Source organism: Pseudopodoces humilis, chromosome 32 (assembly GCF_049639895.1).
Source record: "Pseudopodoces humilis isolate 2021_Gansu_Grassland_sample_001 chromosome 32, ASM4963989v1, whole genome shotgun sequence".
Classification (NCBI taxonomy): Eukaryota; Metazoa; Chordata; class Aves; order Passeriformes; family Paridae; genus Pseudopodoces; species Pseudopodoces humilis.
This window is the reverse complement of record NC_142231.1, coordinates 2,311,366-2,379,800: the sequence shown is the minus strand read 5'-3', so window position 1 is coordinate 2,379,800 and position 68,435 is coordinate 2,311,366. Positions and strand designations below refer to the sequence as shown.

Below are 68,435 nucleotides of genomic sequence, written 5' to 3'. Positions count from 1 at the left end.
GGAGAGGGGCGGGGGGAAGCCCGAGATACCTGTATCGGGGTGGGACAGCAGGGGAGAACACCAATGGGGCACAACAGTTTAACATATCTAACTCAAAGACCCCTGTGAGTGACACATTGTGTCTCTCACAGAGAAGTACCTCTTCTCCAGGGGAGAGCCAGGATCCCAGGCCCAGTGGGCTCCTCCATACCCACAACTCCCCCTTCTTATTAAAAAGGCATCCCCTAGAGAGTTAGCTGATAGCTTCTTAAAACATGAAAACATACTTAGGAAGATAATAACAATCAAGAAAACCCAACAAATGTTCTTGAGGATGGAGGCAACCCATCTCTCGAGTCCCCAGCTCACAGAAAGGTCTTCAAGCCACTGGGGCTCCTTTTCAGCCTGAGTTTTTGGACTGCATGTTGGAGTCTCTGGATGCGGGCATGGATGCCTTCACTGGGGCTGGAGAGGTTAAAGCAGCCCAAACCATCTGATTTCTCGCAGCCATGTCCATGGGCCAGGAGTAGAAAGTCTATGGCAGCTCGGTTTTGTAGCGTAGCATGCCTAACAGTCTCTTCATCTGTCAGGAGGTCACTCAGGACAGAGGAGGTCCGGTTGGCCTGCTTACCAAGCCAACACTCCAGGTGAGAAGGCTCACCAAGGGTTTTAGCAGCAGCCGCCCACGGCAAAAATGCTGACATCACCACCCTCTTTGTGTAGGACCGATCTTTAATTTGGCTATTGCAATTTTCATCTAATTGGGCAAGATCTTTCTTTTGGCGGGTCAATTCATTCTTTTTCAGCCAATCATGTATTAGAGTTGAATTTGGAGTGAGGATGGTAAGCTGTCCAAGCGTGCAAGGACCTCCCCAGAGTCGGGAAGGGATTCCTGCCCACACTCTATCCCCACAGATCAAGAACACTCCCCGGGGCAACACTCTGGGATAGTGAGAGGAGGTAGATCGTGTGCTGCTGGTGTAATTGCACCATTTGGATTGACTGTAAATTTCACTGTTGGGAGTCACATTTTTCCTTGATTTAATTGCCTTTTGGTATTTCGAGGCAGGCCATACATTGGCTACTGGGTGATAATTAAAATTTATGCAATAGGTAGCTTTGGAGGATCCCAAAAGCTCTAATTCCTGGGGTTCCTCTGGTGCATGGGGCAAGATCTTTGTCCACTCATCCCAAGTGTGTACTGGGTTGGGTTCTTTCCCTGTGAAAGGATATTCATGGGGCTTTAAAGGAATCCCTATCAGGCAGGATGACAGAGGGTTGGTGGCGCTGCCCATGGACAAGCACATGTGGTCTTGTTGGAGCGTCTTTGCGAGGGTGATCCACACGTTCTCCTGGGGCTGTGCTACTAGCCAGGCATCCATAGCTGATGTTTTCAGGAGCATCCAGATAATCAGGAACATCAGGAACTCAAGAATGGTTTTGCTCTCCATTTTCTACAATAGGACATAAAAGATTAGTTCTGATTTTTGGAGGGGGGGGAGCTATTATCTTTCTCCCTTTCCTCTCCTGTATCCCCCCTCTTCAAAAAAAAACCAAGAAAACAAAAAAAACGAAACAATTATAAGCGAGATTATTCTGTGTATTGGGGACACATGACCCGACACCAGCAGCAGCACAGAGGTGCACTTTGGTGAAAACTAACAATTTGGGCTAGGCAATGAGGGCAAGAAGGGGAAGGGGGAGGGAGTTAAGAAGACTTGTGTACTGTCACGGTGTCAGGCGTGACGTTGGCAGTCGTCTCGTTGCGGCCCTGGTAGCAGGACAGTTTGGCCTCTGTCTGGTTGTTGGTCTGGCAGCAGGTCGGTTCGGTGGACTCTGATGACGTCTCCGTTTCCAGGCTGCAGTGGGCTGCTGTTTTTCTGGAGCTGTGTGGGTCTCAGGAGACTTTGAAAGTTCTGAATCTGGTGCAGGGTTTGTAGGGCCTAAATAAGGTTTCACATTTTTCCCTGGGAGACACTTAGGTCCTGATGGTGTGGACACACACGCATACCCTCTTCCCCAGGTAATCAATGGGAAAGGTCCCGATGTCAGTTGTGATGCAGGATCCTTGATCAGCACTGGCGGCTTCTCTGTGAGTTTGGCATGAGTTGAATTAGAGAAGTGCCGTATTACAGGGGGGTCAGGCTCTGGAGGCGAGCAATTGGGAAAGTTCATGACATATAGAGCCTTACAGAGCCTCTCAATGGGGGGAATGATTTCTGTTCCTCCCCGCTGGTGATCAAGGACTCTTTATAGGTTTTGGTGGGTTCTCTCTACTATTGATTGCCCTGTGGGGGAATGAGGAATGCCCGTGGTGTGTTTCACCCCCCACTCATTGAAAAAGTCTCTTAATTTGTGAGAGGTGCAAGCAGGTCCATTGTCTGTTTTCATTTGTTCTGGGACTCCCAGGGTTGCAAAAGCAAGGAGAAAATGTCGGATGGTGTGCTTGGCATTTTCTCCTGCATGGGCTGAGGCAAACACTGCACCAGAGAAGGTGCCTACGGAGACATGTACATATTTGACTCTCCCGAAGGACGGGACGTGAGTGACATCAGTTTGCCATATCTGGCAGCAGTTCAGTCCTCGGGGGTTAACCCCGGAGTTAACGACTGGTATTTGGAACGATTGGCAATTAGGACAGGTGGCAACTATTGCTCTAGCTTGGTCTCTGGGTAGTCTGAACATTCTCATCAGTGCAGGCACGTTCTGGTGGAAGAACTGGTGGGACAATTTCGCTTGTGCGAAAATGTCAGGGACATTGGCTGCCTTAGCAGGCATGGCTAAGGCGTCTGCTCTCCTGTTTCCTTCGGCAATGGCACCTGGGAGGTCTGTGTGCACCCTCACATGCATGACATAGTAAGGTTGCTTTCTGTGAGATATAAGATATACTAATTCAGAAAGCAATTTGTATAAATTTGGGTTAGAGACCTCTTTTAGAAATGCATGTTCTGCTCTCATAGCTATTCCAGCCACATAACCCGAATCAGTCACCAGATTGAAAGGTTCTTAGAATTTCTCAAAAGCTCTGACAACGGCTGCTAACTCAGCAATCTGTGGTGATCCCTCGACCACTTGGACATCAGACTCCCATTTCTGTGTCTTGGGGTCCTTCCAAGTCATGACTGACTTGTGGGATTTCCCTGAGCCATCTGTGAAAACCGTCAGGGTCTGGAGCGGTGTTTTGCTCTGTAATGATTTGGGGACCAAATTAAATGTGGTTTTGAAAAGTCTGTGGCCAGGTGGGTGTATAGAAATTTGGCCTGAATAGCTATCGAGAGAAAACTGAAGGCTCTCATTGGTTTGGAGCAAAGGCTCCAAACTTCCAGTTGCCAATGGGAGGAAGATGCAGGTGAACTCACAGGCTGCAAGAGTACAGAGACGGACTCTAGCTCTTTTAATGAGTTCAGCCATGATTTCCTGCGGGGTGGTAATAGTTCTAGTGGGCTGGTTATGTGTAAAAATCCACTCGATGATAAGGAGAGGATCCTTCAATGCCGTGTCCCATTGAAAAATGAGCGCGTGTAAGCGCGGGGCCTTACCCAGGATAACCAGCTGGAAGGGCAGGCTGGGCTCATACCGGTGGGCTTGTCGTGAAGACAGGGCTTCCTGGACCTTGGTGATGGATTCCCAGGCCTCTGGCGTGAGGGAGCGTGGTGAGTCGAGGACCTCACTGCCACGGAGCAGGTTGAAGAGGGGTGCAAGGACTTCTGTTGTTACCCCAAGCAGAGGGCGTATCCAGTTGATGGACCCGCAGAGCTGATGTAGGTCCCGCAGGGTCTTGGGGTCGTCTTTGATGGTCAGCTGCTGGGGCACGATGGTCCGCTCGCGGATCTGGAGTCCCAGGTAGGTCCAAGGGCAGGTGTGCTGGATCTTGTCCTCTCGGATCTCAAATCCAGCGTCCTCAATTGTCTGGATAGTTTTTTGTAAAGTCCGGTGCAGATAGTCATCGTCAGCAGCACAAACCAGGATGTCATCCATGTAGTGGAGGATGACGGCATCTGGGAACAGGGTCCTCACAGGTGACAGAATGTGGGCCACGTACCATTGGCAGATGGTAGGAGAATTTTTCATCCCCTGAGGAAGGACCCGCCAATGGTATCTTTTTAAAGGTGCTTGTCTGTTTGGAGAGGGAACTGAGAATGCAAATCTGGGAGCGTCCCGAGGATGGAGTGGTATGTTGAAAAAACAGTCTTTGATGTCAATGACAGCCAGCTTCCAATTCCGGGGGAGCATTGAAGGGGAGGGCATGCCAGGCTGGAGGGGTCCCATGTCCTCAATGACATCGTTGATCTTCCGGAGGTCGTGAAGGAGTCTCCACCTGTCCTTGCCTGGTTTGCGTAGGACAAAGACAGGGGAGTTCCAAGGGCTGTTGGACTCAGTGATGTGGCCCTTGGCAAGCTGCTCTTCCACAAGGGCTTCCAGTGCGCGCAGTTTGGTCTCAGACAGGGGCCACTGATCAACCCACACTGGATGGTGCTGTTTCCAGGTGAGTTGGGGGATGGTAGGCGTGGCGCGCTTCTCAGTGACCCCAACTAAAAATCCCTGCTGGGAATCCACAGAGAAGCCCCCCATTGGGACAGGAGATCCTGTCCCCAGAGGTGATTGGTGCTCTCACCACAAATGGCCTGATGGTTGCCATTTGTCCCTCAGGTCCTTCGATAACAATATTCTGTTTGCTCCTCATGGAAGCTGTCATTCCTCCAATTCCTGAAATCATGCCTGCTACAGGTTGTAATTCCCAATTGTCTGGCCACTCAGAGAGGGCGATGATGGTAACATCTGCTCCAGTGTCTATCATTCCTGGGCGCTGAATCCTTTTCCCATAACAAAACAGGCTACAGTCCACGATAGGTTTGCAGGACCCCACAACCTGTGTCCACATAGCACTGGGGCTGAGGGGAACATGATCTGGGCAGTCACTAGGAAGTAAAAAGGCCTGTGCCACAGGAGTCTGTTCCTTTAAATAATAAGGAGGGTCTATGCAGGTCAGAGAGATGGAAATTTCATCTCCAGGGTATATAGTCTGGACCTCAGGAACAGTATGAATTTGTCCTGGACAGTTGGTAGGATCCCCAAGTATTAAGATGTTAGAGGGACCGCCTGGTGGTCCACGTTTCCCTGTGGGGACTTTGTAAACACAGTCACCCTTCATATGTAAAGAGAGTCTAGTTACCAGTTGATGCTGGGTTCCCATCTGAAGCGCTCCACCTGCTGGGCTTAATATCGGTGTCCCCGTGGAGGCAGGATGATGGGTTTGGCAGGAGGGGTGGAGCAGTGTGGCATTTGATTTGATGTCGAAACGCGGGGCCGTTCCACGCTCTGCTTGAAGTTTCCTGAATGCCAGTTCTGTCTGGGGAACCGTTGGTGGGCTGGCGGTTGTATAAAATGTCTTTCTGGACAGTCTTTGAAAAAAATGTCCAGGCTCACCACAATTAAAACAACAATTTCTATTGGGGTCTGCAGCATAAGCTCCAGATATCGCCTCTGCCACTCCTTTATTCTCACTGTATTCTCACTTGAGGCAGAGGAGTGTTTGTTTATACTCCTGTATTCTCACTTGAGGCAGAGGAGTGTTTGGTGCAAGCTTCAACCATTTGATTTATGGTTGGTTCGGGGTCCAGTGGGAGGGCTCGCAAAACTGCTTTGCACTCCTGATTAGCATTGGCCATTGCTATTTTTACTAATAATTCCTTTTGCGCCTGTGGGCTCTCTATGTGCTTTTCAATGGCCATTTTTAACTTATCAATATATTTAATAAAAGACTCAGTTGCCCCTTGCTTAATATTGGTGAAGCACTGCGTTGGCACTTTATCATCAGGGGTGGTAAAAAGAGATATCTTAGCAGCATATCTTGTAAAGCTGCTTCAGGCAGGTCCCGGGCCTGATCTCGGGGCTTTTGGAAATCTCCTTCTCCTGCTAATTGCTCTAAAGTAAAATTAGGTCTGTTAGCATCTCTTGCATAAACATTTGATAACTGCTTTAAATGTTTCTTCCACTGCCTCTCCCACAACATGTATTCTGCTGGAGAGAGAAGGCAGTTCATAATATTCTTGATGTCATGGGGGACCATGACGTGGGCAGAGAAGGAGGCTTCCAGCAAATGTTTAAAAAAATGTGAACGCCTGCCATGTTCTTCAGCAGCTTTGCAAAGTTCCTGCAGTTCCCTATAATGAAGGGATTCCCATGCAGCAACCTGTGCCCCTGTCCTGTCTCTCCTCATTATTACAGGAAAGGCAAGTATTTTCTGGGACAGAGCTGAGTTCCCCGCCCGTGTGGCTTCCCTCTGCACCTCAGCCCAGCGGTCTTCATACTCAGAGTCTGAATGAGAAGATTTACTGCTCTCATCTCCTAGTGGAGATGGGGCGCGCTTGCTGGCAGCGAGGGGCCGGCTCGGGTGTCTAGAGCTGGCCCTTTTGTGGCTGCTTGGGGAAGCCGGGGTGGCCCCACTCCAGCCGGAGCCGTCCCGACCTCCGGGGCACTGGGTCCTTGGAGCGGGAGCGCCGCCAGGGACGGAGCCCTTGCACAAAGGGACAGGAGCGGGGTCTGCAACGGGGAGGGGTTTCCTGATGGATGGGGCAGGGCCCGACGCGGTTACACCCAACGACGCAGTGGGGGGGGAGGGGGAGCAGGATGTGGCAGGAAGAGAAGGGGTGAAGGCGGGAAAACCGGGGTGGGAGTGGGACAAAATGGCGGGGCTGGCCACGCTGCCAGCGCCAGCTGTGCTAGCGCTAGGAATTGGGGGGGACACAACCGGGTGTGAGGGCATAGGGGAGAGGGTAGAGGAAAGGCTCAGAGCAGCATGGCCACTGCTGCCCTGGTACGGGTAGAGAGACAGTAGGGAGGCGTCAGAGAGACGGCAGCAGCTCTGTGCCTGGGGGCAACGTCCACCCCCCGACTGACTCTCAGATAGGGAAAGGGGTTCGGGGACACCTGGAGGGGCTGACGGGGTTGGGGGGTTTAACTGGGGACCCAAAACTCCCTCTTCTTTTTTTCTCTCTTTTTCCAATGAGAAAATAATATTTTGAAACACAGGAAAAGACTTTGCAAGAGAAAAATCCCCTTTAGCTTGAACTGTCTATAACTTTCTTCCCACATTATCCCAAAAAATTCCTGATTTAGCAGAGTCTGAATTAATTCTAAAATGTTTAAAAACCCAATGAATAAATCTTTTTAAATCCCCTTTAGAAAACTTAAAATTTCCTGCTTTTAGGGTATTTACAACTTGGATATAAAAGTCCCTCTCAGGTGGGGTCGGTCTCCGTACAGAGGTCTGATTACCCATCCTTTTTCACTCCCCACCCAGCAGTAAAACAGCAAAGAAAAGAAAAAAAAAAAAAAGCCTGAAAGAAAAAAAAACCTTTCACGGGATACACTTACAATATTTCTTCGGCAGATGCCGGCGGGCGAAAAAAAAGCTGCTGGGTAAGTGGTCACCTGGCGGCCGGTCCTCAGGGGTTTTTCCTTGCCCCTGTTATAAATTTGTATTGTGATAGTGGCTTTTGCAGATGAATATTATATGTTAAATACTTTTTAGCTATGTATGTACTTTTTTTCTTGCTAACAAGTCTTAAGCTTAAAAGAATTTCCTAGGTACAAGGCAAGGAAACCCCAGAGGGCAAGGACAGTGAGGCCCAAGCTCTTATCAAGAGAACAATAGAGGCCAAACTGTTATCAGCGAAAGATACGAGACCCAGCTGTCCTCAGGGTAAGGATGACGGCCCCGGACTGTTATCTGCCCTGACCATTTGCAAAAAGAAAGGAAACCAAACTCCAGAAAAATGCTGACCAGCAAGAATAATGATGACCAGCAAAAAATATATGCTGACCAGCAGAAAATAAAACTGTGAAGAGCATGATCCAAGAAGGCGGAACCAGGGAGGGGACATGCTTGAATATGCATTAACCCCTCACAGCAAGGAGGGGATAAAAAGGGGATCCCTGGGATACCAGGTGTGCTCTTGGCAGCGCGCCAAGGCACCCGGCCGTTTTAACCCTTTGCTTTATTTCTTATGTCTCCTAATTGTCTTTTATTTATATTAAATTCTTTTTATAATTTATTAAGTGAATCTCGTTTTTAAGACCCCAGATGGTCAGATGAGGGTCCCGGTCGCAGCCTCCTGGATTGCTTCTTGCTAGAACGCAAGCAAGCTTCCTCAAGGTGGGGCGGCTCAAACGGCGGCTCGCCTCGCAGCTAAAACTGCGAGTGGACGCTTTTTCAGGGCTTCTTCAAAGCCCCCACGTTCGGGTCGCCAGTTGCCACGGCGACAGAAAGCCCGGAGCACCGCGACTTCTCTAGACACAGCCTTGAGAAAGGCTGGCCCGAAGCACGTGTGAGCAGCTTCGAGCAGTCGAGTGATTCCAGCTCAGCTCAGTAATAGTATAGTGATTTCAGCTCAGCTCAGCTTGGCTCAGCGGCAGCGGCGGGCAGGCAACACAAGAAGCAGGGACGAGATAGCTGGTCCAGCGTTCCACCGAGGCACAAGCCTTTATTCAGGCAGAGCTTCAGCGAAGGGTGCAGGTAACAGCAAATCTGCCAAACAGGGGAAAACCCGGGATATTTATGGGGAAGGAGAGGGGCGGGGGGAAGCCTGAGATACCTGTATCGGGGTGGGACAGCAGGGGAGAACACCAATGAAACACATCAGTTTAACATATCTAACTCAAAGACCCCTGTGAGCGACACATTGTGTCTCTCTCACAGAGAAGTACCTCCTCTCCAGGGGAGAGCCAGGATCTCAGGCCCAGTGGGCCCCTCCGTACCCACACTTGAGTCCGAACTGAAGTGTATGAGGTGAGTAGCACCTGAAAGGGACCTTCAAATTTAGGGGTTAGCGGAATGTTGTTCCATGATTTTATTAAAACCCAGTCCCCAGGTTTAATCTGGTATGTATTGGAGTCTAAGGGTGAAGTCTGAGGCAGGTACCCTCTCTTTCTTAATTCTTCCAGTGTTTTCCCAATAGTTTTTAGGTAGTTCTGGGTTACATTTTCCCCTTCCAAATAATTCCCCGTGCTGTAGGGGGTTATTAGAAATGGTAACTCAAACATAATTTCATAAGGGGAGGCTCCTATATCTGACCTGGGTCAGGTTCGGATTCACAGGAGGGCAAGGGGCAAACATTTAAGCCAGTTCATTTGAGTTTCAGTAAAAACCTTGGTAAGCACATTTTTAAGAGTTTTGTTCATTCTTTCTACTTTTCTCAAACTTTGTGGGTGCCATGGGGTATGTAATCTCCACTTTATTCCTAAAGCTTCGATTACTTTGTGTAGAATTTGGGCAACAAAGTGGGAGCCTCTATCAGAATCAATGTTGTTAACCAACCCATATTGAGGAATGATTTGTTCTAACAAAATCTTTACAATGACCTCTGTGGTTTCTTTTCTAGTGGGAAAGGCCTCCACCCAACAGGTAAGATGGTCTATTTTTACTAGTATTTTCCTGTAGTTTTGGATGGGTGTCATTTCAGTGAAGTCAACTTGAATATTTTGAAACAGCCTTAATGCCAATTCCCTTCCGCCGGGTGTGGTTTTTCTCATTACTTTTTGGTTCACTTTTTTGGCAGATTGAGCACCCCCGGGTTATTGATTTTGCTAACTCATATACCCCAATGCACAGATATTCTCTTAGAAAGTGATCACAAAGTCCCTGGACTCCCCAGTGAGTTAACTCATGTATTTCTGCTAATACTCTCCCGGCTAATGATTTGTTTAAAAAACTATGTCCATCAGGCGTTAACCACTCCCCTTGTTGCCCCTGATGCATATGTAGCTCCTTTATCAGCTTTAGTTCTTTTTCATTGAATACTGCCTTTTCTTCTTCTTCATCTTTATCTGATGCTTTGTTTAATTTAAAAATTTTCACTGGTTCCTCTGGACTTAATGCTGCTTTTTTTGCTGTTTCATCTGCTAGTTGATTCCCCTTTGCTTCAAGTGTATTCCCTCTCTGATGTCCCTTAACATGCACTACTACAATCTCCATTGGTTTAGATAATGACTCCAACACTAGCTTTATTAACTCCTTATGTACTAGATCTTTTCCTTTTGAGTTTAAATAACCACGCACTTCCCAGATTTTTCCGAATGTACGCACTATTCCAAAAGCATATTGTGAATCGATGTATATTGTACCCCAACCTCCTTCTAACAGATCTAACCCCCTCTTCAAAGCATACACCTCACAACACTGTGCTGACCAACTAGAGGGCAACTTTCCCTTTTCTGCAATCTGTAGACTCCCTCTTTCTATGGCTTTTGTTACAGCTTACCCTGATACTCTTTTTCCCCCTATCACCCTAGAGGATCCATCTGTAAATAATCTTTCCACATAAGGTAAGGGGATGTCATCCAGATCTTCTCTAATTTTAGTCTGCAGGTTCACAAGCTCTATGCAGTCATGTTCTAGTTCTGGTAGAGGTTCTCCAGAGAGGAATTAGGCTGGATTTAGACTTTTCGAGATGGTTAACTCTAAGTTGTCACTGTCCATTAGGACAATTTCATATTTTAAAATTCTTGAATCAGTTAACCACTGTTGGGCCCTTTGACTTAGTAATGTCTTCAGGTCATGTGGTGTATGGATGTCACTCTATTGGGAACGGCGGGAAGAACAACACAGACTCTCTTTCCAGTTCTTTTTAGGTCATGGTGACCACTTCTAAGCAGGCTCAGGTGATGCAAGAAGATGGTCTCCCTTCTTAGCTCACCAGGATATGTTCTTTTGGTCCTTTATTCTCTTGTTGGCTCATTGTTGTTAGGGGTTTTTGTCTCCTGGCAGCACTCAGTCCAACCTTGTTTGCGTGCAGCCTCAGGCGCCATTTTGGGGAGCAGTGGAGGCACTACCCAAGGGGAAGGGGATACAATGTAAGGGAAAAGTAATCGGGGGTAAAGCAGGGAGAAAGCAACCGGGGGTAAAGGCACTAAAAATTCCAACAATCAATCAAAAGTGATTAACTCTGTGATAGATTGGCATTTAAGAAAACAAAGAGAAACACCTAAGGAAGTTAAAACTGCTGATGGCTGATGGGAGTTTTTCTCCTAGCCAACAGCTGACCATTTCTAAGAATTGACAGCAGTTTTAACCATTGAAAAGTGAGATCAACCTGTGAACACCACCTTAAAAACTAAGCCTGAGAATTTCTTTGTCTCTTTATTTCCTGGCTGTGAAAGGTAACCAAGCTTTAGCTGGGTTCCTGTCCCCTGCCCAGCCCATGCGGCCCGGGCAGGGGCTGGGCTGAGCCTGCCACAGCTCCTGGCCGGGAGATGGGGCCTGTGGGGCTTGCCCTGGCTCTGGCCGGGCCAGGCTGGTCCCTGGCTTGGCTGCAGGTTTTTTTGCTGTGACTGAGTTCACCAGAGACTGCCAAGTAAAGAAAGAAAAAAGCTCTTGACCTGCAGCGTTCTGAGACAGCGACCACATTCTCCAGAGCAGCCATGAAGAATCTTCCATTGCAGACAGCTCCAGCTGCTGCTCCAGCAGAGATCACAGAACCATCTACAAAGCCTGGGCAAGGTTTTAACTCTTTCATTACCCAGATGAGACTTGCAGATTAATCCTTTTTTCCAGAGAAAGAAAAAGAGAGTAATCAACATGTAAAGAGACTTTATAAACTATCAGAGACAATAAAGAAAAGAATTAAGCTTCAGAAGAGGTAGAGAATAAGGAGATGCTTTATAAGCTGAAATATTTTTCTGTTAAAGCTATGGAGATGGACAATAGTGTCCTTAAAAAAACTCCTTTAATTCATGAGAGAGTATATTGGGAGGAATAGAGTGTTCAAAGTTTGGATTTTGAGCAAAAGGTGGAGTAATTATGATACAGTGAGGTGCTGGAACAGAAGGAGAGAAGTAATAGTTGAAGATTTGAGGCCACTTGAGGCAATGAGAAAACTTCTGTTTTCCAGGGAAGCTCACAGAAACAGATGAAGAGAACTTTTGCCTTTGAATAACTCATCCTTAAAAATGACATCCCTAGACTCATGGCCCATACACACCTCAGAGTGATGTGAAATGGGAGGAGAAAATCTGATGACAGATTTCCGGGCAGCTGGCATCAGAAAAAATAGAAAGCTATAACAGAAATAGCTTTCTTGTGAGAAACTCCATAGCTTAGCAGTGGAAGACTTCCGTTTCTCTAAAAAAACTGATGAAAAGACTCCAGCAGGAATTGGGACTGTTTTAAACACCAAAGTTCCAAAGTTTTTTGTCTCTATGTTGTCATGTGAACGAGGGAATGGTTAAGTAGTGGGGGATAAAGGGGTTTTCTGGAGGTTTATTCTGGTGGTTTTTTGTTGTAGTTTTGTTAATAAACTCTCTTTATTCCTTTTAGGTTTTAAGCCTGTTTTGCTCTTGTTCTAATCCATATCTCACAGCAAGAAATAAGTAAGTTTTCTAGTAATTCTTTAGTTACTACTTTAAAACCACAACAAACTCTTAATTCAACAACTGCTTTGGTGTCTCAGTGAGGGGAACATTTGGGCTGTGACTGCTGTGATGTCACAGAGAGGGGAACACTAGGGCTGTCACTGCTGTTGTGTCACAGAGAGGAGAACAGTGGGGCTGCCACTTCTGTGGTGCCACAGAGAGGGGAACACTGGGGCTGTTGCTGCAGTGGTGTCGCAGAGAAGAGTAAATTTGGCCTGTCACTGCTGTGGTGTCACAGAGAGGGGAACACTGGACATCTCACTGCAGTGGTGTCACAGAGAGGTGGAAATCAGGGCTGTCTCTGCGGTGGTGTCACAGAGAGGGTATCAGTGGAGCTGTCACTGTTTTGGTATCACAGAGAGGAGGAAATTTGTGCTGTGACTGCTGTGCTGTCACAGAGAGGAGAGCACTGGTGATGTCAATGCTATATTGTCACAGAGAAGGGAACACTGGAGCTGTCACTGCTGTGGTGTCACAGGAAGGGGAACACTGTGGCTATGTCTGCTGTGGTGTCACAGAGAGGGCAACACTGGTATTGTCACTGCTGCGGTGTCACAGAGAGGGGAACACTGGTATTGTCACTGCTGTGGTGTCACAGAGACGAAGAAATTGGGCTTTGACTGTGACCTGGTTTAGGCCAAATTTGGGAGAAAACCTCCAATTCCCCCTCCCCAGGAAGCAAACCCACGTGGCCCCTTTCTCCCACCTCTCAACCAGTTTGGGAAGAGATTTCTCTGAGAGAAGTGGAAAAAACCTGTTTATTTAGCAGGCACAGCACTACCCAGCACAAGAATGAACAATATCAAATTACAAAACCTCTCGCCACTCTGAAGAGATGACAGATTCAGAGGGTCTCTTTCCTGTGGGTGTTCGCTCTGTTATCAGTCCCTCTGGCGCTGGAAAATGCTGCTGCCCAGGCTGGGCTCCTGGTAGTCCACGGGTGCAAGCTCCCGGTGCTCCCCCGAGTCCCCAGTCCACAGCAGGTTCAATCTGTTCCAAGGAAAAGGGAAAGAAAACTGTCCAGGAAGATCTCTCTGCTTCAGGTAACTGGAAAGCCAAGGCAATCTGTCCCTTGTCTGTACTATAGTCAAAACCCCATCCCGGGATGCGGGGAGAGCAAGTACAGTCTCTGATAACAGACTCGGTGCTTCTTCTCCACTTACTTTTACGCTTAGATGAAGTTTTAAGGATACAAAATCTATTCCTGGGCTAGGTGGACGAATGGGGATACAATTTAACATCACAATCACCCCAGAACAGACTGCTATGGTGTCACAGACAGGGGAACACTGGAGCTGTCACTGCTGTGGTGTCATAGGGAGGGGAATTCTGGGGCTGTCACTACTGTGGTATCACAGAGAAGGGAATACTGGTGCTTTCACTGCTGTGGTGTCGCACAGGGGAGAATCCACTGATCACAGCTGTCACAGCCACAGTGTTCCCGTCTCTGTGACACCGCAGCAGTGACAGCTGCAGTGTTCCTCTCTCTGTGACATCACAGCCGTCAAAACCCCAATTTCCTCCTGGCTGTGAGACCACAGCATTGACAGCCCCAATTTCTGACCCTCTGTGATGTATCTTTTCTCTAACAAATCCTTTTTCTCTGATTCTGCTTCATTTCTTCTGTTTTTTTCTTTCTCTTCCTGGCTTTCTCAGTTTCCTCTGGACTGAATTCTTTTGGGATCCTATCTTGTGAGGAGCCCTGCTTATATCAGTTCTTTAGATTTGAAGAAAAATCCCGAGCTCATTAGAATCTTGTTTCTCATGTTTATTAGAAGGTCATCACAAAACTTGGCAGGTCTTTCCAGACTAACTGCACAAGGTTAATTATTTGCAATCTGGTACATTTCTTTCTTCTGATGGTACAACAAGGCCTTGTGGCTCACTTTGTGTCTGATGAACAAAATGGCCCCGAATTATGCAGTACTTTTATCTTCGTACCTATTTTTACCCAATTAACAATAGACACATATATTATTTTTCTTAACAACCCAATGACCTGTCATCTGTATGCTGCACTGCGGCATTTTCTAACCAATCACTTATTATTACCCAAAAACCTCTAGAAGAAGAACATGAAGGAGAAAGAAGAACGACAAGAGACAACACCCTAAATCTGCCATCTTGTCTCCTGTTCGCTAAACTAACTTTTTCACCTAGTGACTTAAGAAAACGTCCTAATCTACACACTTACACTTTGAGTGTTTTCTATCTAATTCTAACAGTTGTTTTCATGTATCACCGTGAAAACATGCTCATGAATTTCATGTTATATGAAATTCAGTGTTTTTCTGGATCTTAGACCTAAGTATCAGAAACAAGGGCACACAAACTATATCCCAGACTCCAACCTGTGACACCACAGCAGTGACAGCTCCACTGTTCCCCTCTCTGTAACACCACAGCAGTGATAGACCCAATGTTCCCCTCTCTCTGACACCATAGCAGTGACCGAACCAATTTCCTCCTCTCTGTCACACCACAGCAGTGACAGCAAAAATGTTCCCCTCTCTGTGACTCCAAAGCACTGACAGCCTCAATTTCCTCCTTTCTGTGACACCAAAGCAGCGACAGCCCTAGTGTTCCCCTCTCTGTGACACCACAGCTGTGACACGTCCAGTGTTCCCTTCGGTGTGACACCACAGCAGTCAGAGCCCCAACATTCCCCTCTCAGTGACACAACAGCGGTGACAACCCCAGTTCTCCCCTCTCTCTAACACCATAGCAGTGACCACCCCAATTTCTTCCTCTCTGTCACATCACAGCCATGACAAGGTGCAAGAAGTGAAAGGCCCTATGTTCCCCTGTCTGTGACACCACACCAGTGAAAGCCCAAATTTCCTCCTTTCTGTGACGCCACAGTAGTCAAAGCCCCAGTGTTCCCCTCTCTGTGACACCACAGCAGTGACAGTCCCCGTGTTCCCATCTCTCTGACACCACAGCAGTTACAGACACAATTTCCTTTTGTGTGTGACACCTCAGCAGCCACAGCCCCAGTGATACCCGCACTATGACATCACAGCAGTGACAGCCCAAATTTCCTTCTTGCTGTGACACCACAGCAGCGATTACCCCCGTGTTCCCCTCTCTGTGACACGAAACAGTTACATCCCAATTTCCTCCTCTCTGTGATCCCTAACTGAATTTGCAGGTCTCATCCTAACAAATTTCCATCTAGTCGAGGTAGATAAACAAAATCTGCATAACACTGTCTAGAATTTCCTTTTATCACAATATTTTCTATGACCAAGGCTGTAAATGGGTGTCCCTGGGCTCCTGATACTTCATAAGTTCTCTCTTCTATCTGTGTTCCTATTGGTATTTTTCTCAGTGTAGATCTTTCTGCTCCTGTGTCTACAAGAAACTCAAACTCTTCATTTTGGGGACCCACTTCCAATTTTATCAAGGGCTCATCTTGGTGTTTCATAGGATCCCCTAACTTATACAGCCCCTGACACCCCTAAGCGCCACTTCCTTTCTCTGGGTCTTCACCTCTCAGTATTTTCTCTAATAAATTCTGTTCTCAGGATACTGCCTCGTCCATTGAAAGTTTTCTACAGTTCCTTTTGATGTGCCCTGTTTCTCCACAATAATAACACTCCCTGTTGTCACTGGGAGCTCCGGATTTATTCCCCCAAGGTAACAAGAGTTCTCTTCTTGGTTTCCTAGGTGGGATCCCTGGCTTCTCTCTACTGGGTTTAGGCAGGGGTACTGACCTTTCCTTATCCTCTCTAGTACTTTCTTTTGCTATGGCTACCATTATTCTAGCCTTAGTCTTTGCTTTTTCTTCTTCTCTTTGTAAGTATACTCTTAATGCTTCTTTCAGTAATTGATTTATATTTTTCTCCTGACAATCTTCTAACTTTTCTAGTTTCCTCCTTATGTCTGGCCAAGCCTTTGGTACAAACTGAACTTTTATCAAAACCTGGCCTTCTTGACTATCTGGATCTATGTTCGAGTATAGTTGGAAATTACATCTTAGTCTATCCAGCCAGGTGGCAGGTGATTCGTCTTTCTCCTGAGTGCTGTCAAAAGCTAATTTAGAGTTGCTTCCCCGAGGTACTGCTTCTCTAATACCCTTCACTATTAGGGATCTATAATCTTGCATTTCTCGCCTCCTCTCTTCTCGATTCGGATTCCACCCTGGATCTGTGAGAGGTATTTTATAATCTTCAGGGGGACCTAACCTGTTTTCCCTTTCCCAAATACAGATCCCAGCTCCCCTAATCATCTTTACTTCTTCTAGAGAAAACAAAATGTTTAATATAGAATTTAGCTCCCCCCTAGTAAAAAGTTAGTTCCTAAGAATTGGTCTACTTGTTCTGAAATGCCTATTGGATCTTCCACTGACTCGATCTTCTCGAGTGTGGCCCGGCTAGCTCAGTGATGAGGTTTCTCTTCACTCGAGTTTCGAGCCAGCATATGTTTGTGGGGTTCACTGATTTTCTTCGAGAATCCAAGTCTATAGAGCGAGTAAAGAAATCAGGGGGGGACTCTCTCTCTGGTTTGCATTCCACAGTTTATTTCTGTGAAGGGGAATCCAAAGGACTAGAGAGTAAGGATTTGGGGTCTGGGGAGGTCTCTTTTAACAGGGTTTCTCGGAGGGAGGGAACATCAGAGAGAGAACCAATTATTTTTCTCAATTAGTACATCTTACAAACTTTCTACAAATCAAGGTTACACACGCCAAGATAAAAAATAACAGACACCAACTTCTTCAAATGCCCACAAAGGTGTGGGAGTATTCTGTACAGAGGGGCAGAGGGGGAGAGAGGGGGGGCCTGGTTTCCTGGCAACACAGGGGGGAAAGAAAGGGAAGGCAAGGTAAGCATGCCCTCTCAGCTTCCATAGTTTAGAGGCATTCTGGGACAGGAAAAAGTTACAAACTTCCGTGTTGGAAAGAAGAGTTCTCTTCTCCCAACCCCGTGCTTTCCTGGGCTAAAGAAACTTCAAGCAGCTGGAAATGCCAGCGGGGTCCTCTCTTTACTCTATCCGGCCTCTCGCCGTGGGGCTGAGGAGAGAAACTTCAGTAACCATGGTAACTTGACGCCAGGTAAACAGGAGAAAGAGAAGCTGGGGGTGGGGGGAGAATCACAACTAAAAGATGGGAAAAGATACATTTCAGGCTATCAACTACAGCATTCCACTAAACTTTTTAATTCTTTCTTAAAGTTCCTCACTTCTGACACAGTCAATGGGGCATTCACAAAACCCACCCCTCCTGCAGCCCCTCCCATAGGGACTTCCCGTAATGGGAATAACTTTCCAACTTGGGTTACTCTGGACCTTGTGTTATACCACAGTCCTCCTGTGGAATTATCACTGGACTGGGGGGCCGAAGAGGACAGGTTCGATGGTCACTAAGGGTCTGATTAACAGTGCAATCGGGGGTGAGGGGTGCTAACCTCGGATCCCAATTAGGGGGCAGTAAGAGGATCACTGTGGGTGCAGGGGAAGAGGGCATGTTAAGGAGTAGGGATACTGAAGGTGTGGGAGTAGTGGTGGCTGGGATCAGTGGGATGGAGTTCGAAGGAGTAGGGAGACTACTCGATGGGAGAGGTGAAGGGACTGAGTTTGGGGTCTGAGTGGGGGTAATAGGAGGGGGTAGACGAACAGAGTTTGGGGTTTGAATGGCGGTAACGGGTACTCGGTGGAGGGGGTGAAGGAGTAGAATCTGGAGTTTGGGCGAAGGTAATAGATGGAGGGGGCAGAGGAGTAGAATTTGGGGTTTGAATGGGGTAACTTGGGGTACTCGGTTGTTGCAGTGTGTTTATTTAATTTTGTCAGAGTTGATAGGTTGGAATTGTTTGTCAATATGTTCCTTTTTCCCCCTGGGTTGAATGCATTGGTTTCTACCTATTGTTATCCCTCCCACATCCTATCCATCAAAGCAAACCCCTCCCTTCCTCCTTGAAAGTTCCTTGTCTGTCACCCCAGCCCTGCCCCTACTCCCTTGTCCATCATTGTAAACCTCACCCTGTTTTCCAGATCCTTCTCTGTCAATTATTTGTTCCTCGAGGCCCCACTGGTTAGTGTATCTTGCTCCCTCCCTCTCTGTATCCCTATTGGCCCTGAATTTGTGATCCCCTCCCCTTACTCCTCCCCTTGGGATTCCCTATTAGTCCACTGTTTGTATCCTCCCCTGGACATCGGGCTGTATTTAACCCCCTGCACAGCAAAGTGCAGGGCTCACTCGCACCTGACCCCTTCCAGTGTGGATCCCTCATTTCCCTGTCTTAATAAACCGTTGCTGGGAACTCTACTCCGGAGAGACTCCTCTGCTTTATTACCTCTGTCCCTGACACTGTGCACTGCAGAGCTTGGGGTGGCCCAAGTCTCCAAAGGTTTAGCTGTGGGAAAAGCAAATTCCCCAGTGATTCCCCACTCCTGGCGCTCGCCTGCGCTGGAGTGCAAAAAAACACCATAGAGCTAGCTGGAGTTCCGGTGCAGGGCAGTGTCACTCAGGGGAGGGGGTGAAGGAGCAGAATCTGGAGTTTGGGTGGAGGTAATAGATGGAGGAGGTAGAGGAATATAGTTTGGGGTTTGAATGGGGGTAATAAATGGGTAGGCTGGTGGGGGAATAGGGTTAAGAGGGGGTAAATAATCAAGAGGGTCCCATTTCTTCTGAACTTCTACTTTCCTATCCTCTTTCCTCATTTCATCTTCATCTTTCAACTTGCATACTTTTACAATCTCTTTGCTAGTAGCATAGTTCAACCAATATTCAGCATAACTTAGTTGTTCTATCTCTAGGTCTCTTTTAGCTCTTAAACACTGATCTAATTGGGTGCACATCCAGTAATCCCTGGTGCCCCACTGTGGCCACTTTTCTGGTAACGGCAGCCTTTGCCATACTTCTACACAATAGTGAATCATGGTGATCTTATCTAAACTTTGCATTTCATCTTGTTTGTCCCATTGATCCAAAAGTTGTCCTAAGGGACTACCTGGGGGAATATTCTCAACTTTCGAGCCCTTCAGGTTACTCTTCTTACTCACACACTGTCCCATCTTCACACTACTTCTTACACTCTGCTTCTTCCACACTTTTATTATAGTCCACACACCCTTTTTAGTTACTCTCTTACTATTTCTCTTCTACTCTTTCTTTACACTAACTTAATCTAAATTTAATCTCTGTGCCTTACCCTTCCCTGGACTCTACAACACTATCGAGGCCCTCAATCTCTCCGGACAGACACTCACACCTACTAGACAGAGAGATACTAACACAGACAGACACCTACTAGACAAACAAATGCTTTTGACCTCCGCACCTTGTCCTTCCTTGGACTTTGCGACTCTGCTGAGGCCCTCAATACTGGACAAATACTTAACTTGACAAACACTACTGGACAGACACCCACTAGACAGATGGATAAACACTCACTTGACTTGACAAACACTTACTGGACAGACACCAACTAGACAGACAAATAGACAAACAAATGTTTTTGACCTCCATGCCTTGCCCTTGTTTGGACTCTGCAATGCTGCCAAGGCCCTCAATACTTGACAAACACTTACTGGACAGACACTCACTGGACAGACAGATTGACAGACATTTAGTGGACAGACACTCACTGAACAAGCTAGCTTCTAGGGGGCTTAGTCTATGTGAGCCACTCACTCCATCAGATATGCCTCCGCTTGCTTGGAGGTGGGATTATCCCCATTCCCAGGAGTGCTTCAGTCACTCATCCTATCTTTCGCTTCCCCCCGTTCCCAGCCGGCCCCCTCGCGGGGGTCTGGAACCACGGTACTAGGGGTCCCTTTCACGCTGGGGGACTGGGCTACCAGCCCCTGTCTCATTCACTCACACATTCACCTGCTCCTGATTCCCACCACCAGAAGCTTACCTTTCTGGTGCTTCTTGGCGACCGTCCCAGGTTGGTATCCTGAGGTCCAAGATGAGCCAGCAATCCTTTGAGTCCTTTGAACAGGTGGCCATCCTGTCCAAAAGTCCTCTTCAGGCGTGGCAGGTCCCGGCCAATGCACCAGCTGAAATGAATGGGCAGGACACCTGAGTCCTTTTTGTGCCTTTATGAAGGTATCAGCTCTGGGGTGGGGGCTCGGGAGGCTGCACATGCCACCGCCGCTCCCACAGGGTGACCAGGAAGGAGGTGTTTCAGTCCTGTCAGTCATCTCCTCGGCAGGCCTGGGCTTCTGTCCCCACGGGAATACCATGGAAGACCTCTCATGGCTCATTTCTGTAGGGGTGTCATCCTGGTCAAGCACTTTCTGGTGATGGCGAGGATTCTGAGTTAAGGCTAGGAACATCCTGGTCTCTCTGTCGGTTAGGTTATGAGGCTCTTTTGTCTCTGCTCCATCTGGTTCGCTTGATTTAGGGGCTCTCTCAGCCCTCATTACTCTTTTCACCTCATTTGCATACCGAGGTTGGTGGTACACCATGCTGGGTAGCAGCAGCAGTGACCCAACCAGAAGGGGATTACAACACTTGGGTAAGAGATGAACTCAATACAGTTAACATGGGGGTAGAAACAACAACATTATTAACTCTGTGGTAGACATTATAACCAGCATCACGCTGCAATACCAATATTACACAACTTGCTTGAAAATGTGTTTTCTTCATAACAGTAACCCTAACTAACCCTTGCCTTAACTGTAACCCTAAAAATGGCAGCACCCCCATGGTTAGGACAAAATGGTGGCACCGAGAAGTCACATGATTGGGGAAAAACATGGCAGTGTTTATCAATGTCTGTCAATGATGTGTGGGGTGGAGCAGCATGATGCAGCACAGGGGGCAGAGCAGCATGACGTGGCACAGCATGTGGGGCAGGGCGGTGCGATGTGGTGGGAAGGGTGGAGCTGGGCATAATTAGGTAACTATGTGATTAAATTATTATTGTATAATGCTGATGAGTAATGGCTGCCCCATGCAGTCATGTGATACTGGAAAAACTAGCAGCGTTGTTTACATCATCAATTATGTGAGGGGTGGAGGGGGGGCAGTGCATGGGGCAGAGCCAGGGGGCAGCATGGTGTGATGATGGACAGTGAGTGGTTCCAGGGCTTGGATTTGGGGTGAGTGATAGGTGTGGTGAGAGACTGGGTAATTATGTGAGTATGCTATTAAATGTTTCTCTGGTTATAGTAATGGGTTGTGTGAGAAATGAACTTGTAAAAATTCGTAGAAATCTAAATAAATGTATGTAGCAATAATAATATAAAATATAAAGTACAGTGTGGCCCACAAGCCCTTCCCAGATCTAGTCGCAAATTCCCACTCAAAGGATAACGATCCTAGCCGGCGCCCATCAACGGAAAAGAATAGACAGGACATGGATCATCAGGCTGACAGGGACAGGCTCGGCGCCCATCAACGGAAAAGAATGGACAGGACATGAATCATCAGGCTAACAGGGAAAGGCTCCGACGAGATACTCATCACCGGACCTGAACACCCCGCCTTGCAGGCCACCGTTGGGGGAAGCCATCAGGTAGACAAAGGGAAAAAGTCCAGCCGAGATATCCATCAGCTCCAACCCGGATCCAACCATCCCATCCAGATGGCCTGAACCACAATGAAATCAAGAAACACCCAGAACTTCTTTACATATGAGGAGACTCTGTCCGGACGTCTATTTGACTCTATTCTCCAACGCCAGGAAATCAATTCATACAACAATCAAGGACCCTTGGTGAATGGTGCCTGCCTGGAATTTGGCCTCAAGGCACAAAATCCCTATAAAAACCCCGGACAGTCTACCCTCCTTCGTGGATTTGGGAACACCTATACCTTTGGGTATAGACCCCTGTCCACCCAGCGCTGCGCTGTTTGTTTTATTGTGGTTTTTCCTCATTGTTTATTTTTTTATAGAAATTGTTTTATAATAAATTGTTTTTTATTTAACCCAAATCTGCCTTTGCATTTATAACAGATTGGTGCTGTGACTCGGATCGGAGAAACTGCGGGGAATCTCGCTGCCCAGGATGGGTACCTCCCCTGATTTTGGCGGCCTGGTGAGTTGAGAACCCCCGTAGTTCATTCCGATATCCGAACCAAATTTAGGCGGAGGTAAAAACCACAATAAAAAGGAAAAGGATCCGGATCGGAGAGCTCGGGAAGGCACAGAGCCTTCGGGAAGCCGCGGCTTGCTTTGCTCGTAAAACGTCTAGTGTGCACAAAGACACCCACGCAGGAAAATAGCTGTAAGTACTGCTGGTTGAGTGGGTGATCGGGCGAGTGTGTGAGACGTGATCTGATCACGAAGCGAGTGCGGACTTCAAGGCCGCGTTTCCATCCTCCCGCGAGGGAATTGGCCGGCCGCGAAGGAAGCAATACAGAGTGAAAGTTTTTTTTTCTCTCGACACACACTCGTAAAACCTGAGGCCAAAGGGTGTCTCGGGAACTGATCGCAAGGTACTAAAAGGGGAAGGATACGTCTTGTCGAGCTCGAGAATTGGTAAACCCTTTTAGTAAACGGACCCAGGTAGAGGTCCAGGAAAGAATCAAAAAGTACCGATTACAAGAGACCTCAGCTCAGCTCGCTGAAAGGTGAATATCGGCAAATTTTGATTCCTAAGTACACAACGCAGAAACAGATATCGACTCCCGGAGAAGTCGAAGAAAGGTAAGAATATATATTTGCGAAGTATGGGGCAGAAAAAGAGTAAGCTTCAAGGAAGAAGCACAGGGAAAGATTCCTCCGATCAGGGGGAGGAATCACCAGACATCCCACTGGAAAGTCCCTTGGGGTGGATGCTAAAACACTGGGAAGATTGTCCCCAGAGGAAGGGGAAATCAAAGGAGAAATTAATACATTATTGTATGGAGGTTTGGGGAGGACAGGGGTTGAGAAGTCACCTCACTTGGCCAGTGTTAGGCACATTTGAAAAATGGACGTGTAACAAGTTGTTCTCCTATGTGGAGAACAAGGTCCCCTCAGATCCTGAGGAGAGGGAATATGCTAAGCTCTGGGTAAATGTCAGAGTAGGGCTATTCCAATAAAACAAAAAGAAAAACGTGAGTCGAGAGCTGAGTCCTGGGAACCCCTCGATCACTTACCACCCCCGTATCGAGGACCGGCGGGACCTTCCTCTGCAGATCAAGTGGTGCCTTCAGCACCCTTGGGCCCCCGAGACCAACCCACTGAGATACGTGTGTCTCAAGCGGGAGACTCGGGGCCAGCAGCGATGCCGGCAGCCCTTCCCCTTTCCCCGCCTGTAAACACCGTAACCACAGCAACCTCCTCGGAGGTTTTTCCTGCACAAGGCTGGGGATCACCCTATCCGTCCCTGCCGGTCCAGCCGCCACAACCGGGACCCTCCCATACAACGGAGGGGATTCCTCCCTTCAGCCGGGTGGCGGCAGAATTCCCACAATTGATAACAGGGAGGCAACCCACAATCACCAATTCCCCTCCCGCAAGTAGAACCCGTTTGAGAGCGAGAATGATAGATAATGAATGGGGAGAGAGTGAAGAGGGGCACCGGTTGTTCCCTCTTAGGGAAGTACCGACGGCCCCGGGAGTGATCGGTTTTGTGAATGTACCCCTTAACTCTGGAGATGTAAGGGCATTTAAAAAGAAATGGGGCGGTTGTTGGATGACCCTCTTGGGGTGGCTGAGAGGTTAGATGAATTTTTAGGGAGCAGTATTTATACCTTTGACGATCTTATGGCAATCCTGAGATCATTGTTTAATCAGGAGGAAAGGGAGATGATTAAACAAGCCGGGATCAGAGACTGGGACAGACGCAATCCACAGGGGACGCCAGGTAACCAGAAATGGCCTAGCGTAAGCCCGAGCTGGAATGCACAGACAGAGGAAGGCAGACGGAACATGATGGATTTAAGGAGCATGATTATACAAGGTATAAGAGAAGCGGTCCCTAGGGGCCAGAATATTAGCAAAGTTTTTAGGGAATGTCAAGGAAAAGAGGAACCACCCACTGAATGGATCGAGAGATTACGGCGAAGTTTACAGATTTACTCTGGGACTGACCCGAACTCTCCTGTGGGGGAGGTTCTGTTAAAAACACAATTCGTTGCTAAATCTTGGGAAGATATTAGGAGAAAATTAGAAAAGATCGAGGGGTGGCAAGATAAAAGTCTTCAGGAGCTCCTAAGGGAAGCTCAAAAAGTATACATGAGGAGAGAGGATGAGAAGCAGAAATTGCAAGCTAGAATTTTAGTAACTGCGGTAAAAGAGGTCCAGAAACAAGAACAGATGCAGGGTAAGTTTAAAACACTACCCGGGAAAGGTCGAGGTTCTCATTGGGCAGCCCCGGCCCCACGGAGAGAGCCCCCTGAGTGCTACTACTGTAAACAGGTAGGACACGTTCAGCGGAATTGTAAACAAAAAATAAAAGATGAGAAAATTTTTCAGGAAGACTAGGGGTGTCAGGGGCTCTTTAATTTGGGGACCAGAACATCCAAGGAGCCCTTGATAAAGTTAAAAGTGGGACCCCAACGACAGGAGGTAAGTTTTCTTGTGGATACTGGGGCAGAGAGAAGTACCCTGCAGAAATTGCCATACGGATGTGTGGCTAGCAGAGAAAAAGTTTTTGTAATCGGTGCAAAGGGAGACCCCTTTGAAGTACCTATAATAAAAGATGTGGAAATAGAATCTGAAAATAAAATTTGCTTAGGGAATTTGCTATTAGTAGAAGAAGCAGATTACAATTTGCTGGGAAGGGACATGATTGTCGCTTTAAGAATTAATATCATGATTAAAAACTCTGAATTGGTGGTAAAAATATTTAAGTTGACTCCTAAGGATGAGGAGAAAATAAACCCTAAAGTATGGCATTCAAAAGGAGAGGTAGGAAAGCTAGATATCAAACCTATCGAAATAAAAATCGAGAACTCTGAGGACCCTATAAGAGTCAAACAATATCCCATCCCGATGGAAGGGAGAAGGGGGTTGAAACAAATAATTGATGACCTCCTAAAAGGGGGAACTTTAGAACTTTGCATGTCCCAACACAACACCCCCATCCTGGCTGTAAGGAAGACGGATGGTAGCTTCCGATTGGTCCAGGACCTACGAGCGGTAAACGCTAGGACCCGGACTAGATTCCCGGTGGTGGCCAACCCCTATACTTTACTAAATAGGCTCACACCAGAAGATGTGTGGTATAGTGTGATTGATTTGAAAGATGCTTTTTGGACTTGCCCTCTGGATGAAAGGAGTAGAGATTATTTTGCATTTCAGTGGGAGGACCCAGATACAAACCGTAAGCAACAGCTAAGGTGGACGGTCCTCCCCCAGGGGTTTGTGGAGTCTCCGAACCTTTTCGGACAGGCTTTAGAACAAATATTAACCCAATTTGCTCTTGAGGACGAGACAAAGCTTTTGCAATATGTAGATGATTTGCTAATAGCTGGACCGACTGAAGAGAGCGTGAGGAAAAGCACGATTGCCTTGTTAAACTTCCTAGGAAGGAAAGGTTTGAAAGTATCAAAATCCAAGCTGCAATTCACAGAGCCTGAAATAAAATATCTTGGACATTGGATATCTCAAGGGAAGAAAAAATTAGACCCGGAGAGGGTAGCAGGCATCCTTGCATTGCCTGCACCAAAAACAAAAAGGCAAATTAGACAAATTCTAGGGCTCTTGGGATACTGCAGGCAGTGGATTGAGGGTTTCAGTGAAAAGGTGAAGTTTTTATATGAAAGATTAAACACTGACAGGCTGAAGTGGACTGAACAGGATGAGTCCAATTTTCAGAAATTAAAAACTGTTCTTATGACTGCCCCGGTACTAACTCTACCAGATACGAATAAAGAATTCCAGTTGTTTGTGGATGTGAGTGGACAAACAGCACAGGGAGTCCTGACTCAGGAATGGGCAGACAAAAAGAAGCCTATAGGGTTTCTTTCAAAGATCTTAGATCCAGTCAGTCGGGGTTGGCCTACGTGTTTACAAGCAATTGTAGCAGTGGCTCTGTTAGTAGGAGAAGCGAAGAAAATAACTTTTGGAGCTCCTCTGGTAGTTTACACTCCCCACGATGTGAGAAACATATTGCAACAAAAAGCAGAGAAGTGGCTGACTGATTCCAGGCTCCTGAAATATGAAGCCATCTTAATCAGCTCACCCGGTTTAGAACTGAAAACTACTTCTGCACAAAATCCTGCTCAGTTTTTATTCGGTGAACCTCTAGAGAAGTTAGTGCATAACTGTTCTGAGATCGTGGAGCTGCAGACCAGAATAAGACCGGACTTAGAGGATCAGGAGCTAGAAGGGGGAGAGAAGTGGTTTGTAGATGGATCCTCGAGAATTATTGAGGGAAAAAGAAAATCAGGATATGCGATAATAAATGGTGCATCTGGGGAAGTTGTAGAATCTGGTCCTTTGAAAGCAAGTTGGTCTGCACAAGCTTGCGAGCTCTATGCTCTCCTAAGAGCCCTCCGGAGGTTGAAAGGAAGGAGAGGGACCATATACACAGACTCACGGTATGCTTTCGGTGTGGTACACACTTTTGGAAAAATTTGGGAAGAGAGGGGTCTAATAAATACCAAAGGAAAAGACCTAATTCATGGGGAAATAATCCGACAGATTCTAGAGGCAGTCCGGGGGCCGAGAGAAATATCAGTTGTCCATGTAAAAGGACACCAGACAGGGTTGCAGTTTCAAACCCGAGGTAACAACCTAGCCGATAAAGAGGCAAAACGAGCAGCTCTGCTTACCGTAAGTATTCCCGAGGTGACTCCGGAGGAATCACCTGAAATCCCCATGCTCCCTTCAGAGAGAGAGATTGAAGAATTCAAGAAAATAGGGGGAGTCATGAAACAAGGAAAATGGTGGTTACCTGATGGGAGGGAACTGATCCCGAGGGGAGTGGCAAGGAGAGTGTTACAAAGACTACACAAACAGACCCATTGGGGAACTCGGGCGCTGGCTGATCAGTTCCTGAAATTTTTCGGATGCAAGGGGATTTTTGAAATTGCCAAACAAGAGGTACAGGGGTGTGTGGTTTGCCAAAAAGTAAATAAATCCAACTCCAAACAAACTGTTTGGGGAGGGCGGCCTCTCTCATACAGACCATTTGAGAGGATCCAGGTGGACTTCACCGAATTACCAAAAATCGGTAGATATAAATTCTTATTAGTAATAGTTGACAAACTAACACATTGGGTAGAAGCCTTTCCCAGGGCAAGGGCTACGGCCCAAACAGTATCAAAAATTTTATTGGAAGAAATCATCCCTAGGTATGGGATAGTGGACTGTATTGATTCGGATCAAGGAACTCATTTCACTTCAAAAATTATAAAACAAATTTCAGAAGCTCTGGGTATTAGGTGGCAATACCACACTCCCTGGCATCCTCAGAGTTCCGGGCAGGTGGAAAGAATGAATCAGACACTTAAATCCCAATTGTCTAAACTCATGATAGAGACGAAAATGTCATGGATTAAGTGTCTCCCCCTTGCTTTACTAAATATTAGAATAATGCCCCATTCTGAAACGGGTCTGTCCCCTTTTGAAATGTTGTACGGAATGCCATACAAACATGGAATGCCAGTAGGACACCCTCAAGTGGAGGATGTGCAAATACAACCATATCTCATTGCTATCAACAAAAATTTACAGGAACTGCGAAAACGAGGACTGATCCCCCAAAGCGCCACTCTGGGATTCGCAATACACCAGATACAGCCTGGGGATAAAGTCCTCGTCAAAGCGTGGAAGGAGCTTCCCCTCACCCCCCATTGGGAAGGACCTTTCCTGGTTCTCCTGACCACAGACACAGCTGTCCGGACCGCAGAAAAAGGTTGGACGCACTCATCTCGAGTAAAAAAAGTAAAGGAATACGACACCTCCAAGTGGAAAGTCACCACCCCTCCGGGAGAACTAAAAATCAGACTTCAGCGTCACCACAAATGAACAGTGACGACCAGATAAGTTGTATCCACCCTGAGTGTGATTGTTTTCCATTTATACATTTTAAGTGCGCCTATTGTAACCAGATTTGGGTAACCCACTGTTGGGGAGGGTACAAACCTAAGGGATTGTGTACAAAGTGTCTAGAAAAGGAACAGGATCTGACTAGCCGTCTCTTAATACTTGCCACCAGGGCGGGGTTGTTGGAACTCGACTCTCCTGAGTGGTTCCTACTCTTTCAAAAAGGGATAAGAGGGAAGTTAGACTCCAAGGCAGAGGCTTTGGAAATCGAGTGCCGAAAGACAGTAAAAGTACCGTGCAGGACAGACACGATTAAGTCATCTCGGTGGGCTGCCTTCAAAAGAAGGTACGCCATAAGGACTACAAGGGCCCCTGAAGAATATCCTTGCTGCCGGGAAGATGGTAATCCCCGCCGTATATTTTTATACGGGCAAAGGGCAAGGCAGAGGGATACACCGGTGGGGAATCCTGATAGTCCTGAATCTAGCCATGTGCTTGACCAAGGGAATGAGCCCCGAGGTGCCTCTGGGGGATCATCCCCTAGGGAAGTGTGAGCGGTGCCAGACCGCCACAGATGCCGGACGAATAATCGACTGTCCTCCAGAACAACAAAGGGGGTTTTGTATATCCAACGGCACTCAGTATAATCTCTGTGAACTACAGGGGGAGGTCTGGTGTTATCACCCAACGGCAAGTCTTAAGGACGGGCAGTCTAAAACTCCTATGAAAAGAAAAACTGAAACTTCCCATTTCAGGTATAGGAGAGAAGTGGGAATGATCCCTCCAATTCCAATCTGCAGTCAATGTAACAAAACTGTCTGGATAGGGGGAAAAAGACAATCCACCTTTTTGGCATATTATACGGTTAACCCTTTATGTTACAATAAAGCAAATTTAAAAATGTGTACCATGGGAGGGAAAGTATATTGGGAAGGTAGAAATTTAAAACATGAAGAGAAAGCTTTTTTTAATAATGAACCGATAATTCTTGATTTGTTAAAAAGTGGTGATGACCGGGTATGTTTGCAATTCGACCAAGTGTTCTGCTTCTCCAGGGATGAGGAAGGGGTGGACCCTGAAAACAAAATAAAACAACTAACCCTAGAATTAAAGAGGCGAGAAGTGGAAGCTCGGAAAAAGAGGCTAGAACAAGAGAGGCTTAACTCTCTTAGTGAGCACTATGAGCAATTAGAGAAACAATACAGCAATTGGGGATTGCCAACCCCCAACCAGAACCTTTTCATAGATCTAATGCAAGAAATAGCCACAGAATTAGGTCTAACTGTTGGATCTGTGGCGGTTTAAAATCAGCTGAAAGGTGGCCTTGGAAGGGAGAGGAACTAACCCCAGAGCAACTTCTAAAATGGGAAGGCTCTAAAATATCAAAAACAAAACAAAGACCAGAGGGATGGGTTATAGACCAAAGAATAATCGGTACTGTCTGCATTAGCAGAGAAGGAAAAGAATTCACTGATTTAGTAGGCTATACCCCGTGTGTAAGCACACTCACGGTGAATTCGGACAGCAAAACAAAAACCTGGCAACCTGAACCACCCGCGGGCTATTGGAGTCGCTCCCGGGGGAATAACTGTGAATGGATGGAAATAATTGGACTTTGCTGGTACAAAAACTCTGGGGCCAATCCCTTCCATGAGCTAATAGGACTGAAGGAATATTGGGATGATCCGGCAAAGTTGAACAAGGGTTGGGAAGCTCCTGATGGTATATATTGGATATGTGGAAAAAAGGCATACAGCGAGCTACCTAGAAAATGGAAAGGATCCTGCACACTTGGAATAATTCGGCCCTTTTTCTTTACTCTACCAAAAACAGAGAGTAAATCATTGGGAGCCCCTCTCTTTGAGACATTAAACAGACAAAGGAGGGAATTAAAACGGGAACTACCAATAGCGGGAGGCAACCAGAAGTGGAACGAGGAAGAATGGCCTGCCGAAAGAATCATTCAATATTACGGGCCCGCTACTTGGGCAAATGATGGCAGCTGGGGTTACAGAACCCCCATTTATCTCCTCAACAGACTTATCAGGTTGCAAGCGGTGGTAGAGATAGTTTCCAACCACACTTCAGAAGCCCTAGAACTCCTAGCCAAACAACATTCACAAATGAGAGCTTTTGTGTATCAAAACAGACTAGCTCTCGATTCTCTGCTAGCCGAGGAGGGAGGAGTGTGTGGCAGATACAACGAATCCGAGTGTTATATGGAAATAGACGATTACAGAGAAACAATAAAAGGATTGGCTGCTGAAATAAAAAAAGTAGCGCATGTGCCAGTCCAAAAATGGAATTCAATCCTACAAGCCTCCTGGTGGGACCAGATATTCGGGCAAGGGGCTTGGTGGAAGAAGCTAGTATTTTTCATCACTTGTTCAGTTGCCAGAATCATTTTCCTTCCCTGCTTAATTCCTTGCTTCATCAGACTAATTCACTCTGTTGTGCAAGGAATGCAGATTGCCACACTTCCAATCGATCCTGAGAAAGCACAAGGGAGACCTACTTCCCTCTCTAAACTAATGAAATTAGAGGAGGAAAAGGAAAACAAAAACGCGATGAAGGCCTTAAAGAATTTTGAAAATAGACATAACCTGGCACAAACATATAGTGAGAATTTGTTAACGGACTGGGAAGAAAATGAATGTGAGTGAAAATTATAGTCCTTCCCCTGCAGAATTGGATGAAATAACACGAATTTTTAATGTAATGGATTATTAGGCGGGGGACTGTGAGAAATGAACTTGTAAAAATTCATAGAAATCTAAATAAATGTATGTAGCAATAATAATATAAAATATAAAGTACAGTGTGGCCCACAAGCCCTTCCCAGATCTAGTCGCAAATTCCCACTCAAAGGATAACGATCCTAGCCGGCGCCCATCAACGGAAAAGAATAGACAGGACATGGATCATCAGGCTGACAGGGACAGGCTCGGCGCCCATCAACGGAAAAGAATGGACAGGACATGAATCATCAGGCTAACAGGGAAAGGCTCCGACGAGATACTCATCACCGGACCTGAACACCCCGCCTTGCAGGCCACCGTTGGGGGAAGCCATCAGGTAGACAAAGGGAAAAAGTCCAGCCGAGATATCCATCAGCTCCAACCCGGATCCAACCATCCCATCCAGATGGCCTGAACCACAATGAAATCAAGAAACACCCAGAACTTCTTTACATATGAGGAGACTCTGTCCGGACGTCTATTTGACTCTATTCTCCAACGCCAGGAAATCAATTCATACAACAATCAAGGACCCTTGGTGAATGGTGCCTGCCTGGAATTTGGCCTCAAGGCACAAAATCCCTATAAAAACCCCGGACAGTCTACCCTCCTTCGTGGATTTGGGAACACCTATACCTTTGGGTATAGACCCCTGTCCACCCAGCGCTGCGCTGTTTGTTTTATTGTGGTTTTTCCTCATTGTTTATTTTTTTATAGAAATTGTTTTATAATAAATTGTTTTTTATTTAACCCAAATCTGCCTTTGCATTTATAACAGTTGTGTTATTGTCTATGTAATTGAATTAGTGCTCCAGATGGGAGTAGTGGTTAATCAATTAGGTTTAATTATTAGTTATTCCCATGTGGAACACTAAGCAGGGGCTTATAGCATATATATATAAAAAGAATAAAGAAAAATATATGTCTGGTGCAGCAGTAGAAACTTTCAGAGTCCAGGGGAGTAAATATTTTTTTTTTTACTCTGAGGGAGCCTGAAAATTTCTACAGCTGATTTTTTACTTTAAAGCTAGAAAGGAAAAGAAAGTTAGAGAGGAGAGGAAGTGTTAGACAGAAATAGAGAGCAACAGAGTTAGAGAGAAACAATGAGAAATAGAGAAATAGAAATAGAGTTTGAAATAGGAATAGAGAGAAAAAGAGCTAGAGAGAAACAGAAACAGGCTTAAAGAGGAAAGGAAATAAAGTAAGAGAAAAATAAATACAAATAGAAATAGAAATAGGGTTAGGGGTAAAGTTAGAGAGGAAAAGAAATAGACGTGAAGTATAGAGAAAAAAAAGAAAGAGTTAAAGACAGAAATAAAGTTAGAGAGAAATAGGGAAATAGAGTTAAAGAAACAGAAAAGGAAATAGAGGGAAATAGTCAGAGATAGAGAAGCAGAGAAACACAGTGTTAGAAACAGTGAGAAACAGAAATGTGGAGACAGAGTTAGAGAAACACAGACAGAAATAAAATTAGAAATAGACTGAAAAGTAAAGTGAGAAGTAAAGAAATACAGTGAAAAAAATGACAGTATCTGTAGTAGGGTGCATTCAACTTTATTAAATGAGTTTTTTTTATTTGAACTTCAGCAAAACACATGGAAACTATATCCAAATTCAGATACAAATGCAAGTACAAATACAATCCATATGAACACTGATAAACATCCAATTTACATACAGAGCAATACATAGAAATGCAGCAGCAAACACAAATACAGAACAATGCAAGCCAAATACATATTAACACAATATAGCCATTTTTCTATTGCTGAATATTTCTGGAAGTTCATTACATTTTGTTTTATTGTTACTGGAAACCCAAAACAGAAGGAGCACGCAGAAAACACAATACTCATTGACCACAGAGGCCAGCTTCAGCTGTCACACAAACTCACTGTTGCTCTTACCTCAACTACTCCGTTAAAGACCCAGCCATCGGCACTCCTCAGGAACATGGTTCCTGGGAGCCCCAAAAAAAATTGTCCTGCCTGACGAAAACCCGGGTCCTGGGACAGTGGTCCACACCCAAACTTTGGCAGTGAACATCACCCCACACACCGACCAGGACCAAGGAAAAAAAATCCCAACTGGGGGAAAAAAAATCACCCTGGAAGGATTTATTCTAAATTTAAAAATGAGTTTTTAAACTTGAAAGGCAAAAATCATAACACAAGATTAGAACCTGTCAGCACACGTGCACACTCGCACACAAGCAGAAACAGACAGAAACACATGCTCACATGCAGTCACACATCTTCTAGCTTACACAATGACTGCAACCCTTACTTGAAACACTACACTAAACAAGATGCTTCAACACATCTTCTGGCTGCTGCTCCTCAACATCAAATGGTAGATTCCCAGAAAATTGGTAGCGTCGGCAATTGCAGAGGTACAAATCTGTGGACTCTGTGTCTAACTCTGAAACAGAGAGCCTGTAGAAATTACAGGCTGCATAGCTCTCTCAGTCCTGCCTGAGAAGCTAGCCTGAGAAATTCATGGGAGGATTCCAAACAATCCTCAAAGACAGGGAACAGCCTTGCAGGTGTTGTTGTCTGTCTCTTGTTTTCTTTGCAGGAGAAAGTCAGGGGGTAGTGTGCACCACTGACCAATGATGGTAATGTAGTAGTTTACTAACCAATAAGAGTTTCCTTTCTGTACTTTCCACGTATCAGTCTATAAAACAGAGCTGAAGTAATAAACTACAAGACATTCTCCTGATCGACTCCCTAGAGAGTCTGTGTCGTTCATTCCCTGCCATTCCTAATAGAGCGACACAAATCCACCTTGGAGACCTGTGGGATGATAGAAGATGGTCAGCAAGTGATTGTTTGACAGCTAGGACTTAGCTCCGCCCTGGGCTCATAAATTTTCTACCAGGAACCCCATAGAAAAAGAGATGAACTTCAAAGTTTTAGAACTGTTCTACCTAACAGTGACTATGTGCCAGGGCAGGGCAGCTCCAAGCACAATTGTCACAAGATAAGCACATACAATGTAAGCATATACAACACAAGCCAGCATAGGTACAATAGAAGTGAGGGCTTGAGATAACTCTCTAAAAGATTACCTCTCCAGCCCCATATGCTTTGAGATGATGGAACCTGTGGAACTACTGTGGTCACCCTCACTGGAATGGGCCTAATACTTTCCCTACAGAAGTCCAAGAGAATGGCACATGAAGAGAAGGCAGTACCAAAGCTGAGAAGGAAGATGGATGAGAACATCTCGTGTACTTCCTCCAGTCTCAAAAAGTAAAAAGGTAAAAAATTCCAGAATAAGTGTGATCTGGGAAAATATGCTAGAAGAGTACAGGTGATACAGCCCGGAATGACGCCCTTAAGGCATTGAGAGGTAACGAAGCCCTATGACACAGAAGACAATGGACACAAACAACATAACAGACACAGACTACATAAGAGATGCAAGTTGAAACTGCCTGGCAGTTTCACCTTATGGACCCAAGATTCCTAGCACAAGATGAGCCAGAGGCTGATGATGCCAAAGGAATTAAGTCCCTATGGTAATGGCACATGATAATGAAACAACTCCCTAGAAAAAGTTAGTGCCAAAGCTGTTAAGGGGATGCTCAAGAAGCTCAGTAGGCCTAGAGAAGGAAGCGATGACTGCTGGGTGACCGTGGCGATAGCTCCGGGCTGGAAGGCCGGCTCCTCGGGCAAAAAACATTTGGAGGTTCTCTCCTAAATTTGCTCTAAACCAGGACACCACGCCTATACCTTAAGCTCGCACCCACCTGGACTCTGGCATCCTGGGCCAGGATATTTGGCAAGTGGACCATCTAAAAAAAAAAAAAAACAACAGGGGATGATTACTATTGCACCAAAAATTGAGACCCAAGCAATAACAACTCAGTCTGTCCACCAGTCACTGCTCACCTTGCCCACTTGACCTTGACTGCTGCTATCCAGCTTTACTTCCTAGAAATAAAGACAAGGAACAGTGCTGCAACATAGTCACCATTAATGCTGCCACTGCAAAGAGAAATAGTGACTGACCTTGTCGGGGAAACCCTCTCAGACTGGATGAGGCACTCTGCCACTGATTTAATCCATCTGCATCTGAAAGAAAGTTAAGTCAAGGTCCAGCAGGATAACTGAACAGATCCAGAAATCTTGTGTCAATCTAGAATACCATCTAGAGTCCAACTACATCCCACATTACGCATTTCAAGGGCCCAGGACTTGTCTTTTTACACCTACGTGAGGCTATGCGGCAGGGCAGAGCAGCTCTGGGCCAAATACATGCAGATACCTGTGACACACAGGATGATAAATGAGGGGACACGACAGGGAGAAAAATCTCTTGGCGAGAAAAATTACCTCAAAGACCTAGAGGATGTGGAATGAGATGATGGAAGTGAGACCAACAGTGAGCCAAAGAGGCTCAGAGAACCCTGGAGGAGGAAGATGCTAACAGAACAACTTACTCCAAGAACCACAAAGATGGATGCCTGAGAATCGTATAATCAGAATCCTCTGCCTATCTTTGCATTGGTATAAGTCCTAATCCACTATAACGGATCATTGCTGTGTAGAGCTGTCAATAGAGCAGCTCAGGACAAGACCTTAAAAGATGTCTGACCAGGTGCTTCTTAAGAGGGATGCGATTCCAATGCCTGTCCGAGCTCCCGAGTCAAAGGTTCAATGGAATCAGCACCAGGCCAAGGAAATTGGAGACTGGAGATGCCAAGAATGATGCCAGGGTTTCCGACAGGCCCCTCAAAGGGCCAGAGCAAGAGATGTGCAACACAGCATACCCAAAACACACAGAATGCACAACAGACAACTGATACAACATACCCTGGGACACAACAGACACCCAGAGGTGCTCTGTCCTGTGCACCTCAGCATTGTGATCAGAAGTGAGACTTTCCCTTTACGTGGCATAAGGGGCCATTTCTGGGACATTCCCATCTCCAAAGCTGACTCAAAAATCCCTCTCGGCACCCGGCTTTTATCCACTCTGTGGGTCATAGCCCTTGATTTATCTCTGGGATGTCTGGGGATGCAAATCCACATTATGTGCAAAAGAAGGCTGCCTCGATGTCTGAGAAGTTCCTGCCAGCATCAGACTGCTGTCTCTTAGTCAGCTACAATAAAGAAAATCAAACATCAATGTGTGATCTTAGCAGCACATCAGCCAAAACCCAACAATTCAGCTACTCACTGTCTCCTGAGAATGCCTGGGTCCTCAGGCTGTACGCTTCAGCCACACTTGGAGGCTGATGCCCATGTCACAGTGTATGCCTGCGTTAAGAGGAGATTAGGATATGAGGCATCGCTGAAATTTGAGCAGACCCTCACTCCTCTCAACATCCCCAACTCGCTGCAACTCCTCAGTGGTTCCCAAAGGCTACCCAGATGGTACCTTCAAATGGGAAAAGGCTTCATCACAGAGCTCTGTAATTCTTCCAGAGGGCTCACAAGAGCGGTGAACCAGGTCTGTTGGCCAGTTGGTGAGGGGGCCTTGGCCTAATACCAGTGGACCTCCTAAAACACACAGATGACAATGGATGCTTAGAGTTGCACCAGAATGTGGCACCCAAGCAATAACAACTCAGTCTGTCCACCAGTCACTGCTCACCTTGCCCACTTGACCTTGACTGCAGATATCCAGCTTTACTTCCTAAAAATGAGGACAAAGAAAAATGCTGTAATATAGCCACCATTTATGCCTCCCCTGAAAAGCCAAACAATGACTGAATTCATGGGGAGAAGGGGCGAAACAAAATGGAAAGGCGTGTAGTGACTCAGGGTCCAAAAGTGTTGCCAAGGTAGCTTCCATCTGAAACCACTTGAATGCGACCTCCTTCTGCAAGAGTCTTGGTCATAGTGGACTGGCAGTTTAAATAGTGCAGGCCACCTGTAAAACACAAAAAAACCCAAAGGCTGCTTTTTCATAGTTTCATTGCTACTACAACAATTCTGGTAGCCTTTGGTTCTGTGCTGGAATCTATACTCATCTTGATTGCCGGTACTCATCCGGTCATGGTCCCCCCTGGTGCCAATACTCAGCTGTGCCAAACGCTTTCCATCTTCAAAATTAAGTGAAAAGCTGAACAATAAGGGAAACATAGAGAAGAAAGTCAGGCCATAGCTCAGACTTGGGGTGCCAACCCACCTTGTTGCCATATTCCTCTGGCTTCCTGCATTCATATTGGGTTTCCTAGGTTCCTATCCCTCTGCAAAAAGATTTGCCAAAGTCACTCAGATGCACAGGGAAAACAACCTTTCCAAAGTTCTCATTTCTCAAAGCAAACTGCCTAGAGTCTCACAACAGCGGGCATTATGACAAATGACTAGAAAACTGTGAGACACCTTGTCTTAGTTTAGGGCAAATTAGGAAGGAAAACTCTAAATGGGGATTTCCCCAGGGAAATGCCCCTCCTCACCAACTGGTCTGGGAAAAGAAAAAAATTCTTTAGAGAGAAGTGGAAAAAGCTGTTTATTTAACAGAAATTGAGTAATATTAAATAATAAAACCTCTTGCTGTTCGATGGGATGGCAAATCTAGGAGGAAAAAAAAAAAGTCCTTTTCATGTGGTGTAGCTCGGCTCGCTCAGGTTCTTATCGGTCCCTCCGGTGCTGGAAAGTGCTGAGGCCCAGGCCCTGGTGGGCCACAGGCATGAGCTCCCGGGGTTTGGCTGGGTGTTCAGTCCAGAGCAGGCTTGCACAGATCCAAGAAAATTGGGAAAAAAAACAAACAAAGGTCCAGGGAACTCCTCTGCCTCAGCTAGCTAGAACTAACTAAAAGCCAGAGAGAAGCTCTGTCCTGCTGTCTGTCCGTGCTGCAGACACCACAGTCCCGCCAGCGAGATGTGGGGGAGTGATGTTTTTCCTTAACACAAACTGCGCGCTTCTTCTTCCTCCTCTCTTGCTCTCAAAGCCAGTCTTAAAGGTGCAGAACTTAATATATAACATAAACGAGACGATTGGGGATACCAGTATCATAAAGTCACCCCAGGACACACCTCTGTACTGCTCCCGCTGTCTCTGCTCGACTCTGGACAGACCAGCCACAGTCGCTCTGTCTGAGGTGTGGCTCTGGTGGCTAAGCAAAACAAAACATTACCTGTAAAGTCTTCTTTCTACTCCATATATCCCTCAATCTATTCCACAGGACAGAGCAGTTCCAGGCTAAACACAAACAACATATTACACTACAAAGAGTATGACACAAGGATAGTAGAAAAAGAGACCCCAACAAAAAGAATAACGCCAAGGAGCGAGACAACACCAAAAGAGATAGCCAATGGTATGGCAATGGTGGATGGAGGAGGCTCTAAGAAGCTGAATAAAAGACTTCAACAGAGTGACCTATTAAAATAACTGTTGGTCACGATGATCAAGATCTACATTCTACATTTAGAATGCTCCTCATAGCCATACAATCTTACAAGTCTGTGATAAAAGAAAACAAACACCTGAGGAAGTTAAAGCTGCTGGAGGCTGATGGGAGTTTTTCTCCTGGCCAATAACTGGCCATTTCTGAGAATTGACAGTAATTTTGACCATTGAAAAGTGAGATCAACCTTTGAACACCACCTTAAGACCTAAGCCCGGGAATTTCTTTGTCTTTTTGTTTCTGGCTTTGAAAGGTAGCAGAACTCAATCTGGCTCCCATGCCCTCCCCAGGCCGTGCATCCCGGGCAGGGGCTGGGCTGGGCCTGCGGTCCCTGGGCAGGAGATGGGGCCTGCAGGGTTTCCCCCAGGCCCAGGCCGGGGTCGGGCTCTGCTGCAGCCTCCCGGGAAGCCTCTGGGGTGGCTGAAGCTTTTCCCAGGGGGGCCCCAGCTCTAAGCACCACTGAGCTGAAACCTGGCAGCATGGACACCTACGGCTTGAGCAAGATTTTAACCCTTTTCCCACCCAGATGAAACTTGCAGATTCAATCCTTTTGCCAGGAAGAAGGCAAGAAAAAGTGATCAACAGGTAAAGAGACAACATAAACTATCAAAGACAGTGAAGAAAGGAATTAAACTTCAGATGGGGAGAGAAATAAGGAGATGCTTTAATAAGCTGAAATATTATTTTGTTAAAGCTATGGAGATGGACAATAATGTTCTGAAAAACTCCTTTAATTCATGAGAGAGTACTTTGGGGGTAATAGAGTATTTCAAAGTGTGGATTGGAGCAAAAGTAATTCATTGATAAAGCTGAGTAAATGGTGAAGTAGTTGTGATCTTACATGATGCTGGAACAGAAACGGAGAAGTGAGAGTTGTTGAAAATTTGTGGCCTTTAAGAGGCAAAGAGGAAACTTCTGTTTCCAGAGATGCTCACAGAGACAGATGAAGAGAACTTTTGCCTTTGAGTAACTCATCCTTAAAATGACACCCCTTGACTTCATGGCCCAAAAAAACCTCAGAGTGGTGTGAAATGGGAGGAAAGAACTGATGACAGAGTTTCTGGCCAGCTGGCATCAGAAAAATAGAAAGCCATGAGAAAATGGTTTTCTTGTGAAAAACTCCATAGCTTGGCAGAAGATAAGAGTCTTTTTCTCTACAAAGACTGATGAAAAGACTATAGCAAAGTTAAGACTGTTTTAAACACCAGGTTCTTTTGTCTCTATGTTGTCATGCGATCAAGAGAACGGTTGGGTAGTGGGGAAAAATGATTTCTGCAAGTTTTATCCTGGTTTCTTTTTCTTGTAGTTTTGTCAATAACTTTCTTTATTCCTTTTAAGTTTTAAGTCTGTTTTGTTCTTCTTCTAATCCATATCTCACAGCAAGAAATGAGTAAGTTTTCTAGTGATTTTTTAGCTAATGCTTTAAAACCACAACAAAGTCCCACAATGTTACAGCACGTGGCTGTGAAAAAGAATGAAAAGGAACAAACGATATTGACGTGGTGCTGAGAAACGTGAATGTTCAGGAATTTAGAGATGATGGCTGATGGTTGTGATAAGATCCTCCGGGGGAAAAGGCAGAGATATCTGATCTGAGGGATCCCAAAGACATACTAGACAACACAACACAGACTGGACAGACTGGAACTGCTTTGAGCTGCACACCCTTCACCAGCAATCAAAGTAGAGCCATTTCCTTTAGCTGTCCTAAGAGGCCCCTTAAAGGATATCCCTTTCCGTTTTGCTAATTTTCAAACCTGTCCCAAGAATTTCCAACCCGCTATCCTATTATCATCCTATCTCCAGGCCATGGCCCCCGATTTACCTTTTGGATGACGGCAACATGAATCCATGTTAGACCTGAAATGAGTCTGCCTTGGAAGGTGCTATGATTGCTGGTTAGCCTCTTAGTCAGCTACAAGAAAGAAAACCAAAATCAATAGATGAGTTTAGTGGCATATAGGCTCAATGCCAACAAGTTGGCTACCCGCCCTCTCCTAAGTGTGCCTAGGTCCTAGAGTCTAAGATTATGGCTGTTACTATGATTCACAACTGGGTTAGTGAGAGGCAAAGTTACATGGCATTTCTTTGAGTGCTGTGGATGCACTTGTGTGCTGTGAAATGTGTAAACGCATCTCCTGTGGTTGTGAAAAGCTTTAGGGGGTCCTCAAATGGACGCCATTCCCCACTGTGCGGCCTTCAAACGCGCCCAACAGTAACTCCTAACCAGGTGCCCCACTCACCCTCCCTCTCCTGGTAACAATTCTCAACTTACTCCTCTAAATCCTTCATTTCAAACGTTATCTTTGACACCAGGCAGAACCCTTTTGTGACATGATGAATCTGCTGAAAAAAATCTGAAGTGTCATACTCAACACAGCCTAGAACTTCAAGAAGCTGCGCTCCAAAAAAAAAAAAAAAAAAACAAACAAAAAACCAACAAAACCAGAAATTACAAAAGCACCTTACCACCCCTAAACACACAATCCAAAATCATGAATTTAAATACTCCCTGTGTACAATACCCTTTTCTTTACAGTCTCTTCAAAGCCTTTATTGCTTTAGATACTAAAAAGCATCTGCTAAAAACAAGCTGGGATAAGCCAAAAGAACCTCTTCACTGAAATGAGAGGAGAGCTCTTACCCCAGGTGATCCCAAAGAGGGAATAAAGCCCCTTAGCAAAGGCTGGGGTCAATATACCCCTAATTGGGCCCACCTCTCATTCCCACCGTGCCCAGGAAAAGGGAGGAGACAAATCCCACAAGGTATAAAAGCCTGCAGATGAGATGCAGCTGTTTGGCTCCTCTGATTTCATTTCAAGGTGAGTAAAGGGCTTCATATAGAAGAAAACTGTAACCCTAAACTTCTTCTGTGAAAGAGCAATACTTTCTTTTTTACTACAAATACTTTGAGCAAAAAGACAGAAAACTGGTAAGAAATAAAACTTTGTTTTGGTAGTAGAGCTAGGTAAATCGGACAATTTGTTGTTAACTTACATAATTGTTCCTTAATGACCACTAAGCAGTACTCCACATGTAACTAAGTAGAATGGAGAAGAATAATAATGATATGAATGGTGTACGGTGACCTCTTATCTGTATTATAAATATAATATAATATCTCTATTATAAATAAAAATAAGAAAAATAATAGACTCCTGGGTGGTATTACTGTTATATACATGCCAGGCTCACTTTCATCTGAGATATTTGCTCCTGGGGCATGAGTAGAAGTGCCCTGAAAAGCAGTTTTAAACCCTTAAAATGCTAAAAAAGGCAGAGCTTCCTTTAAGTGAATCCCTTAAAATGAGGAAATGGGGCAGTTACCTCCACTTAAACCGATGCAATGTCAAATAAATGGCTTCCCCCCTATAATTTAATCCCCTAAAATACTGGGAAGATAGGGGTTTTCCTCACTTTAAATCTTCAGTGATGGAAAAAGGGGGGTTTTCCTCTCAATCCAAACCCTTAAAAATGGGGGACAGCTGGGCTTCACCGTCAGTTTAAACCCTAGGACAATGAAAGGGGGGGAGTTACTCTTAATTCAAACCCATGAAAAAGCATGGCCAAGGTTTTCCCCTTCCATTTAAACTGGAAAATAATGGAAAAAGGGGATTCCCTGTCAATTAATGCCCCTAAAGGCATAGAAAAGGCAGGCCTTCCTTGCATTGAGACAAATAAAATTGCAAGGAAAGTGGATTTCCCCACAATTTGAACACACACAATTATGGAAAAGGAAGATTTTTCCCCCTCAATTTAGCACCCTTTTCTCCTAATAAGCCCTCTCTTTTCAGGGAACGCTATAAAGTCCCCCTGTCAAGCGACTGACAAGATAAAAGGGGAAAGTTGAAAAGCTCTCCCCTGAGACCCCGCATGCTGCCCTGCCTGCTCAGGTGCTTCCCATTGGATTAAGGGGTTTCCCTCGGCATTTTCTTGAAGCAGTGCTCCATGCCTGGGTGCATGTAGCTGCTTCCCAGCCCCTGTTGGGTGCTCTAAACGTGGTTCCGGGAGGAACACTCAAGAAAACCCCATTGGACCCCCTGGAATAGGAGCTCCCTCTGCAGGTATGCACTGGTTGATCCTCGGAAAAGAGCTGGTCACGCCTGGAGGAGCTTGCACCTTGCAGAGAGGGGAAGAAAGACCCTGCTGTGTGATTCCATCGCCTGCCCAGCCCTTTGTCTGCCCCAGAAATACTGGGGTGCCTTGCTTCCCCCATCCAAAAGTTGGGCTGCCCTTGAAGTGCCAAGTACCTCTGACAAATGGACATCAGGACATCATGAGTTTTCTTTCCCATGGAAAAGGGATGCAGTTTGTGTCCAGGACCCCAGTGGCCTGAAGCGGGCTTCTGCCTCCGAAAATTACGAACAGAACAGGAGTCCTCCCGGACACAAGCTGCTCCCACCTATAACCTGGGCTGCCCTTGAAGTGCCAAATACCTCTGACAAACTGCCATCAGGAACCTGGGGGGTGAGTTTTCATTCCCACAGAAAAAGGGCAGCTGTTCATGTCCAGGGGCCACGAGCAGGCTTCTGCCTCCGATAATTACGGATGGAGCAGGATTCCTCACGGACACAAGCTGCCCTACCTAGAACTTGGGCTGTACCTGCAGTGCCAAACGCCTCTGACCAGCTGACCTCAGGATCCTGGAGGATTTGTTTCCCATGGAAAAGGGCTGCCGTTCGTGTCCAGGGACCCTTGGCCGCAAGCAGGATTCTGCCGCTGAGAATTACAAACAGAGCAGGATTCCTCCCGGACCCAAGCTGCCCCCTCCTAGAACTCGGCCTGCCAAGTGCCTCTGAAAAACTGACATCAGGAACCTTGCGAGGGGTGAGTTCAGCTTCCCATGGAAAAGAGCACGCCTCCGACTCCCCCCGCGTCCGCCCAGGGCGCCCCTCCCCCAAAAAAAACCCTCCCCCGGGAAGGAGCCCACATCCCAAAAAAATTAGGGAGGGACAATAAGGACCTCCCACCATGAGTGGTGAGGTGGACTTGGGGGAGTCGGGGGTCCAGCTCAGTCTGGTTTGGGGGAACACTGTGGGGGGGATATTTTAGGGAGGTTGTAGTTCAGGGACGCTGGGGAGTTTGGGGGATACACGGCGATATGGGGGATACACAGCGATATGGGGGCTACTGGGGGATTGGGCGATACTGGGGTGACTGCAGAGACTGGGGGATATTGGGGTGTCAGTGATAATGGAGAAGATGGGGAATTGGGGGAGTCTGTGTGGGCTGGAGAAACTGGAGGTTAATGGGAGGATTGGGAAGTACTGGAGGAACTGGGGAATTAGGGAGACTGGGGAATTAGGGGGACACTAGTGGGCCTGGGTGGTACTGGAGGATGCTGGAGGACCGGGGGGTGCTGGGGGATACTGCAGAGAGGGACTGTGGAATTGCAGAGATTACGGAGGCGTTACTCAGGTTTACTGGGGGGAACTGGGCGAATGGAGGGACTGGAGAATACTGAGAGGGACTGGACCACTGGAAGAACTGGGGGCACCAGGGGATTGGGGGTTAATGGGAGTGACTGGGGAATACCGGAGGTTTGAGGGATTGAGGGTTACTGGGGGGACTGAGAGACTTGGGGGTACTGGAAGTGACTGAAGGATTGGGGGGCGGATCGAAGATTATTGGGGGGTTCTGGGGGGACTTGGGGCACTCGAGTCTGGGTAGTGGGCCCAAGACTCACTCCCCACACCCCCGAACCGCCCCCGAAGCTCCCAAACGATTCCCGGAGCCCGCCACGGTCGGCCCCAGGCCGCGCCCCTTCAAGTGGAGGCGCGCCCCGGGCAGGACGCGCCCCCTCCCTTCGAACCAAGCCCCGCCCCCGTTGCCAAGGCAGCCGCTGTGGCGGGATCAGAGGCCACGCCCACCGGCCGGGGCCGCTGCGCCGCTCCCCAGCGCGGAACCGCCTTGGCGGGAGCACAGCGCGGTGAGAGCGGGGCGGGGGCGCGGGAGAGAACGGGGTCTTGGGGGAAGAACGGTGGGGATCCGGGCTAGGGGGGCACCGAGGGCCCCGCGAGACCGTGGGGACCCGGAACAAAGGGCAGTAGCCACACGGCGGGGACATCGTGGGGAGCCAGGACAGAGTGGGGGCACTGGGGTGACACTTGGGAGTGTAAGGCCCAGGGCGGGGTGGGGTGCTCTAGGGGGACACTGGGAGGGCTCAGTCCCGAGGCAGGGTGGGGGCACGGGAGACACCTCGGTGACCCATCTACCTCTAGTTTCTGGAGCACAAAGTGACCCCTTTACACCCCCACCCCGAATTTTTGGGGCCCAGGGGTGGCCCTCTTTTTTCTCCACTTTTTGGGCTGCGTGGTGACCCCTCTCTCCTAACCGTTGTGTCCCAGGAGTGACCCTACTTCCCTGCGAGATTTTTTGCCCTGATGGCAAAGGACGAGCGGGGGACGCTGCTGGAGGTGCACCAAGCTCTCCCGGAGGAGCAATTTGAGACCCTCAAGTTCCTGATGGAAGGGCAGGTTCCTGGCGGGCTTTTGCGCTCAGCATCGCGCCCTGAGTTGTGCCGCATCCTCCTCCAGCGTTTCCCGGGGAATTCCCTGCGTGTGACCGCTGGGTTCCTGCGGCAACTTGGCCGCCTCGACCTCATCCAGCGCTTCCAGCTGCCCCTGGAAGAGAAAATCCCGGAGGAAACTCCCTGTGAGCCTAATGGGGACACCCCCACGGTGAGGGGGGATCCCACTTCAGGACGTCTTCCTGGTGGGATTCCAGCTCCACTTATGAATCCCCGGCGCTTGACGGAGAAGGAATTGATGCTAGTCGCCAAAAGATTGGGAAAAGAGTGGCAGGAAGTAGGAATTCTACATCTAGGGCTGGAGCAGAGCCGGCTGGAGCAGATCCAGGAGGAAAATCCCTGCAATCCCATCCTCTGGAATTTTGAGATGCTGCGTGAGTGGTGGCGGCGGGAGCGACAGGAGGCCACGGTGTCCCGGCTCCTATCCTGCCTTGAGCACGCCCGGCTTAATCCTGGAATTCTCGACTTCCTCCAGAGCCTCCAGGGGGATTGAGGGACCTTCAAACCCCATTCTGTGGGGAGAGTGGTGTGATATCAAATCAATGTAAAATTGGGACCATTAAATGCTGTTTTATTCCATGAATGTGGAATTTTGGGATCAAGCGCTGATTTATTCCTGATTTAAAAATTCCAGAAGGAAGTCTAGGCTCTGCTCCACTTCCTCAGGGATGGAGGCAGCAGGTTTGGCAGTACTCTCCCAAGAGTTTTCCGGGTGCTGACAGATCCCCTTCCATACAAATTCCAACCTCTGTAGCTTCAAGAAGTCATGGGAATTTCAAGAGTCACAAGGCCACAACATCCTGATTCCAAAATCCACAACCCCCTCCGGAGCTTCCAGGGGAATTGAGGGACCCCCCTACACCCCAAACCCCATTTTGGGTCAGGGAGTTAAATTATTATCAGATCAGGACCATAAAATGCTGGTTTATTCCATAAGCGTGGAATTTTGGGGACATTTCCATTTTGGGATATGGGGAGATAATCAAGACTCTGCTCCCCTCTTCCTCAGGGATGGTGGGCAGGTTTGGGGGTCTTTCATTGGAGTTTTTGGGAGTGCTCACAGATCCCATCCCAATTCCTGGATCTCATCCAGGAAGAAGTCCAGGTCCTGGCGGGTGACAGCAGGATTGGTGATAATTTGTCGGAAAAAGTTGACCCGGGATCCATGAGGTTGGTATCCCACCATCATGGAGCCCCTCCGGATCATCTTTTCCTTGATGGCTGGGGCCACCTAGGGGGAAGCACCATTTCAGGAGGATTTTGGTTTTATTTTTGGGTGATTTTTTTGCGGGATTTGGAGGGCTGTTGTGGAGGGGAATTTGGAATTCTGAGCTCACCTTTCCCAGTTTGTCCCAGAATTCCGGAGAGCTTTCCTGGCCCCGCAGGCTGGGTGGGATGAACCAGAAGCAGAGGTTGATGAATTCCGGCTGCGGGGAGAGGAAGAGGAAGGAGATCATAGCCAATCACCCAATTCCCAGAATTTGATGGGGAATCGGAACTCCAGGAATTCAGCCATGTGTATATAATTGTCTGGGACTGGAACCTGCAGGATTTAATCCTCCAGGATTTAAAACTCCAAAAGGGAATCTTCCAGGATGATTTAAAACTCCAGGATTATTTAAATCTCTGAGATGTAAATTTGAGGATTTAAATCTCCAGGGCTTCAGCCTCTGGGGTTAATCCTCAGGGATTCAAACTTCTGGAGAATGATTTAAAATCTCCAGGATTTAAACCTCTGGGATTTCAACCCCTGGGATTATTTAAACCTCTGGAATTCCAATCTGCAGGATTTCAGACTCTAGGATTTAAACTTCTGGGATTTGTCCTCAGGGATTTAAACCTCCAAGATTTTAACTTCTGGGACAATTCAAATATCTGAGATTTCAGCCTCTGGGATTGAAAACTCTAGGATTTAAACCTTGTGGATTCAAATCTTCAGGATTAATCCCCTGGGAGTTAAACCTCCAGGACGATTCAGACCTGTGGCATTCCAGCCTCCAGGACTCTTGGGTGTCCACATCCCATATTCTAGTATCATCCCTACCTCTGTCACCAGCTGGAATCCCTCCCTCCTCTTCACCTGCTCCAGCAGATACCTGGGGGGAAAAAAGGGGTGAAGCCCAGTTTGAGAGGTGGAGGGTTCCCCCGATCCCAGGGCTCACCGAGTAGCAGCAAATGCCCGCTCCACACGCTGTCCCAGTCCCCGGGTTCCCACAGCTTTCCAGAGGATCCAGAGCTTGAGGCCGTCGGCGCGGCGGCCACACTGGGGGCTCTTGTCCCCTGTGTCCAGGGACACGTCATAGAACTTGTCCCTCTGGAACAGGTACGAGGCCCCCACACCGTGGCAGCGCTGCAGGAGCCCCTGGGAGGGGCAGGGGGCACCAAAATTAATGAGGGAGCCCAGAGAGGCATCCCAGAGGCAGGAATTCAAGATGCAGGGCACCTACAGAGCTGTCACGGAGCAAGAATGCCGAGCACTGCAACCCCACCATCAACAGCTTGTGGGGGTTCCAGGTCACTGAGTCAGCTCTGGTGGGGGGAAAACAGCAGAGTTTGGGGAGGCCCTGTGGGGAAAAGAGCATCCCCAAAAACTCGGAGGGGGAAGCATGGGAGCCTTTTTTGGGGGCAGGGGGAGGGACACACCTGTGGATGCCAGCAAGAAGGTGACGGAGTTGGGGGGAGAGGAGGGCACTGCCCCCCCATGCTGCCTGCAGGGAAAGCGGGATCAGCACCCATAAGGGGATCCTCGGGCACCCCACAACCAGAGACCCCCACCGAACTCACATCCACATGCAGCCACAGCCCGTGGCGGGCACAGACGTCAGCGATGGCATCCAGCGGGTCAAAGGTACCCAGGACAGTGGTGCCACTTGTGGCACACACGAAGAGGGGCTCTGAGCCCTGGGGAGCATTAGGGAGGGGTCTGGGGGTGTTGGGGGGTGCAGGAGGCATGGAAGGGGGTAGAAGGCAGTGGGGTACAGGGAGTTGAAGGTGGCCAGGATGGTGGCACAGACAAAGGGGCTCCATGTCCTTGGGGGGGCCATTTGAGAGAGATTCGGGGGGGCTTGGGGGGAATCTGGGAGGGTTTGAGGGGGATTTGCAGAGGATCTGAGGGGGTTTGGGGGGGACCTGGGGAGGCTTGAGGGGGATTTGAGGGACAGGGGGACACAGAGGGTTGAGAGTAGCCAGGATGGTGGCACAGACAAAGAAGGGAGCATTTGGGCAAGCTTTGGGGGTGATTTGAAGGGGATCTGGAGGGGTTTTGGTTGACCTAGGAAGGCTTGGTGGGCATTTGGGGGGACTTTGAGGAGGCTCAGGAGGTAGATTGGGGGGATCGGAGGATACTGGGGAACATTGGGGGTGCAAGAAACAGGATTCAGAGGACTCTGGGGCAGATAGAGGACTTTAAGGGGGGACAGGAGGCCTGGGAGGACAGGGGACATTGGGTGCATTGGAGAGTTGAAAGGATGGGAGGGGGGAATTGGAGGAGATTCAGGTTATTTGGGGAGATATTGGGGGAACATGGGGGGGTTTTGTGGACATGGAAATGGCTTTGGGAACACTGGAGAGGCTTTGGGGACTTAGAGGGGGATACACGGACATTGAAGGAGCTTTGGGAATACTGTGAAGGCCATTGGGAATACTGGGGAGGCACTGGGGAGTTTGACGGACTTTGGGGACATGGGGGGGTGCAGCCTCTCCTGACCTCAGCTTTCACCCTCTGGATCTCCTTCTCCAGCTCTTCTGGGATCATCTTCCCCCTGAGGGGAAGGGAGAGGGATGGAGACAAGGAGGGACCCCTTGACCTGGGGCCCCCCAGGACCTCCCAGCACCCACCTCTCGTCTGTCCGCACCAGGTGAACATTGTCTGTGCCAATTCCCAGGAGAGCAGCTCCTTTTAGGATGGAATAATGGCTCTGGACAGGAAAACAGGACCAGGATTGGGGGGACCCAGGAACCAGATTTTGAGTAACCTCAGGGACCAGACTTGGGGTAACCCCAGATTTTGGGTAATCTCAGGGACCAGACTTGGGGTGACCCCATGGATCAGATTTCGAGGTGACCCCAGGGACCAGGTTTGGGGTGACCTCATGGATCCAAATTAAGATGATCCTGAGGATCAGGTTTTGGGGTGACCTGGAACCCCCCACTCCCACCTCCTGGGATGCAAACAGGCCCAAGCGAGGCAGGTCCCAGTTCCCTCTGCTCCGGCTCTCTGGAAAACGCTGGAATCGCGCCACATTCATGGCCAACATGTTGGACATAGAGCCCCCTGCCCAGGGACAGGGACCTCTATGTCATCCCTGGGGCACCATGGACAGGCTGCCAGGGGTAGAGGGTGGACAGGGATAACCCTCAGGAAGGGTCTGGGATACCGGGAGCAAAGATCCCATCACCGCTGCTCCACCCCACAAGTTCTCGGAGCTTGGCCAGGACCTGCTCCTCCATCAGCACCAGCACCGGGGCCACCTCATATGTGTATCTGGAAGGGCCCAGCAGCAGTCAGAGGGTTCCCCTCCACCTGAAACCTCAGAACCCCAAACACCTCCCCCCAGAGCCTCAGCACCTCAAAACACAGCACCCAAAACCCTCTCCCCAGAACTCCCCTTCCATCAACACCAGCACTGGGGGCTAGATCAAGGGAGTCAGGACAGGGTTTTGGAGGTCCCTTTCATCTGGGCTCCTCAACACCCCCAAAATCCTCCCCCCAGCACCTCCCACTCTATCAGCACCAGGGGCCCCTCGTGAGTGGATCTGGGGGAGGGGGGAGTCCCCCCACATGCCAGCCCCCATTTGGGGGTGTCGGGAGCTCACGGGCTCGTGTTGAGGGTCTCGGTGAGGAACCGCCCAGCCAGGGCGTGGTGGTCCAGCCCTGAGAAAAGCTGGTTGAAGAACCGGGGGTGACCTGGGGGGACATGGGGTGGTCAAGGGAGAACATGGCGGGGACAGAGAGAGATATGGGAGGAGATAGGGGGAAATGGGGGGGAACATGAGAGGGTTGGGGATGGCACATGGGGGGTGGGACACAGGAAGGTAAGGGAAGGACCTGGGAGGTTCAGAGGGTGTATAGGGGGGGTCATAGGGAGACTGGGGAGGTGGGGAGGGGATATGGAGGGCAGAATGGGAGGTGGGAGGAAATGGGAAAATTGGGGGGAAGGGGGGATATAGGAGAATCGGGGGAGCACAGGAGACACATGGAGGTCACATGGGAGGATCATGGCTGGCTGGGAGGGAACAGAAGGTACATGGGGGGACATGGCGGGGGGGGGTCAAGGAGTGGATGTGGGGGGAAATGGGGGGGCACAGGAACGGTCAAGGGAGACACGGAAGATTAGGGGGATATGGCAGGCACCACAACGTTTGACACTGGGTGGCACCGCGGGCCAACACTGGGAACCGCTGGGGCTGAAACAGGACCGGCTGGGCTGAAGTGGGAGGTGCCTTGCCAAACTGGGAGTTTGTGCAGGGCTGAACTGGGAGACACCGGGCCTGCTCTGGGGCTGTACTACTGTGTAGTGGCGTGCACTGGTGTGTACTGGGAGCGCACCGGTGCGGACGCTGAGGCGCAGCACGTCCCGGCAGCGCTGCAGGAGCCGCTCCCGCCCCTCCCCTTCGCTCCGGAGCTCCAGATCCAGCAACTCCCGCAGCTCTTGCGGCTCCTTCCAGTCACACACCTGGGAATGCGCTGGGAATGACTAGGAGGGACTGGGAACGGGACTGGAAACCGCAGAGGAAATGGGCTGGGAATGGCGTTGAGAATGGGACTGGGAATGGAAACAAGATTGGGAATGGGATTGGGACTGGAACCGGCAGCCAGAATGGGAATGGAACTGGCACCGGGACTGCGAACACAATGGGGAATGGGAATGAGAATGGGGCTGGAAGTGGGATTGCAAATGGGACTGGAAATGAAAACAAGATTGGGAATGAGACTGGAAATGAGAATGCAACTGCAACTGGGACTTACTCCCAACTCCAGTCCCACTCCCAATCCTGTTCAGAGTATAAGACTGGGAATGGAACTCGGAATGGGACTGAGAACAGGATTGGAAATGGGACTGGCTATTGGAGCAGTACTGGAAGTGGGACTTCTGTTAGGAACAGGATTGGGAATGGGACTGGAACTGGGATTCAGAATGGGAATGGGAAAGGAGCAAGGTTGTGACCCCTACCCCCTTCCATGTCTGCTTCCAGTCACATGCCTGGGAATGACTGGGAATTGGATTGGAAATGACTGGGAATGAGAATGGGATTGGGACTGGGACAGGGAATGACTGTGAACAGGACAGGCAATAAGGAAGGATTGGGGACCCCACCCCCTCCCAGGGGGCTCGTTCCAGTCACACACCTGTGGGGACAGGAATGGGATTGGAACTGGGATTGAGAATGGGACTGGGAATGGGATTGGGACTGGAAATGGGAATGTGATGGGGTGGGACTGGGGACCCCAGCCCCCCGAGTGCTCCGGTATCCCAACCTTCTGTGTCATGTCCATGCTCTTCCGCACGCCCTCCTCCAACAGGATCTGGAACACTTCCTGCAGGAATTCCTCCCCAGCGGCGATGTCCAGACCGGGATCATCCAATGGGATGCTGTCCCAAATCCCAGAGGGCTCAGCCATGGCAGGAGAACACAGGGACACCCTGAAATGCACCAGGAGGGACCCTGGCCCTGAGATTAGCAGAAGGTATTGGGATGGGGGGGTCCCAGGATGAGCTTCTTCTAGAAGGAGATAATCCTGGGATAAAGTGATCCTGGGGCAAGGTTCTCCTTGGATAAAGTGGTCCCAGAATGGGGTGATTGTGGAATAAGGATCTCCTGGGATCTCCCTGGATGAGCTTCTCCCTGGAAGGATGTGCTCTTGGGATAAGGTTCTCTCAGGATCAAATTCTCCTGGAATAAGGTGATTCCAGAATTCTGTTATTGTGGGACAAGATGATCACAAAATTAGTTGTTCCCAGGATGGCTTTCTCCAGAGATCAGGCTCTCTGGACTCAGGTGCTCCCAGCTCCTCTCACCTCTGCCAGCTGGAATTTTCCAGGATCAGGTGCTGCCGAGACCAGGTTCTCCTGGGATGAGGTGATCCTGGGATGAGGTGGTCTCAGAATTAGGTGCTCCCAGGAGAAGCTTTTCCTGGGATCAGGATCACCTGGATCAAGCTCTCCCAGGATTAGACTCTCCCAGCTCCTCTCTCTCCCCTCCCCAGGATGGAATTTTCCTCTGGCCTTATCACCAAGGGGCAAGGAGCAAAGTCCAGGACTCAGGAAGGGGCCCGGAGGGTTCTGGGGACAGGGGGCAGAGTCAGGACTGTGTCCCCAGATCCATGTAAGAGGGAAGAGTGGTGACCCCATATGTTCTCCAATTCCCAGTGTCCCCACAAACCCATTCCCAATGTGACCCCCACCAATTCCCAGGGTCCCCAAACCTATTCCCATTGTCCCCGCTGTCCCCAGTGTATCTACCCCTATCTCTGGTGTATCCCCCCAACCTGTCCCCCCCACCAGTATTTGGTGTCCCCCTTGTCCCCAGTGTCCCCATTCCCTCCCAGTGCCCTTCATTCCCAGTGTGCCCCCAATCCCAGCACTCTATTTCCAGAATCCCCCTCAATTCCCAGACACCACGAGGAGGGCCAGTACCTGCCCCGGGGGGCAATAAAGGGGACAGAGGAAAGGAGGAGATCAGCCCTCAAAAGAAGACCCCAAAGGGAGGGATCAGAGTGAGGAGGGGCCCAAAGGGGGGTTGTAGTAGGGGGTCCCCAAGAGTGGGTCGCGAGTAGGGGCAGCGGAGGGGGGCGCCGGGAGAGGATTGTCGGGTAGGACGGTATCGGTCCCGCTCCCGGGAAGTGGGGTCGGGCCGTAGTCAGTCCCGGTCTCGGTGAGTCAGGGGGGTTGCAGGGGGTGGGTCCCTCTCCTGGGGGTGGGTCGGGGAGGGTCGGGGGCTCTCGGAGGGGTCCAGGCCGTGCCGTTGCCACGGCAACTGCCCTCACCCACGATGGCGGCGCAACGCTCGGCGTCCCCCCGCCTCTTTGGGCATGCGCAGTCCAGCCTTCACGGCCGCCTGGAGCCCGTCGGTCCCGGAAGCGGCGGCGGGGGCGGGGGTTTCCGGTTCCGGGTGGCGGCGGCGGCGGCGGGGGGGGCGGGGGGGCTGGGCTCGGGCGGTCGGAGCGCGGAGGGGCTGCGGCAGGTACGGACTGGTCCCCCATGACACCCCCCCGCGGGACCCTCCGGCACCCTCGCGGCGACCCAGGCCCCGCCCAACACCGGGGGGCTGTTCCCACCGGGGATGAGGGGAGGGGAACGGGCTAGGGGTGGGAGGGGGATGGGGAGGGATTGGGGGGAGTTGTCGAAGGAGAGAGGCGACCCCGATCCCCGCTGTGGCCCCTCCCGTTGTGACCCTTCCCAGGTCTTTCCCTGGTTGTGACCCCTCCCCGGGACACCGCCGCTGGGACCCCCTGGTAACTCCCCCCTTCCCTCCCTCAGATCTCCCCGATGTGACGCCCCCTGTGCCCTCCCCCTCCACGGTCACCCCCGGCTCTGACCCCTCGGAGACTCCTCGCTTTGGTGACCCCCCCGTGTTATCCCCCGACCCCCGCAAGCCCCGCAGATAACAGAGTCCGCCGGGATCCCCCAAAATCGTCCCCAACCTCACCTCCCCCTACCCTGGGACCGCCCCCCCAGAGTCACCCACCCTCGGGACCCGCTTTCGCTCCGTTCTGCGGGGACACCCCTTGTTCTAGGAATTTCCCCCGCAGTGTCATCCTGTCCTGGGACACCCCCCCCCCAAATTACCCCATTAAGAAATCTGTTACCCCGCTATCCCCCACTCTGAGATACTTCCCTTTGGGCCCCCTTTGACCTTCCCTTTTCCCACTGTTTTTCCCTCAGGCGGATCCCCGTGGATTCTGTTCCGTCCCTGCAGATCCAGTGCCCGCCCAGCTCGGGGGGTCCCGGCTTTGGGGGGGGGGGCCCTGCCCTGTGTCCCCCCCCTTCCTGCCCCAGTGGCCCCCCCAGGAGGAGGAAGAAGAGGAGGAAGAGGAGGAGGAAAGGAGGAGGAGAAGGAATGGCGGCACCGTGGCGGGTACTGGAGCCCGCCCAAAAATCCATAAAAATTTACTGATCCCACCTTTTCTTACCCCAAACGAGCTTTACCTGGGCGAGAAGTAAGGCCAAAGGCTCCCACAGCATGGCTCAGGTAATGAGCCCCCACCCCCTGCATCCTGACACCCCCAGGCCCAGGAATTTGGGGGAACAACAGCCCCAAAAAAATGGGAAAAGGGAAAGAAGAGGGGAGGGAGCTGGAGCTTCCCTCCCCCTGCACCAGGGTGGGGGGTGCCTCCCCATCCCCCCATCCTGCTCCAGGAAGATATTCCAGGATTATTGCCATTTTCCCCAAGATTATCCTGATTTTCCCCAGAAATATCCTTAATTTTCCCCCTAGCCCAGAGGGCCTGTCAAGCCTCAAAAAAGGAGGTTCAAGCTGTTCCTCCATACTTGGGGTTGTTCCCAGTCTTCTCAGGATTATCCCAAAATTTTCACAGTATTATCCCAATTTTTTCCCATTATTACCCAGTTTTACCCAAGATTTCCCAAATTTTCCTGGTAGCCTTTAGGGGAAGGTGGGTCAGTAGTTTAGTAGGCAGTTCGGGGGTGTCTTTGCCTCCCCCCACCTTCCCCTCCCCACTTTCGGGGTTTTTCCAGAGTTATTCCTGAATTCTCCCACTTTCCACTGGAATTGTCACAGTTTTCCCTGGGATAATCCAAATTTTCCCCGGGATTATCTTGAAATTTCCTGTTATCCATTAGATCCTTTCTAGGCTGGAAGAAGGGGTTTCAAACCCCAAACACACCTTGGGGTCTTCCCAGAGTTACCCCAGGATTATCCCAGTTTTCTCCAGCATTCCCCAAATTTCCCTGGTAGCCTTTAGGTCCCATCAGGCCTCAGATAAGGGGTTCAGCCCCCAAAAACTCTCCTTCTTTGGGGTTCTTCCCAGAATTATTGGGGAATGATCCCAAATTTTCCCCATAATTCCCCGTTTTTTCCCTGGGATTATCCCCTCATTGTGGTTATTTCCCATTAACCATTAGGTCCCAACAGGCCTCAGAAAAGGAGATTCAGCCTCCTCCATTCCCAGTTTTGGGGTCTTCCCATTTTCCCTTGGGTTTATCCCACTTTTCCATAGGCTTATCCCAAAGTTGATGCACAATTCCCTTGAATTTTCCCATTTGACCTTAAATCCTCATTGGGCTGAGAGAAGAGTGTTCAACCCACTCTGTTCCACTTCAGGGTCTTCCCAGAATTATTCTAGGATCATCCCAAATTTTCCATGACATCATCCCAAAGTTTTCCCAGGATTATTGCAAATCTCCCTTGAGATCGTCTCAAAGTTTCCCCAGATTATCCCTAATTTCCCATCAGGGCCCAGAAGCAGGGGGGGCCTGCCCCACTCCCCACTCCAAGGGGCACCCCAGCATTCCTGGGCTGTGGGGCTGATCCCAGGGGTCCCTTCCTGTTCCAGGCGAGTCTCCTGGCCTGCGAGGGGCTCTCGGGCGTCTGCCTCGTCCCCACCGTCGCCAGCAAGAAGATGATGCCCAAATCCGGCGGGAAACAGGATGGGAGCCGGGAACGGGGCTCCAGCCCTGACCTCCTGGTATGGAGTGGGAACCCCTGGCTGGGATCTGGCACCTTCCACTGGGGGAATCCTACCTTTAATTGGGGAATTCCACCCTTTTAATTTGGGGGTTTATGCCTGTAGTTGGCTTTTCCAACTTTTAATTTGGAGGTTTCCAGCTTTCATTTCCTTTTACTACCTTTAGTTTCTTCTTGCTTTTATTTGGGGGTTTTGGACTGGTTTTTTTGCCTGCTTTAATTTGGGCTTTTCTGCCCCAAATTTGGCGTTTCCCACCTCTAATTTGCCTCTTCCTCCTCAAATTTCAATTTTTTCTCCCCTTATTCATCCTTTTTCTATATTTTTTTGACCTTTTCCAGTTCTAATTTTGCTTTTTCCTGCTTTAATTTGTTTTTTTCCTCCTTTAGTTTTCCTGCTTTAGTTTGATTTTCTCACTTCTCATTTGACCTTTTCCTGCTTTAATTTTTTAGTCCTTTCATTTCCCATTTCTTGGCCTTACTTGATTTTCCTTCTTTCACTCACCCTTTCCTGTCTTTAATTGGACATTTCCTCCTTAATTTGGATTTTTCCTCCTTTATTTGGCCTTTTCCTATCTTGGATTTTCCTGTTCTAATTCTATTGTTTCCCCTTCAATTCCATCCCCTTATTATCCCCCAACCTCCCCATTCCCTGCTCATCTTGAACCCCCCCTCCCCAATTTCCTGCTCCTTCCCAATCCCTCACAATTCCTGGTCCCCCAATCTGCCCTGCAAATTCCTTTCCCCTTCCCAAACCCCTCCCTGCCAATTCCTGATCGCATAATCCCCCCCTTCCCAATCCCCCTTCCCTAATTCCTGCCCCTCCCAATTTCTGTCCCCCAATCCTCCCTTTCCAAACCCCACCCCAATTCCTGCCCCCACCAGTCCCTCCGCCAGGACCCTGACAAGCCCCGTGCCCACAAGGACGACGATGCTCCTGAGGCCTCCAACCCCAAGAAATCCATGAAAAAGGCAGGTTCCCTCCCCCAGCGGGGGGGTCCCCCCTCGATTTTGGGGTCGGGGGGGGTCAGGGGGCCATCTCGGGGGCCGCTGACACCCCCTCGCCCCCCCGGCAGCGCCGCAAGCGGGTTCCCGGCGCCGAGGGACTGCAGAGCTCCTCCCGCCGAGGATCCCAGGTTTGCCGCCGCGCCGCACGAGGAGGAGGAGGAGGAAGACAATCTCCCAAACTCCGGCAGGCGCAGGACGGCCGGGGGGGGGGGGAAATTTGGGGGCTGCTGGGGGTCCCCCCGGCTCTGAACCCCCAAATCCCCCCCCCATTTCAGATGGTGGTGATTGAGCAAAACGGCTCCTTCCAGCTCAAGAATTTCATCTGTGACCACTGTTTTGGCGCCTTCCGGAGCAGTTACCACCTCAAACGGCACATCCTCATCCACACCGGTAATGACCCCTCGTTAATGAACAGCCCCTCCCCCCAACCCCGCGCTAATTCCCGCCCCTCTCCCCGGCGCTAATTCCCGCCCGGAATTCCAGGGGAGAAGCCATTCGAGTGCGACATGTGCGACATGCGCTTCATCCAGAAGTACCACCTGGAGCGACACAAGCGGGTGCACAGTGGGGAGAAGCCCTACCAGTGCGAGCGCTGCATGCAGGTATTCCCGAGAGAATTCCTGTGGGAATGTGCCTGTGGGAATGTACGGGGCACCTCTGGGATCCACAGCGCCAGCCCCAGAACTGACCCCCTCCTTGTCCTCGCAGAGCTTCTCCCGCACGGACCGGCTGCTCCGACACAAGCGCATGTGCCAAGGCTGCCAGACCAAGACCCCTCCCGACTCCCAGCTCCTGCTGTGAAAATCGGGAAGTTCAGGGGGTGTGGGAGGGGGGTGTTTCCTCCCACACCCCCCCACATCACCATGCTCTGCCTCACCTGGATTTCTCAGCCCCTCTAAGGATGGGGAAGAACCCAAGTGCTGCCAGTGTGGAAAAACTTGGATCGTTCCTGCCCTCCAGCCTAAAAACTTGGATTATGATCCCAAAAATCCTCTTGGAATCTTCGAGTGCCCCCCCCCACCATCATTATACCCCTAAATCCACCCCTCCCCCTCTTAGGAAGGACTGGAAACCCCCAAACTGCCCAAAATCCCGGCGGATCTGAGATACCTGTGCACAGGTAGGAGGGTCCCACTGGGAATAGCAGTATCAATCCCTGTCTTCTTTGGGAAAAGGAGGAAAACTGAAGATGTTGGGGGTGCTTCAGCTTGGGTGGGCACCCCCATTTTTTGTTTTTGGAAAATAGGAAAAAGGAATTTGGGGGCTCCCTTTGAGCAGTGGGACACACAGCGGTACTTCCCATTTCATCTGGAACTCCTTCAGATTTTGGGGGGTTTCTCCTACTTCTGTGTGGTTTTGGGGTGCTGCCTATGTCCCCCCATGCTGGGAGGTTTACACCCTGGGGCAACAGAAGGGTAACTTCGAGGGGCCCCCTCAGTTTCCTGGAAAACGCCTGGATCAGGGGCAAGGGGGGCAGGGGTGGCAGGAGCAGCCACAAGCCCCAAAAAACACAAGAGGTGTCCCTGTTCCCCCCATCACATACTGCTCCAAGGGGCAAGAGAGATATTTGCGCCCCCCCCATTTTTGTGACCTGAACCCCCTTTCAAAACTGTAGGAGTTTTTGGGGGACCCAAATTTCTGGGACCTCCCCCAGTGATACTTCAAGAAGGACTTCGGCTCTGCTTAGCCTATTTCCCCAAATTTGTGGGGCCCAGGGGGGGCAGTTTGGGGGCTCTGGCAGGGGTTGGGGTGCTGCACGGGGTTGGGGAATTCAGCGGGGGGGGGGGTGGGGGGGGTGGGGGGGGGGTTGGGGCACTCCAGGGCCCCCCACCCGTGAGGGCTCCCAGTGCTGTTACACACACCCCCCATCCAGCTTCATTTTTGGGGTGTTGGGATTTAGGGTTTAATACAGTTATTTTGCTAAGGGGAGGGGGGGCAGCAGGGTGCAGCCCTGGGGGGTGGGGTGTCACTTTTAAATTGTAGTTTTTTCTAAGGGTCCCCAAATTTTGTGTCCCCCCTTTCCACTGTGTCCCCCCAGTGTTCCCCCACCCCCCCACTGTGTGTCCTCCCCCCTCCTTTAGGGTTTATTTAAATAAAAATTTGGGTTTTTGCTTTTTTTAACCACAAATTTGGGTCCTTTGGGGGAGTGAGAGAGGACCCCAGAACCCACTCACAGCAAACAAAGTGGGAGGGCTTACACTGGGCATATGGGGGCTTTTAAACTGGGGAGGGGCCCAGAGGTGCCCCCCCCCCTTTATTGATACCCCCAATTTGGGCAGGGTCCCCAAGTACCCCCCTTATCCCTGGAGGGGTCCCTAAATTGGGGGTCCCCAAGTGCCCCCCACGTACCCCAGAGGTGTTCCCTCACCTCAGGGGGAACCCCAGGGTTACCCTCTTCCCCCCAAGTCCCTTCTACAGCCCCCTTCCAAATTCACGATCAGCCCAAAATTTCCATAACTTTATTTTGCAAAAATAGAAAAGTCCCATGTCCTCTCCCCAGGATGGGAGGAGGTGGGTGGGCTGTAAACATGGCAGGGGGGCCCCCCAAGAAGGGGGGATTTAGCAGGGGAGCAGCAGCGGGGAGGGCCCCCTTTCAGGGGGGGACCCTGATGTAAACGCAGAGGAATAAATAGGGGTGAAAGTGCAGCCCTGGGGGGGACACCCCTCTGTCTAGTGTAACAGGCTCCCCCTGAGGGCTCTGCACCCCCAAATTCAGGGAGGAAAATGTAGGGGGGGCAGTTGTAGAGAGAGCCAGTAAGGCCAAACTTCATCATCCAGCCAGTCTGGGGGTAACAGATTAGGGAGGGCAGTTGGGTCTGGGTAGAACCCCAGGATTGTGGGGTCACCCTATGGCTTGAGCCCCCACCCTGAAATGGGGGGGGGGGGGGGGGGGGGGTTGTGGGGGTAACTTTGTGTCCCCCATCTTTGGTCTCTGTAGTGTTTGGGGAGGGGCACTGGGCGAGGGCAATTTTGGGGTGTCCCTCCCCACCCCAACAGCATCAAAAGGTAAAACCCACAAACAGCCCCCCCCCATAAAAACGGGGTCCCCCCAGCCTGGGGGGGCTAGGATGTCCCGCAGGGGAATGGGGGTGTCCCCCACCCCAAATCCACCCTGTGTCCAATAAATAAACCATGGGAGGGGCACCCCAGGAGTGTCAGGCATTAATTTTGGGAGTAGGGGCTGGGCCCCCAAACTCCCCTCATGTCCTTCCCAGTACAAGGGGGGGGTGGCAGCAGAGTCTGAGGGGGCTTTGGCGTGAAGCTGAGGTTTGGGGGGGTGCCCCCAGACCCCCTCAGTTTAAGGCAATAGCTTTGTTCTGTCAGTCTCTGCCCCCTTCCCCAAATTAGGAGGGGGGCACTCTGGGGAGTTCCCCCTCCCCAGAGCAAAAGGGGGTGCCCTGGAAGGCAGCTCTGAATGTTCCGTCCTCCGTTGGGGAGGGGCATTCGAGATCCCTCCTGAGCTGGGGGCAGAGGGGGGGGCTATGGGGATTTGGGGGGGCCAGGGGGACTGTCCTGGGCAGCAGGGGGGTCTGGGGGTGGGGGGAGGCCATCCCCCCCCACCTCAGTGAAGATTTCGGGGTTCTCCAGCATCTCCCGGATCAGGGGGGGCATCGGCCCTGGGATCTCTGTGCGCAGGGTGATAGCACGTTCTGCCCCTGGGGGAGCCAAAATGTCAACACCCCCTGAACTCGGGGCCCTAAGCCCCTCCTGAGAGATGGAACCCCCCTCCAAAAAAAGCTTCAACACCCCCTCAAATTCCAACACCCCCAAAACCTTGAACCCCCAAAACCTTGGACCTCTCCAAGACCTTGAACTCCCCCAAAATGAGCTTAAATCACTCGAAAACCTTGACACCTCCCCAAGAGATTGAATCCCCCCCAGAGGCCTTTAATCCCACCCAAAAACAAGCTTCAATGCCTTCCCAAGTTCCAACAGTCCCCGACTTTCAAAACCCTGCAAAAGCTTCAGCGCTTTCAAAACCTTGAATCTCCCCAGATAACCTTGAACACAACCAAAATGAACTTCAACCCACCCCCCGTCAAAACTTTGAAACACCCCCAGAACCTTCAACTGTCCCACCCTGAGAGTTTCAACTCTCCTGGTGCCAGGGGCAGGTTTGGGGGTGTCCTGGAGGGTTGAGGTGTCCTGGGAGAGTTTGGGGTTCACCCTCTTTGGTGGTGACTTTGAACAGCGTTTGGGAAGATCACTGTGGCTAGGGGGGTTTGGGGGTTCTGGAGTCCTGGTGGGATTGCTGCGGTTTGGAGGGTTCCCAGGGATCTGGGGGTTTCTCACCCTTGGTGCTGATGCCACGCAGGTCAGTGATTTTGAGCAGCATCCGGGGGAAACGCTGTGGCTGCCGTGGGCGCCGGCGCCGGGCATAGACCCGGAGAGCCTCGAGCAGCGGCTCCTGCAGCCGCTCCACATGCCGGGGCTGCTCCAGCTCCATCCGGTCTGGGAAGAGAGGGAGAGACCACCTGGATAGACACTGTCCCTGTGTCTGCACATGCCCATCTTCTGCCCTAGAGATCCCCGTGTCCCCCTGCTATCACCTCGTGTCCCCACCTCTGCAGCTGAGTGGCCACAACTCAGTCCCCTGCCCACCATAACCCTGATATGCCCCATGTCCCCCTGATGGCCCCCATATCCTCCCCCACAGATGAGGCAGATGACACTGAGCAGCCCTGACTCAGTCCCATGTCCCCATGCCCCCCCCATGTCCCTCTGATGTCCCACATGTCCCCACCCCCACAGATGAGGCAGATGGCACTGAGCAGCCCAGTCTCGGTGTCATCGAGCTGCAGCGGCAGAAGCTGCCCCGCGAAGGCAAACACAAGGTCAGTGAGTGGCCCAAATCCCGCGTTGTGCATCTGGGTCCGGGTCAGTGTCAGCCCATCCGAGAACGTCATCGTGTCCTGCTCCGGTGTGTAGCGGGTGCAGATCCGCAGCATCTGCAGGGCAGGGACCCAGAATCACCAAGGGGCACCAGAATACATCCAGGGGCACCAAAAATCCACCCAGGGTTAGCCCATCCCATCACTGTGTCCTGCTCTGGAATGTAGCAAGTGCAGATCCACAGCATCTGCAGGGCAAGGATCTCAAAATCCACCCAGGATCTGCCCATCCTGGAGGACTATCATGTCCTGTTCCAGCTCTGCCACAGGACAGACACAGCACTGAGGGGAGGTTGGGGTCAGGGACGCCCCAATATAGTCCAAAAACATCTTATGGGCCCCAAATTTTCCCACCAAGCAGTCCCCAAACCCACACAGACCATCCCAGGAGACCTCCCAGCCCCTCTCCAGGACATCTGTCTGTGGGGTGGTGAGGTCAGAACCACCCCAAGCCCCTTCAAGGAGGCCCCAACCCCCCTGAGGAGCCCCCAAACATCCTGAGCAGCTCACCCAACCCCTGGAGATGCCCAGCCCTCACCAGGATGTCAAGGCAGGCGGCCTTGAGCAGAGTGATCTGGTCAGCCATGCTGAGCCCTGTGAAGCCCGGGAGCCGCTTCGCAAACTCCACAATCTTGATGATGCACTTGGTGGCCAATTCGCTGAACTTGTCCCACAGCCCCAGGTCCAGCTGTACCCGGTGGTCAGCGCTTGAGTTCTGGGAGCACAGAGGGGGCCCCAGCTCTGTTAGGGGGATTGTTCAGGAGCCCCTGGGACCTCCTGCAACCTCACCACCCTGAACTTGTCCCACAGCCCCAGGTTCAGCTGCACCCAGTGGTCAGTGCTCAAGTTTTGGAGGGCATGGGCTCAGTTATGGGGGTTCAAGGTGTACTGGGACTCCCTGAGACCACTGGGACACTGTGAGACCCCAGTCTCAGTAACCCACAAGTCCAGCTGCCATGTGGTCAGTGCTCATTTTATGGGGGACACAGGCTGTTATGGGGGTTCAGGACCTGCTGGGACCACTGGGACCCCCTCTTCAGTGATCCCCAGGCTCTGGACTCAATGCCAGCCCCAGGTCCAGCTATCCCCTTACTCAGCACTTGAGTTTTTGGGGGTCAGGGAGTGCAGAGACTCTGCTCTGGGCTCCAGGGTCAGCATTGCTCCCATAAGTAACCCCCCAAATACCCCCCACAACCCCAGTGCTCAGTCCCAGTGCACCCCTCCCCCTGAACTTGTCCCCCAGCCCGCCCAGTGCTCAGCACTCGTGTTTTGGAGGAGTCAGGAGGGAACCGGGACCCAACTATAGGTCTGAGGGTTGGGGTTCCCCCCAAAGGGACTCCCCAAGACCACCTGGGCACAGAAACCTGGTGCCCCACTCTCCCTGAACATGTACCTCAGCCCCAGCTGCCCCCAGCGCTCATGTTTGGGGGGGATCAGGACAGAGCAGTGACCCTGCCCCAGATCCGAGAGTTGGGAAGAGGGTCGGGGTCCCCCCTCAGTCCCCCCAGACCCCCAGCCTTGCTCACCGTGGTGTACTTGCCCAGCTGGCCCAGAGAAGGGAAGGTCTCCTGGTGGGCTCTGCTGACCCTCCGCACCAGCTCAGCCAGCTCAGGGCTCAGCTCATCCCCCCCCAAATCCTCCTTCACCTCCTTCTTCCTCTTGTTCCGATCATTCTGCACAGCTGGGGGGTGGGATTTGGGGGGTCAGAGGCATTGGTAGACCCCCTTAGATCCCTCCCAGGTGGGGTTTCCTCCCCCCTCCCCCAAAAACCTCCCCAAGGGACAGGAACATCCCCACCCTGAGCATCCCCAGGACCCTGAGACCCCTCAGTGAAGCTTTGAGGGGACCTCAATTTTAGGGGACTCCCCTGCAGGACCAAGAAGGGGTAACCCTTACACCCAGCAGTCCCCTTCACAGCCCCAAACCCCTCCCAGGAACATCCCCGGGTCCACTGAGACACCACCAGAGCCCCTCAGTGATGTTTTGGGGGACTCCCCAACTTCGGGGAACCCCAGCCCAGACCCCCTCGCACCTTCCTTGGACATTCCGACCTGGAAGCACTTCTGGAGGCGGCAGAACTGGCACCGGTTCCGGGTGACCTTGTCGATCTGGCAGTTTCGCTCCCGGTGACACGTGTACACCATGTTCTTCTGGATGCTCCGCCTGAAAAAACCCTGGAGTGGGAAAACAGGGGGTCAGAGGGGGCCAGGGCATCCCCAAAAGGGGGGCACCAGTATCATATCCCCAGGGATCCCAGTAAGGCAGGATGGCTCCCCAGTATCCTAGGGTGGGGCACAGGGCTTGGGGGGCTCCCACTGTCCCTGAGGGGTCCCCAATGCCTGGGAAGGGGTCCCCATCCCCCAGGGGTGGTCCCACTCATCCCACAGGATCTGTAATATCCCCAAGTACCCCCATTACATCTCCCCAGTGCTTGGAGAGTTCCCACTCCCCCAAGGAGTCCCTATTCCTCGATTAGGTCCCCACTGCCTGGGGGTTCACCTTTTCTTGGGGCTGATCCCCAGTGTCCCCGGGACCCTCCAGGGCCTCCTCCAAGTGCTGGGTCCCCACTTCCCTCACTCCCCTCCACTTCCATCACAGGGTCCCCACTGTTCCCCCCGCACCAGGGTTTCCACTGTCTCAGGGGGGTCCCCCTGCCCCACTGAGCCCCTGGCCCCCACACACCTTGCAGCCCTCGCAGGAGCTTACTCCGTAGTGGTACCCAGAGCTGCGATCACTGCACACAAAGCAAGGCTTGTGCACACGAGGGGGAGGCAGTGGTGAGGGGGGGGCCGTGTCCCCCAAAACTTGCCCAGAGGAGGGCTCCAGGGCTGGGGAGGAAAAAGGCAGGGGGAGTTAAACAGTCCCTCTCAACCCCAAAGGGGCCCCAGACCTGTCGGGTCTGGGGGAAACAAAAGCACGGGGCGGGGGGGAAGGTGATTATGGGGGTTTCACTGTCACCTCCACGGCCCTAAAACCTGTATTGCAAACCTCCAAAATCGAGGGCTGGGGGCTGGAATCCAGGGGTGCCACCATGGGGGGAGGAGAACTTATCAGTGTGCCCCCCCCTCTCCCCTCTGGCCCCTACCCAAATCCCAAAACCTGGGGTGGGGATGTCCCCAGCTTCCCCAAAACCCAGAATTATGGAGAAGGAGGGTCCCTAGTCCCCTCAAATTCCCCCTGCGTAGTGCCGGGGGTGACACGCGGGGGAGGGAGGAGCCCCTCCCGCGCGCACTCCGGGCGGCAACGGGGGAGGGGCAGCTGGTTTCAGATTTTTTTGGGGGGTGGATTTTGTGTGTTTTGCTAAAAAAAAAAAAAAAAAAAAATTGCTAAAATCGAGGAAATTCCGGCCTCGAACAGCGCGTTTATAACCGCGGGGGAGAGGGGCAGCAAGGGGGACTCCGCCCAGCGCGTGCCACGGGAACCCCAAAATAACCCGGAGGAGCGGGGGAGACTCCCCACCCTAAAAACGGAGCCGAAATTGGGGACCACACTCCGCCCCTCGGCACAGGGGCGAGTCCATACCCCAGGTTTGGGGAGGGCTGGTTGTGACTCCCCCATCAATACTGGGGATTCCCCGCGGAGGGTTGGGGCTGAGGGGGGTTTCATTTGGGGGGTGCGGGCACATTTGGGGGACCCCACCGTGCGTGTTTTCTCTTAGGGTTTGATTTTTGAAGGGGGATGATCCCAAATTAAAGCATAAACCCCCCAAAAGAAAGCACCCCAAAACCATCCGGGGGGAGCCACGACGCTGTGGGCCACCCCAATGTTTTAGGATACTCCCTGGCCCAAGGCGCGGTGCCCCCTCGGGCCTTAAATTGGGGGAGGGCGGCGGGAAAGCTCCTCCGCCCAGGGCGGAATTTGGATGGGGGGGGGGCACGGCGGTTCCCCCTCCAAAACCCGGGGGGTGACCCCCCCACCGCCCTGCTGAAAAGGGGCTCTCATCACCCTGCCCCAAGGGGGCTCGGGCGGTTTTGGGGCAGCCCCGCAGGGGTTAAAGTGCCACATTGGCAGCGCGGGGGGGGGGCGGGGGGGGGGGCGGGCGCGGCCCCGACGGGAACCAGTTGGGCCGAGGAACTGGGAGGGGGGAGAACACGGGAGGGGGCAACGCACCACGGCCATAGGGAGAAGGGGAGGATTTAGGTGGATTCTCTCCAGTCTCATCCTGTTTGTACCCAGATTTGCATTGTGGAACCCCCAGGGCACGCCTCGTGCCCCCCCCCCCCCCCCAAAACTGGGTGCCTCTTTCTACCCCCACAAAGGGGTCTGCGTCCCCCGAAAAAACAAGGTTCGGGGCCCCTGAGCCCCTCCAAAACAGGTACCAGGGCCCCCGAGCCCCCCAAAAGGGCTCCTGTGTGGTCCATGTCCCTGTGCCCCTGTGTCCCTGACTCCCAAAAAACGGGTCTCTATTTCTGCCCCCTCAAAGTGCCACGGGACACCACGACCTCTCCCCAAAACAGGGTCCAGGTCGCTTGACCAGCCCCCAAAAGTGTTCACGGTCGGCCCAGTGCGGTCCCCACGTCCCTGAGTCCCCCGCAAAATGGGTCTGCGACCCTGCCCCCCTCGCAAAACCGAGCCCCCACAATCCAGGACCCTCCCGAGGAGAATTTGGGGACGTCGGCCCCTTACACATGCCCTTACACCGCGCACACGTCCCCCGGACACCCCCTCGCGTCATTCCCATACACGCTCAGGTCGGTCCAGCACCCACGCGCGTCACTCTCCCCACCCCCCGCGTCACCCCCGAGGTCACCCCCGGCCCCCCGGATCACCGTCATCCCCCTTTCACGCGCGTTTACACACTCGGACACGCTCTCCACCCCAGCTCCTGGCACACCCACGCACCCACTCGCCGACACGGAGCCGCCCCCACGCCCGCACCGACCGGCCCGCCCACTGCCACTACCACTCTCCCTTACACTCATTTGCACACTCGGGTTCATTCTCGGAGACCCCTCCCCATGGCCCCGACCCCCATACACACTCCCCACACCCACTCGTAGACGCGCGCCCGCCCCTCCCGTGCAGTTCCCCCCGCGGTACCACAACCACTGCCCGCTCACACTCACTTGCACACTCATTTGAACACCCAGAGGGGCTACCTGCCACCCCTCGCACCCACTCGCGACACGAACACCCCTCACGCACCCACCGCATACTCGCACTCACACCCATTTGCACACTCAGTTCACACCTGAACGCGCTTCCCCGCCCCCCCCCACCCCCACCCACACTGGCGAACACTCTGACCCCTCGGGCGCTCCCGAACCCCCTCATCTCCCCCCATGGTACCTCTGCGGGCGGGGCCGCCGCAGCCGGCGGGCACCGGGACCCTGCGTAGAGCGCAGCCCCCGCGGTTCGTCACGTCGTGCAGCCGCCGAGGCGCCGCCGCCGCCGCCTCCACACAGCCGAACATGGCGGCCCCGGCCCCCCCCCACCCACCCGGACCCCCTCGGCCTCGCCGCGGTTGGCCCCGGTTGCGATCGGCCCCGAGCGGCCCCGGAGGGTGCGGCTGGGGGGGCGGGGTCTGGCTGGGGGCGGGGCATGGGCACGCTGGGACCGAAGAGGCGGGAATGGGACGCGGCCTGGTCGAGGGGTGGGAGCTTGGGTGGGAGGAGGCAAACGGGGAGGGGAAATGGGGCGGGGCTTGGATGGGCGGGGCTAAATTGAGAGCAGGGCCCGGCGGAGAGGGCGGGGCCCGGAAGAGGCGGGGCCCGGAAGAGGCGGGGCCCGGAAGAGGCGGGGCCTGGAAGAGGCGGGGCCTTGAGTGGCTGGGCTTAGTAGGAATGGAGCTTGATCTCGGGCTGGGCCGGGCTTGCCCGGGGCAGGGTTTGAAGGGCTGGGCTAAATTTGAAAGGGGTGTGGTCTGAGCGAGGGGTGGGGCTCGTGGGCGGGGCTGAATGGTGACTGGGCGGGGATTGTAACAGTGGGAGGCGCGGACACGCGGTGTCGTGTACACACGTGTCAAATGTGTCACACTTGTGTCAGACTTGTGTGTCCCCTCCGTGTGTCCCCCCTCCCTGGGGGACCACCAGCCCCTCCCAGTCCTCATGTCAGTCCTCCCAAGTCCCCGCGTCACCCTCTTCCTTATTCCACCCCGTGCAGTCCCAGTCATCATGTCACCACCCGTCTCCCCAGTCCTCCCAGTTCTTCCAGTCCTGTCCCGTTCCCCATCACCTCCCCAGCCCTTCCCAGTCCCCTTGTCACCCCTCAATCCCTCCCAGTCCTACCAGTTCTCCCAGTCTCCCACGTCATCTCCCCAGTCCTTCCCAGTCCCTTTCAATCCCCTTTTCACTTCCTTCAGTGTGTCCATTGTGCACAGCTGTGTGTTGGCATGTCCAGGTGTGTCCAGGTGTGTCCAGGTGTGTGTGAGCATATCCAGATGTGCATAGGTGTGTGTGTGAGTGTGCGCAGCCGTGTCTGGGTGTCCTTGGACATCTCCGAGTGTGCGAGGGCTGTGCCAACACCGCCTGCCTGACTGCATTCCTGGGGATCTGCATGAGTAACACACCTGTACACGGGATCATTGCACAAGTCACACACCTTAACACGGGGTGTTCACGTGTCACTGCACGTGTCACACACCCTTACACAGCCTCCAGCGTGCACACACATGTCTGGGCACAGGGACAAGTGTGCGGGGTGTGTCCCTGCATATTACACACACACGCACGCATCCCCATGCCCTGACACGCGTGTAAACCGTCCCCCTCCGCCGTGCTGCAGTTTCCCGAAGGGAGGGGTTGGAGTGGGGGCGGCGGGAATGGGCTAATGGAAAAAGTTTGGGTGGAAATTCCTCTCCCCGCCCCTCCCCCACTGCGGCTCAATGGCCCCTTTGTACGGCCCTGGCCCCTCTCCCGCCACGCTGGGACCCGGCTGTGTGTCTGCCCCGACCCCTGTGTCCTTCCCTGTGTCCCCCCCATATCTCCTCACAGCCCTCAAGTCCCCATAATTCCCTGTGAGCCCAAATCGCGTCCCCACCACGTTCCCCCGTGTC

General features: G+C 50.9%; 4 protein-coding genes and 2 long non-coding RNA genes across 14 annotated transcripts; 2 read left to right on the top strand and 4 right to left on the bottom strand.

Moving 5' to 3' along the window:
* Positions 1-32,906: 32,906 nt before the first annotated feature.
* Positions 32,907-36,018, bottom strand: LOC148182361 (uncharacterized). Its single transcript, XR_015774773.1, has 5 exons — positions 35,824-36,018; positions 35,020-35,082; positions 34,900-34,941; positions 34,758-34,802; positions 32,907-33,798 (listed from the first exon to the last, which is right to left on the bottom strand). It is a non-coding gene; the product is annotated as an uncharacterized LOC148182361 (long non-coding RNA).
* Positions 36,019-37,532: 1,514 nt separating this feature from the next.
* Positions 37,533-43,080, bottom strand: LOC148182360 (uncharacterized). Its single transcript, XR_015774774.1, has 4 exons — positions 42,972-43,080; positions 40,644-40,711; positions 40,194-40,283; positions 37,533-38,074 (listed from the first exon to the last, which is right to left on the bottom strand). It is a non-coding gene; the product is annotated as an uncharacterized LOC148182360 (long non-coding RNA).
* LOC106628668 (uncharacterized) lies at positions 43,056-45,487 on the top strand. 2 transcript variants are annotated; one of them, XM_014260600.2, is made up of 3 exons: positions 43,131-43,195; positions 44,083-44,297; positions 44,716-45,487. In XM_014260600.2, the coding sequence occupies exon 3, from the start codon at positions 44,752-44,754 to the stop codon at positions 45,388-45,390; it is 639 nt and encodes a 212-aa protein (XP_014116075.1). In that variant the 5' UTR covers positions 43,131-43,195; positions 44,083-44,297; positions 44,716-44,751; the 3' UTR covers positions 45,391-45,487. The 2 variants fall into 2 exon arrangements, with proteins under 2 accessions (XP_087924862.1, XP_014116075.1); XM_088068736.1 differs by lacking the exon at positions 44,083-44,297 and having other exon boundaries at positions 43,056-43,195.
* On the bottom strand, positions 45,453-53,000 carry CSAD (cysteine sulfinic acid decarboxylase). Of its 5 annotated transcripts, none has more exons than XM_014260598.2 (16): positions 52,885-53,000; positions 51,917-51,983; positions 51,376-51,815; positions 50,446-50,572; positions 49,713-49,803; positions 49,274-49,380; positions 49,055-49,170; positions 48,735-48,814; positions 48,604-48,658; positions 47,682-47,798; positions 47,541-47,605; positions 47,345-47,426; positions 47,060-47,259; positions 46,942-46,993; positions 46,235-46,324; positions 45,453-46,128 (listed from the first exon to the last, which is right to left on the bottom strand). In XM_014260598.2, exons 3-16 carry the CDS (start codon positions 51,517-51,519, stop codon positions 45,955-45,957), a joined length of 1,500 nt encoding a protein of 499 aa, XP_014116073.1. In that variant the 5' UTR covers positions 51,520-51,815; positions 51,917-51,983; positions 52,885-53,000; the 3' UTR covers positions 45,453-45,954. The 5 variants fall into 5 exon arrangements, with proteins under 5 accessions (XP_014116073.1, XP_014116074.1, XP_087924860.1 ...); XM_014260599.2 differs by having other exon boundaries at positions 51,376-51,791; XM_088068734.1 differs by having other exon boundaries at positions 51,917-52,180; positions 52,885-52,978.
* A 32-nt stretch (positions 53,001-53,032) lies between these two features.
* ZNF740 (zinc finger protein 740) lies at positions 53,033-58,286 on the top strand. Of its 4 annotated transcripts, none has more exons than XM_088068740.1 (8): positions 53,033-53,081; positions 53,783-54,089; positions 55,414-55,545; positions 56,427-56,513; positions 56,618-56,677; positions 56,825-56,939; positions 57,033-57,151; positions 57,258-58,286. In XM_088068740.1, exons 2-8 carry the CDS (start codon positions 54,081-54,083, stop codon positions 57,348-57,350), a joined length of 615 nt encoding a protein of 204 aa, XP_087924866.1. In that variant the 5' UTR covers positions 53,033-53,081; positions 53,783-54,080; the 3' UTR covers positions 57,351-58,286. The 4 variants fall into 4 exon arrangements, with proteins under 4 accessions (XP_087924866.1, XP_087924864.1, XP_087924867.1 ...); XM_088068738.1 differs by having other exon boundaries at positions 53,039-53,081; positions 53,783-53,975; XM_088068739.1 differs by lacking the exon at positions 53,033-53,081 and adding an exon at positions 53,439-53,458 and having other exon boundaries at positions 53,783-53,975.
* A 707-nt stretch (positions 58,287-58,993) lies between these two features.
* On the bottom strand, positions 58,994-66,868 carry RARG (retinoic acid receptor gamma). The gene is made up of 8 exons (XM_014260590.2): positions 66,731-66,868; positions 64,124-64,269; positions 63,474-63,615; positions 62,968-63,122; positions 61,980-62,156; positions 61,294-61,498; positions 60,843-61,001; positions 58,994-60,205 (listed from the first exon to the last, which is right to left on the bottom strand). The coding sequence occupies exons 1-8, from the start codon at positions 66,852-66,854 to the stop codon at positions 60,030-60,032; spliced, it is 1,284 nt and encodes a 427-aa protein (XP_014116065.1). The 5' UTR covers positions 66,855-66,868; the 3' UTR covers positions 58,994-60,029.
* Positions 66,869-68,435: the final 1,567 nt, after the last annotated feature.

Coding starts and splice junctions, on each gene's coding strand:
- LOC106628668 (XM_088068736.1), top strand. CDS start 44,752: ATGGCAAAGGACGAGCGGGGGACGCTGCTGGAGGTGCACCAAGCTCTC.
- CSAD (XM_014260598.2), bottom strand. CDS start 51,519: ATGGCTGAGCCCTCTGGGATTTGGGACAGCATCCCATTGGATGATCCC. Junction 50,573..51,375: donor GCATGGACATGACACAGAAG/GTTGGGATACCG, acceptor GCGCATTCCCAG/GTGTGTGACTGGAAGGAGCC. Junction 47,427..47,540: donor CTTCTTGCTGGCATCCACAG/GTGTGTCCCTCC, acceptor TCCCCCCACCAG/AGCTGACTCAGTGACCTGGA.
- ZNF740 (XM_088068738.1), top strand. Junction 55,546..56,426: donor GCTCCAGCCCTGACCTCCTG/GTATGGAGTGGG, acceptor TGCCCCCACCAG/TCCCTCCGCCAGGACCCTGA. Junction 56,514..56,617: donor CCAAGAAATCCATGAAAAAG/GCAGGTTCCCTC, acceptor CCCCCCCGGCAG/CGCCGCAAGCGGGTTCCCGG.
- RARG (XM_014260590.2), bottom strand. CDS start 66,854: ATGTTCGGCTGTGTGGAGGCGGCGGCGGCGGCGCCTCGGCGGCTGCAC. Junction 61,002..61,293: donor CATCTGCCTCATCTGTGGGG/GTGGGGACATGT, acceptor CTCTCTTCCCAG/ACCGGATGGAGCTGGAGCAG. Junction 60,206..60,842: donor GCGTGGCATCAGCACCAAGG/GTGAGAAACCCC, acceptor TGGCTCCCCCAG/GGGCAGAACGTGCTATCACC.